General features: G+C 37.9%; 1 protein-coding gene and 2 long non-coding RNA genes across 4 annotated transcripts; all 3 read right to left on the bottom strand.

Moving 5' to 3' along the window:
* Window positions 1-32162: 32162 nt before the first annotated feature.
* LOC112723986 (uncharacterized) lies at window positions 32163-33633 on the bottom strand. Of its 2 annotated transcripts, XR_011867079.1 has the most exons (3): window positions 33549-33633; window positions 32427-32577; window positions 32163-32335 (listed from the first exon to the last, which is right to left on the bottom strand). It is a non-coding gene; the product is annotated as an uncharacterized lncRNA (long non-coding RNA). The 2 variants fall into 2 exon arrangements; XR_003163256.3 differs by lacking the exon at window positions 33549-33633 and having other exon boundaries at window positions 32427-32689.
* Window positions 33634-33961: 328 nt separating this feature from the next.
* Window positions 33962-34697, bottom strand: LOC112723987 (uncharacterized). Its single transcript, XR_003163257.3, has 3 exons — window positions 34561-34697; window positions 34260-34371; window positions 33962-34018 (listed from the first exon to the last, which is right to left on the bottom strand). It is a non-coding gene; the product is annotated as an uncharacterized lncRNA (long non-coding RNA).
* Window positions 34698-35892, bottom strand: LOC140176160 (uncharacterized). The gene is made up of 3 exons (XM_072206049.1): window positions 35414-35892; window positions 34975-35032; window positions 34698-34823 (listed from the first exon to the last, which is right to left on the bottom strand). The coding sequence occupies exons 1-3, from the start codon at window positions 35548-35550 to the stop codon at window positions 34698-34700; spliced, it is 321 nt and encodes a 106-aa protein (XP_072062150.1). The 5' UTR covers window positions 35551-35892.
* Between the last annotated feature and the right edge of the window lie 36197 nt (window positions 35893-72089).

Genomic DNA, 72089 nt, shown 5'->3' on the forward strand with positions numbered 1-72089 from the left:
AGCCCCTGGGACAAGCGGTTCTCATGCTGCCAAGGCTATTGCAAGGGAAGAATGTAAGGCCATAACCCTCAGAAGTGGAAAGAATCTAAAGGAGATTTCAAGGGAAACCACAGAGGATGAAGCAAAGGAAAATGTGAAAGACAAAGAACAAGGACAATCTGTTACACCGTTTGCAACAAAAGAAAAAGAAAAAGAGGTCCTGAAGCCTTACACACCTAAAGCACCTTATCCTCAACGTTTGATGAAAAGTGAAAAGGATGGCCATTCTCCAGGTTCTTGGAGATTTTCAAGAAGCTTCAAATCAACATTCCCTTTGCTGAGGCAATAGAGCAAATGCCACTCTATGCAAAATTCTTAAAAGAATTAATGACCAAGAAGAGAAGCTGGAGAAATGAGGAAACTGTGTTGTTAACTGAAGAATGCAGTGCCATCATTCAGCACAAATTGCCTCAGAAATGAAGGACCCAGGCAGTTTCCAAATCCCCTGCATTATAGGAGAAGTCATGGTGAGAAGGCCTTGTGTGATTTAGGGGCCAGCATCAATTGATGTCGCTAACAATGATGAGAAGAATGAAGATTGAGGAAGCCAAACCAACAAGAATGGCCCTCCAATTGGCAGATCGAACTTTTAAATTCCCTCATGGATAGTTGAGGATTTGTTGGTGAAAGTGGGAGAATTTATATTTCCTGCTGATTTTGTGGTGTTAGATATGGAGGAAGAAGCCAAAGCTTCAATAATTCTGGGAAGACCCTTCCTAGCTACTGCTGGAGCCATCATAGATGTACAAAAGGGTGAACTCACTCTTAGACTACATGATGAGAAATTGGTGTTTAATGTATTCAAGGCAATGAGCTATCCATCAGAATCACTAAGGGAATGCATGAGGGTTGATGTAGTGGACATTGCAGTACAAGAAACTTTTGAGGAAACAATAAAGGAATGGCAGAGGAGGAGTTCACCAAGGACATTGAAGTTAGTGATATCAAGGGTGCTGACACAACCATGCTAAGCATGCCAGAGAGAGTGAAAGAAGAAAAGGAAGCACCAAAACCTGAGCTCAAAGCCTTGCCCCCTAATCTCAAGTATGCATACTTGGGTAGTGATGAGAGTCACCCTGTTATCATTAGCTCTGCCCTGAGCCAAGAACAGGAAGAAGAATTGATCAAGGTGCTGCAAACTCATCAAGATGCCATTGGATGGACCCTAGCTGATTTGAAGGGGATAAGTTCATCCATATGCATGCATAAAATCTTGTTAGAAGAGGATGCTAGACCCTCCATTCAAGCTCAGAGAAGATTGAATCCCGTCATGAAAGAAGTGGTACAAAAGGAAGTCAAGAAGTTATGGCAGGCAGGGGTAATCTACCCCATTTCTGATAGCCCATGGGTTAGTCCATCCATGTAGTTCCTAAGAAAGGTGGCATAACTGTGGTACCAAATGAGAAGAACGAACTCATACCCACAAGAACCGTCACTGGGTGGAGGATGTGCATAGACTACAGGAAGCTCAATGAAGCCACCAGAAAGGATCATTTCCCACTCCCATTCATGGATCAGATGCTTGAAAGGCTTGCCGGACATGCTTACTATTGCTTCTTGGATGGATATTCAGGATACAACCAAATAGTAGTTGATCCGAGTGATCAAGAGAAAACATCATTGTTTGTCCATATGGAGTTTTGCTTATAGACGCATGCCCTTTGGATTGTGCAATGCACCTGCCACTTTCCAAAGATGCATGCTGTCCATCTTTTCAGACATGATTGAAAATTTATTGAGGTCTTCATGGACGATTTTTCTGTATTTGGGGATTCTTTTCCCAGCTGCCTACACCACCTTGCCTTGGTGCTTAAGAGGTGCCAAGAGACTAACCTAGTATTAAACTGGGAAAAGTGTCATTTCATGGTCACAGAAGGAATAGTCCTTGGCCACAAAATCTCTAATAGAGGCATGGAGGTGGACAGAGCTAAGGTGGAAATCATTGAAAAACTACCTCCACCAAGTAATGTCAAGGCAGTTAGGAGTTTTTTGGGACACGCTGGTTTTTACAGAAGGTTATTAGAGACTTTTCTAAATAGCCAAACCTTTGAGTAACTTGCTTGTCTCTGATACACCCTTTGTATTTGATAAAAATTGTATGCTAGCCTATGAACTTTTGAAGCAAAAACTTTCCTCTGCACCTATCATTGCCCCACCTGATTGGAACTTACCTTTTGAACTGATGTGTGATGCATCAGACCTTGCTATTGGGGCCGTGTTAGGACAAAGGAAAGACAATTTGGTGCATGTGATTTATTATGCCAGTAAAGTCTTGAATGCTAACCAAAAGAATTACACAACCACTGAAAAAGAACTCTTGGCAATAGTCTTTGCATTTGACAAATTTAGATCTTATCTCATTGGATCTAAAGTCATTGTCTTCACTGATCATTCAGCTTTAAAATATTTACTTGCTAAACAAGAATCTAAACCAAGACTTATTAGATGGGTTCTTTTGTTGCAGGAATTTGACATTGAAATCAAAGACAAGAAGGGTGTAGAGAACAAGGTGGCAGATCATTTATCAAGGATACCATGTGAAGAAGGAAGCACACAAAGCACACATATAAATGAGTACTTTCCTGATGAACAACTCATGGTAATTCACAAAGCACCCTGGTTTGCAGACATAGCAAATTTCAAGGCCACTGGGAGTTTACCTTTGGAATTTAACAAACATCAAAGGAAGAAATTGGTAAATGATGCCAAATACTTCATCTGGGACGAACCATACTTGTTCAAAAAATGTTCCGATGGCATACTCAGAAGATGCATATCCGAGGAAGAAGGAAGGGAAGTTTTATGGGACTGCCATGGCTCCACTTATGGAGGGCACTTTGCAGGAGAAAGAACAGCAGCTAAGGTGTTGCAGTGTGGTTTTTATTGGCCCACTATCTTCAAAGATGCAAAAGAATTAGTGAAGCACTGCCATGAATGCCAGAAAGCTGGGAACTTGCCAAGAAGAAATGAAATGCCACAACAATTCATTCTGGAACTTGAATTGTTTGATGTATGGGGGATAGATTTCATGGGACCATTTCCCTCCTCATACTCAAATAATTACATTCTTGTGGCAGTAGACTATGTCTCCAAATGGGTTGAAGCAATAGCAACTCCAACCAATGATAATAAGGTAGTCATGAACTTCCTCAGAAAACACATTTTTTGCCGTTTTGGGGTTCCAAGAGCAATCATCAGTGATGGAGGAAGCCACTTCTGCAACAAACCATTAGAGGCATTGCTTCTAAAATATGGAGTCAAACACAGGGTAGCCACACCATACCATCCACAGACAAGTGGGCAAGCCGAAATATCTAACAGAGAACTCAAAAGGATCCTGGAAAAGACTGTGGGAACTTCAAGGAAGGACTGGTCGATTAAGCTAGATGATGCTCTTTGGGCATATAGGACAGCTTTCAAAACACCAATTGGAATGTCTCCTTACCAACTAGTATATGGAAAAGCTTGCCATCTGCCACTGGAGTTGGAGCACAAGGCATACTGGGCCTTGAAACTTCTGAACTTGGACAACAAAGCCGCTGGAGAAAGAAGGATGTTGCAAATTCAAGAGTTGGAAGAATTCAGAGCGGAAGCTTATGAGAATGCCAAAATTTACAAAGAAAGAGCAAAGAAGAAGCATGACAGCAACATAGCCCCAAGGAAATTTGAAGAAGGGCAAAAAGTATTGCTCTACAATTCTAGGCTGAAGCTATTTCCAGGAAAGCTAAAATCAAGGTGGTCTGGACCATTCCTTGTCACCAAGGTCTCCAATTATGGACAAGTAGAAATCATGGAAGAAAAGTCACAACGAACCTTCATTGTTAACGGTCAAAGACTCAAACATTACTTGGGAGATGTGGAGGAGAAGGACAAAGTCAAATATCACCTCAACTGAGGAAGCTGACCGTCAAGCTAATGACGTTAAAGAAGCGCTTGTTGGGAGGCAACCCAACCTGAGGTAATACCTTGTTGCTGTTTCTTTTATTTGTTTCAATAAAAAGGGTAAAGTAGTTTCTGTGCATTGCAAAGAATTAAGTTTGGTGTTTCACACCAAACAATGAATTCATGGATCAATAAGTCAAAGGGGAATGTGTGACTCTAAGTTTGGTGTTCCACCATAAAGATCAACTGAACACAACAACCTTTGAATTATATGAAAGGAACAACTATTCTAAGCAGTCACAGAAATGCTTAAAACCCTTAGTAGCGACATCATTCCAAGATAACTCAAGGATTCAAAGAACAGAGAGAAGTAAGTGGGAGACTAAGTTTGGTGTTCACACACCAACCTAAGAATCCGATACTTACCCACACATAGTTGAGCTAACCACTCAAGTGCTTGAGAAGCAAGCAACTTCATTACTCTTTGCAGGAAAGGAAACAAGAACCTTAAAGCATGAAGCAACATTTAGGAAGAAGAAGGAGAAATCAAATTGTTTCCTGACAACAAAGAGAAAACAAGGAATTTCACAAGGTGGTATTGTTCCTTGATAATTCTTTAAAAAGGGCAAACAAAAGCATGCGTGTTCTGGTTTGAACTGTAAATGTTGAATCTTTCTGGAATGTGTAGTTTTTTTTTTTTTTTTAGTATGTCTGTTTGTTAATTGCTTTGAATAAAGTGAATGCCTAGATGTTTGGATATAACTTCACCTTCTTAAACAAGTGCGTGCCATGCTTGTTCTGTTTCCAAAAATAAAAGAAAAGTTTGAACAAAAGTAACTTGGCTAAATTAGTGACAATCAAGTAGAATTAAGTGGTGGTATGCATGCTTGATTGTTTAGTCAGATCACTAAAATTAGAGTGTAGAATTATCATTTTTTATGTAGAAAGTGAAAATTGTCTATGGATCTTGATGAATAAATGTCTTTGGCCATGAAAAAGAAAGAAAAAGAAAAAGAAAAAGCCACGGAAAAAGGCAACCAAAAAGCAAAAAAAAAAATTGAGAAAATAAGCTAGGTACCAATGGTTTGAACTTCTGAGACAAATGCCTGTGGTGTTTATGTATTAAGGATATGCTTGGATGAATAGGTTCTGAGGAGTGTTTCAACACTTGGTAACTTGGGTTAACTAACCCGGGATTATCAACCAAAAGTCCATTGTCAAGAGCAACCTAAATACAAAACATTTAGTCACACAAAGAGGTGCTGGGCACCAATGTCTCAAGAAGAAATGTGAACTAAAATGCCTAAAGTGGATATGTGTAGTGCACTGATAAGAAAAGAAAATGCCAAAGGCTTGTGCAACACATGACACTAAGCAAACAAGGAGCAAAAGAAGCTCTAAGAAAAGAAAAGAAAACAAAGAAGAGAAAAGTGCCAAAGACATAAGAATAACAAGAGGCCATAGCAATGTTTGATGGATGCAATGAAAAAGTGATAATCCTACCTGATAAGTATGAAAAAGTGATGCTGCAACTTTCTGCATAAAACCCTTCTGATGAACTTCAAATGCTTGCTAATATAGCCAATGGAATTGCTTTCTGTTTCATACTTTCTTCTCAAATAACTCAGGACTTGCTTAGGGACAAGCAAGTATTAAGTTTGGTGTTGTGATGCCAAGGCATCATAGGCTAGTTTCACTAGCATTTTTCTGTTAGTTTTAGTTGTTTTATGCATTTTCTTGAGCTTAAAGTAACCAAAAATGGTTAAATGAAGAACAAAGCAATGAACCATCCAAACAACATGATTTTGATGCATATTCCATGAGTTTTAGTTATAATACTTAAATGCTATGAATGGAAGATTTCTCATGAAATTTTGCAAGACTTTGATGCAATTGCTTGGATGATTTCAGGGAAGAAGAGGCTAGGCAAGGAAGCAACAAAATCAATAAAGGAAGCTTGAATATCACATGTGGAGTTTAAGTTCCAGTTTAAGCCTAAACTAGAGCTTAAACGCCAAAAATCATGAAGGATAAGAAATGCTGGAATTGAAGTTTAACCTCCAGTTTGACCTCAAACTGGAGGTTAAACGCCAGAATGAAAAGCCTCACTAAAGAAGCATTCCACGTTTAACCTCCAGTTTGACCTCAAACTGGAGGTTAAACGCCAGAATGAGTATGCCACCCAGGGAGGAGTTCCACGTTTAACCTCCAGTTTGACCTCAAACTGGAGGTTAAACGCCAGAACCAGGAAGAGTACCAGGGAGCCATTCCACGTTTAAGCTCCAGTTTGACCTCAAACTGGAGCTTAAACGTGTTCGACAGCTTTTCTACTCCAGGGTTGCTCTCTCCATTTCCATGTTTAACCTCCAGTTTGACCTCAAACTGGAGGTTAAACGTGTTCGACACCTCCAGGGCCACCATTCTAAGCTTCCACGTTTAACCTCCAGTTTGACCTCAAACTGGAGGTTAAACGTGTTCGACCTCCAGTATGCCTCCACCCTTTTCCACGTTTAACCTCCAGTTTAACCTCAAACTGGAGGTTAAACGTGTTCGACCTCCAGGGCTGCCCTTCCTATCTCCACGTTTAAGCTTCAGTTTAACCTTAAACTGAAGCTTAAACGTGTTCGACTACATGACTCTCCAGGGCTACCTTCTTCCATTTCCACGTTTAAGCTTCAGTTTAACCTTAAACTGAAGCTTAAACGTGCTTCTACAAAAGGCCTCACTGGAAGTGTCTGGCGTTTAAGCTGCAGTTTAAGCTTAAACTACAACTTAAACGCCACTCTTGGAAAAGGTTTCTGGGCCAAAAATATTGTGATTTAAGTTAGTCTTTGAGCACAAATATTAACTTAAACTTACTTTGGTATGAAACCCAATTGAATATCATGGTTTATGGGATTGGGCCTGAAGGATTGATGAGTTTGAAATCTCAATTTATTGAGTCATGTGTCATTATTTGATTATCACTAAGTTGGCTCAATAAATGTTACAGGATTTGGATCAACAACCTCATCAAGATTATGGATCATAAACCCAAGGCAAAAGGAAAGCAAGGAGAGGCCTCAAAGCCCAAGAAGCACAACTGAAGCTCAATATAGAAAGTGTATAAATAGGATAGAAGTTAAGTTAGAGAGGACTTTTACTTTCACTTTTAGCTAGTTTTCCTTTTCTTTGTAATTGAATTCAGAGCTATGATTCACTAAACCCCCTTTCATTGGGTTAGGGAGCTCTATTGTAATTCAATGAATCAATAATAGTTTATCTTCTTCTTCAATCTTTTCTCTTGAATTTTGTTAGAAAGCTTCTCGATCTAATTCCATTGAGTAGTTGTCTTGGGAAAGAAACTACTCATACTTGGAATCCTTCGGAGCCTTGGGAAAGGAATGGAGGATTCATGCTAGAGAAGCTTTCTCACAGTGGATTGGATTGGGGTTTGGATGGATATTGTGACATGTAATCCTACCAAATTGTGGTTCATGAAATTGTGTGGTATAATCAGTGATCAAGCATCATCTCTTCTTATGAACATTTAAACCAAGGGATTGGGAATTTGTTTGTTTTTAGAGAGCATTGGTGAGCCAAGGAATTGGGATCCAATCATATAAGATTGCCAAGCAAAATTCAATGAACGCATTGGTTGAGGAAGAGATAAACATGTTTTGATTCGGAGATCTCAATATCTCCTATAACCCAATGAATTCCCATTTCTGATTTCCATCTTCTCTTTACATTCTGCAACTCAATTCTTGCAATCACCCCCATTCCCTTTTAATTTCAGCAATTTACATTCTGCTCTTTAATTCATGCAATTTAAGATTCCGCCATTTAATTTTCTTGTTATTTACTTTTCCCGCCAATTTTACATTCCGCAATTCTCATCTCAAACCTTGATTCCGCTCAATTAGAACACACTTCTAATCCGAATTGCTCATTCAACCAATCCTTGTGGGATTCGACCTCACTCTATTGTGAGTTTTTACTTGACGATAACCGGTGCACTTGCCGGAAGGAATTTTGCCGATCGTGCAATTTCCTAAATCGTAGCATAACAAGATTCCGCCATTTAATTTTCTTGTTATTTACTTTTCCCGCCAATTTTACATTCCGCAATTCTCATCTCAAACCTTGATTCCGCTCAACTAGAACACACTTCTAATCCGAATTGCTCATTCAACCAATCCTTGTGGGATTCGACCTCACTCTATTGTGAGTTTTTACTTGACGATAACCGGTGCACTTGCCGGAAGGAATTTTGCCGATCGTGCAATTTCCTAAATCGTAGCATAACTAGTTTATGTGCATCACAAAACCCCCCTTTTTACCCCATCATAGCTAATACGCATGAACTGCATTGGTTCCTAGGGAGACGACCCAGAGTCCAAATACTCTGGTAAATTTTCATTGGTGTTTGTTACTTGTGACAACTCAAATTTTTGATGTGGGAATTGTTTGTTGGTTTAGAACAATGCTTACAACGAAGTTCTTATTTCTAGAAGAGAAATTCTAAACCATCGACAAATCTCACTATCAATGGTGGAATAACTTGGGGTCACGCGTACGCATGGGTGACACGTATGCGTGGATTGGTGCTCTATTTCTCAAAATTTTTCCAAGTTCTTGCACCAAACCAAGCATTTCAAACCTCCAAACAGCTACCAAAACACTCTCAAACCTCATTTAACATACTAGACTACCAACTAAACTCAACAAACTAATCAAAACATAAAATTAACTAATTTTACCAATATTTACAAAAGAGAAAAATGAAAATATTTTACCATGGTAGGGTGTCTCCTACCTAGCACTTTTATTTATTGTTCTTAAGTTGGACTTATGAGGAGCTCTTCATCAAGGTGGCTTGTGCTTGAATCCATCCTTGAACATCCACCAATGCTTGGACTTCCAATGAGCTCCATTCTTCAAAATTAATATCACCAAGTCTTGATGGAGTTTCGTACAATCTAAGGGCTCCCAAAATCGATCCTCATGTATTCTCGGATCCCAAATCTTGTTTCTACGCCCGTCTTCAAATTGATCATCATTATCCATCCGGGTCGCAAGCAAGATGAATTTTCAATGAAGTGCTTAACTCTCATTCTAGACCCATCAAATTAAGCATTAGCCAAACCTTTGTACCTCATATTTGATGTGTCAACCAAAATGAACCTTGATTTGCAACGCCAACCATGAAACATCCTTTTCTTACGCTTCATCCCGTAAAGTTTCCTAAGTTGACCATTCGTTTCAAGCAAACCATACTCAAGTGGGATATTAAAGCTAATAGAGATGACTTTTACCCACTCAAATTAAGGAGTAGATGACAACCTAGGTGAAAAAGCTTCCAAGGATCTTGATAAAGCGTATTCAACTCCCGTCCTTCTTTTTCTAAGGGTCTCCACCTCCTCACAAGATTTCTCAATTTCAATCTTTTGCTCGTCAATTTTATCTAACTCTTTTCCCTTACTCAAACCATAATTGGGAGGGTGGGAGGAGTCTACCTCCACAACACTTTCAAATTCACCAGGAGAAGCTGATAAACCACTATTTCATGGTTTATCTTGTGCTTAATTAAGTGGATTTTATCAAATCTTTGCCCACTTATTCATACTATTTGCATGGTTTTACATTTGCCTTCCAAATTATGTGCTATGATTGAAAACATGCGTCTTTGGCCTTTATATTGCTAATATTAATCCTCTCTTATCACCATTAGATGCCTTGATATGTGTTAAGTGATTTCAGAGATTACAGGACAAGAATGGCTCAGAGGATAGAAAGGAAGCATGCAAAAGTGGAAGGAATACAAGAAGTTAGAGAAACTGCTAAGTTGTCCAGCCTGACCTCTTCGCACTCAAACGGCTATAACTTTAACTACAGAGGTCGAAATGATGCGGTTCCAGTTGCGTTGGAAAGCTAACGTCCGGGGCTTCGATTTGATATGTAATTTGCCATAGTTTCCTTGACGTTAGGCGACGCGACCGTGTGACCCATGCGGCCGCATCGCAGTGACGAAAATCAGCGTGTTTGAATTCGCAACCAGTGAATTCTGGGCTATTTCTGACCCAGTTTGCGGCCCAGAAAACACAGATTAGAGGCTATAAAGTGGGGGAATGCATCCATTCAAAAACAAACTTTCATATTCACAATTTTAGGAGTAGATGTAGTTCTTAGAGAGAGGTTCTCTCCTCTCTCTTAGGATTTAGAATTAGGATTCTTTTCACTTCATGATTATTTCATCTTTTGCGATCACAGGTTCAATGTACCTTTTATTTACTTTTTCAATTTAATTTATGAATATCCATGTTAAGATTTGAATATTTTATTTAATATAATTTGAGATATTTCAGACTTATGATTGCTCTCTTTAATTTATTAATTCTCTTTGTTTATCCAAATTATTTTCATTCAAGTAGACTTCTTTCCCTTTTGGCTTTGGTTGAGTCATTGGAGACACTTGAGTTATCAAACTCATTGTTGATTGAAAATTGGATTTCTTCATTTCATTAATTCAAGTTCCAATAACTCTAGCCTTTCCCAAGGAAAGACTAGGACCTGAGAAATAAAAATTAATTCATTCATTTAACTTAGCTTCATAGTTAGAGGTTAACAAAGTGGGAGAAAAATCCAATTCTCATTACAATTGATAAGGATAACCCGGATAGGACTTCGAGTTCTCATACCTTGCCAAGAGTTTATTTCACAGTTATTTATTTATTTTTATTGCTTTGAAAATATACCTGTGCCCATTGCCCAAACTCCAGAACCCCAATTTACAAACTCATAACCAATAATAAGAACATACCTCCCTGCAATTCCTTGAGAAGACGACCCGAGGTTTAAATACTTCGGTTATCAATTTTAAAGGGTTTGTTACTTGTGACAACCAAAAATATTTGTATGAAAGGACTTTTGAAGGTTTAGAAACTATACTTGCAACGAGGATTTATCCGCAAATTTCTAGACCACGCAAAAGTTCTCTCATCAAAATGGCGCTGTTGCCGGAGAATTGCAAACGTGTGCCTTATTATTGGTTATTGTAAATATTTTATTTTTGCTTGTTTATTTGTTTTTATTTTTGTTTTTTTTTTTTACTTTTTCTTAAATTAAGAGGTTATTGGTTTTTATTTTAAATTTTTTATTTTATCTTATCTTATTTTAAAAATCAAATTTCAAAATTCAAATTTCAAAATTTTCAAAATTCAAATTTCAAAATTTCAAATTTCAAAATTTAAAATTCAAAATTTCAAAATTTAATTTTCAAATTCAAAATTTAAATAACCTTTTAATTTAAATTTGTTTTTATTTTTATTTGCTACTATGAACTCTCACCCCATTGGCTATGAGTCTGGTTACAATTATGTTGCAGGAAGAAGAAATTACAATGAGAACATGCATCAAAGTTAGAACAATCAAAGATGGGAGGAGCCACAAGGATTTGATCAACCCTCATGGCAACAACCACCTCCAATGGACTATCAACAACCACCACCATATGCCTATAAACCCTCTCCTCAACATGACTTTGGACCACCATACTCACAAGCCCCTCCCCACCAAACACCACCATATGACCCTAACCCTCAACAACCATACCAACCACCTTATAAGCCAAATGAACCCTCCTATCCACCCTAAACCTCCATGGAGAAAGCACTTACTGATCTAAACTCTACTATACAAGCTCTCATCGCCCAAATCAGACCACCAAATACCTTCAACAATCAACCCTCAAGCTCTAGTCCACTTCCTTTTCAACCACAGAATGATCTCTCCATCCCATCACCACCATCCATGGAAGAGCACCCATATCCATCAATCCAGGAGCAACATGATCCCAATGATGCTATTGACATGGAACAAGAGAGAAGGGATCATCTTCGCGAATCCATACTTCATAAGGAGCTAGATGAGGCCCTAAGGGTGAAGGTAGTAAAAACCCTTGAAGTCGAAGGAGTGGTTGAAGAATTAGTGAAGGAAGAATCAAGGGATCATCTCAAGGAAGCAGCAGATCGATTTCATGCAACTCTATATCAACTAAATCAAGCGATAAGTCAATTAGGTTTCCGACGCTCGGACACTCAAAGTGCTCCCATGGCTTCATGTGGGCAATCTAATGAAGAACGTAGCATGAAGGAGATATTAGAAACTCCAGTGGACAGTACGGAGCATGACTTTGTACTGGAACAAGTGGAGGAAGCTGTAATTATTGAAGAGGAAGAAGTGGTTGAAGACTTAGGAGATGCAGAACCTCCATGGAAAAGTCTAGTCATAGAATCCCCTTTCAAGACGTTTGAAATTGATGCTGAGGAGGGTGTACAACCTCCAAGGCATATCATAGTTGAAGACTTGGAAGAGGTTGATCAAGAGATGGAGATTCAAGAAGAAGAAGCACAACCTCCCATGCCCTTGGAAAGTAATGAAGAGGAGATTGAATTAGAAGAAAGCTACCAAGAGAAAGAGGTTGAAATTGAAGAAGCTTGCAAAGAGGTGGTAATTATCAGAGAAGAGCACAAGGGAGTGGAGCTTGCAATTTCATTAAAAATACCTCCCCCTAAGTTGCCATCATCCTTCACAACATTCAAGTGGGTAAAATTCATATCCCTTAGCTTTCTAATTCCACTTGAATATGGGCTACTGAAGACGGATGGTCAACTTAGAGCTCTTTGTAACATTAAGAGTAAGAGGAAGATGGCCAGTGGTAAGAATTGTCCTGCAAGGTTCATCATGGTTGGAAGCTTTAAGTTTAAACGCAAAGGTTGGTGTAAAGCTCAACTGAATGGGTCTAGAAAGTTTTTTGGTAGCTGCAGTGAGAATTCAAATTACTTATCACCCAGTTGGAAAAATACAGATCCCGACAAGGATGGGTGTAAAAGCAAGATTTGGGATCCTGGAATCTGTTCTGATATCCAACACCCCGGGAGCCTAAGAATCTGTTTGAAGCTGCTCAAAGGCTTTACGTGCCTAGTTTGGGATCCCGGAGGCTATTGGAATTACAAACATTGGTGGAGATTCCTGGATGAGTTCAAACACAAGCCACCATAATAGGAAGCTCATCAAAGGTCCAACTTAAGGACTTTAACTAAAAGTGCTAGGTGGGAGACAACCCACCATGGTATGATCGTTTCTTTTTCAATTTTATTTCATGTTGTTTGTTTTTCTTTTATTTTAATTTTCATTGAACCTGGAAGTTTTCATAGCATTCACATTAAGCATTGCATTCTGCATATTGCATTAAAAAAAAAAACGCACTGCGTCACAAGTGCATTAGGAGAAAAGAAATGTAAACAGAGAGTCACGCGAGAGCGTGGCTGGAGGCATGCCAATGGCACAAATCGTCCCACGTGACCGCGTCATATGGGAATAATGGCGTCCCACGCGACCGCGTGCACCACGCGGCCGCGTGACCAGGATTTCGACGTAACAATGGTGCACAGCCAAAAGTTGTGCTAGAGTGGTGCTGGACTGGCGCTGGACGCGCAGCCCATCTCACGCGACCGCGTGTCCCACGCGGCCGCGTCACATCCTACTAAGTAGCCACTCGCGCGATCGCATGCCCCATGCGATCGTGTCACCCAATATTTGCCAATTAAAGATTTTTGAACAGAGAGTTGTGCGAGAGCGAGGCTGCCCTCGCGCCAGTAGCATAAACTGTGTCACGCGACCGCGTGACCAACGTGACCGCGTCAATCCTTATAAGTGCAAGTCACGCGACCGTGTGCCCCACGCGTCCGCGTCGATTGCGCCGCACAGCTTATCCTAATTTGCCAAATATCTTATCTTTTCTCCCCCAATCCTAATTTCTTCTATCTTTTCTTCTTTCTTCTTTCTCTCTTACTTTATTTCTTTTCATTCTCATTCTTCTTCTCTTTTATTTTATTTTATTCATTTGCATACTTTCATTCATTGTATTTTAATTTAGTGCATATTTTTCTTTTCTTTTCTACATTTATTATTTTTCCTTTGGTGTTGATTTTCTTATTTAACTGTTGCAACTTTTCTGGTATTATTTGCTGCTTAGTGACTTGTTTACACTGTTGGGTAATATTAAATCAATGCTATTCTTTTATGATATTTGTATTCCTTTTTGCATTGACATGAGCTTCTACTATCTTTCATTACCCACACTCTCCTCTCCTATGTTTCAAATCTTGCACCACTGGCATGCCATGGCTTCTATTGTTTTCTCACTCGCATGTTGTAGCTACCATGTAATTGAGACCCTTATTATTTGGCATTAACCCACCCATACTGTATTTATTTTCCTATATTTATTTCTGGGTTACTCTTCTTCCCTTTTTCTTTCAGGATGGCCACCCAGAAGGGAACCGGAAGACGTTTACATGGGGAAACAAGACAGGCAAGTCAATCTGCACAATCTATAGAGAAAAGCATCAGTTGAAGCCACCCGTCCACTTGCACATCTTAGCATGCACCGAGGACGGTGCAATCTTTAAGTGTGGGGAGGTCGATACCGATCTCCATGGGTTAGTCACTCTTCTATCTCAACACCATTATTTTATTTTCTTTTTATTATTGCATTTGCATATTTAATTGCATGTTTATTTGATTTTATGCATTTAGCCACTGCTTGGTTAAAATAATAAGTTTCTTTTTAAGACCCTATTTTTGAAAATTTTCACTAATTTAAATCAATTATTAAAATTTTTTGTGATAAAACATGTTTGAAGTTGTATTTAGAACACGGTTTTTGAGCCAAAGAACACACAACCTGTGAGATTTTGAGCTTATTTATATGGTTACATTATTTAACCATAAATATTTTATTCCTGTGTGTTTCCTTCTCTATGATTTTAATCTATATTTTGTCCCAATCTATATGTCCATTATTTAGTGTATTACATGCTTGCATATGATTGAGGCCATTATTTGATTTTAGCTCACTTATCCCAAATAAGCCTACCCTTTAAATCACCCTTGTCAGCCACTTTGAGCCTTTTTAATCCCCATTTGTTCTGTATTTTACCACATCACTAGCCTTAAAGCAGAAAAACAATTAAATATCCCAATTGAATCTTTGGTTAGCTTAAGATAGGGATTGTGTAACAATTAAGTGTGGGAAAACTGTGGGAACATAGGTTAATAAGGGAATGTATCATGTTTCTAATTTATTTGAATATTGGGAATTTGGAAACCTACTCATAAAAAACCAAAATAGAAAAATAATGGAGAATCCATGTGCATTGATAAGTTATGCTTGCTTTTATGATTCAAAAAAAAAAGAGAAAAAAAATCTATATATATATATAATATAAATAAATAAGGGGACAAAATTACCCCAATATAAAGTTTAATAAAAGATCAATGCACATGTGATAAAAATTAAAGAAAATTTGGTACATGAGTATGGAAATTATACAAAAGTGGGAATTATGGGTAGCTAGGCATGAATTTAAAAGTATATAGAATATATGTATATTAGGTGAGAGCTTAGGTTAATTAAAGATTCATATTATAGCTCACTTGGCCATACATATATTCTTACCTTTACCTCAGCCCCATTACAACCTTGAAAAGACCTCATGATGTTTGCATTGGTACATTAAATATTTGTTGATTGGTTAGATGAAGAACAAAGTTTAGAAAGCATGATTAGAGAAGAGTAGAGTGATTGACCCTAGACACTTAAGAGTTAGAGTGATATACACTACCAGTAAGGGTTCAGTGCTAAATTCTATGTTCCCTGCTTTCATGAGCTATCTTCTTACAAGTTTACTTGTACCTTATTTTGTATGATTTGAATTAGTGAAATCTGATTTATAATTATCTTGGAGAATTTATTTATTTTTAACCAAGTAGGTAGAAAGATTTTTGCATGTAGTTTTATTCATATAGATAGGTTGCATTTCATACATCCTACCATTCCTCTTCATCTTTATAGTTTCTCTTGAGCTTAGCATGAGGACATGCTATTGTTTAAGTGTGGAGAGGTTGATAAACCACTATTTCATGGTTTATCTTGTGCTTAATTGAGTGGATTTTATCAACTCTTTGCCCACTTATTAATACTATTTGCATGGTTTTACATTTGCCTTCCTAATTATGTGCTATGATTGAAAACATGCTTCGTTGGCCTTTATATTGCTAATATTAATCCTCTCTTATCACCATTAGATGCCTTGATATGTGTGTTAAGTGATTTCAGAGATTACAGGGCAAGAATGGCTCAGAGGGTAGAAAGGAAGCATGCAAAAATGGAAGGAATACAAGAAGTTGGAGAAACTGCTAAGCTGTCCAGCCTGACCTCTTCGCACTCAAACGGCTATAACTTTAACTACATAGGTTCAAACGACACGGTTTCAGTTGCGTTGGAAAGCTAACGTCCGGAGCTTCGATTTGATATATAATTTGCCATGGTTTCCATGACGCTAGGCAATGCAACCGCGTAACCCATGTGGCCGCGTCGCAGTGACGAAAATCAGCGTGTTTGAATTCGCAACCAGCAAATTCTGGGCTGTTTCTGACCCAGTTTGCGGCCCAAAAAACACAGATTAGAGGCTATAAAGTGGGGGAATGCATCCATTCAAAAACAAGCTTTCATATTCACAATTTTAGGAGTAAATGTAGTTCTTAGAGAGAGAGGTTCTCTCCTCTCTCTTAGGATTTAGAATTAGGATTCTTTTCACTTCATGATTATTTCATCTTTTGCAATCACAGGTTCAATGTTCCTTTAATTTACTTTTCCAATTTAATTTATGAATATCCATGTTAAGATTTGAATATTTTATTTAATATAATTTGAAGTATTTCAGACTTATGATTGCTCTCTTTAATTTATTAATGCTCTTTGTTTATCCAAATTATTTTCATTCAAGTAGACTTCTTTCCCTTTTGGCTTTGGTTGAGTCATTGGAGACACTTGAGTTATCAAACTCATTGTTGATTGAAAATTGGATTTCTTCATTTCATTAATTCAAGTTCCAATAACTCTAGCCTTTCCCAAGGAAAGACTAGGACCTGAGAAATAAAAATTAATTCATCCACTTAACTTACCTTCATAGTTAGAGGTTAACAAAGTGGGAGAAAAATCCAATTCTCATCACAATTGATAAGGATAACCCGGATAGGACTTCGAGTTCTCATACCTTGCCAAGAGTTTATTTCACAGTTATTTATTTAGTTTTATTGCTTTGAAAATATACCTGTGCCCATTGCCCAAACTCCAGAACCCCAATTTACAAACTCATAACCAATAATAAGAACATACCTCCCTGCAATTCCTTGAGAAGATGACCCGAGGTTTAAATACTTCGGTTATCAATTTTAAAGGGGTTTGTTACTTGTGACAACCAAAAACGTTTGTATGAAAGGACTTTTGAAGGTTTAGAAACTATACTTGCAACGAGGATTTATCCGCAAATTTCTAGACCACGCAAAAGTTCTCTCATCAGAAGGTTCTTCAAGTTCAAAGGATTCTTCACCACTAAGATTTGATGCTTGATCTTCATTGCCATGGGAACTCAATTCTTGCTCTATCCCTTCCAATTCTTCATATGGAATATGCTTTGGAGGTTGTGCACTTTCCCCCTTAACATCAACTTCAATCTTCTTGGAGGGTTTTCCCTTAACTCTAGGTTCCCATGGAGGTTTCGCATCTCCTAAGTCTTCAACCAATTCTTCCTCCTCTTCAACAATCATAGCTTCCTCCAATTGTTTCAACACAAAGTCACATTCTTCATTTTCCACTGGAGTTCCCAATCTTTCCTTTGTGCTATGCTCTTCAATTGATTCTCCACATGTGGCCATGGGAGTTCCTTGAGTGCTTAAGTTTTGGGAGGCTAATCGGTTTATCACCTCGTCCAAGGCGGCCGTGAATTCTAGCACCTCCCTTTTCATCTCTTCTTGCCCTTGAAGGATAAAGCTAAGGGTTTCATCTATTAGAGATTGGGGTGGATAGGAAGATTCATTATTTTGGAGGAAGGGTTCATAATAGGAAGGTGGTTCTTCTTGGTGAGGGTGTGGCAGTTCAACAGTCTCCAGTTTTGTCACTTGTTGCACAACACACTCCACAGTTGCTCCTCCACAATCATCCTTGAACATGTTTTTCTTGTGGTATGAATCCCAAGAATCTATCTTTTGATGGATGGTTGCTTGAAGCCGATCCATTGATTGCTTGAGGCAATCCCTTGATTCTTGTTCCAAATTGCTAACATAAGTAAGATCATATTGCTCTTGGATTGATGGACATGAATATTCTTCCGTGGAGGGTTGTGGTGGAAAGTAAAATTCATCTTGTGGGTGAAAATTTACATACATTGGAGGTGGTTCATCTTGGTAATAGTATGGAGGAGGTGGTTCTGGTTGGAATGGTAGTGGTTCTATATGTGGTTCATATGGTTTTTGGTATGCTGGGTAAGGATTAGGGTCATATGAAGGTTTTTGGTAAAAAGGAGCTTGTGAGTATGGTTGAGGGTTATGTTGAGGATGGGGGTCATAGGCATATGGTGGTTGTTGTTGATAGTCACAAGGATGTCCACCAAAGCTATTGGATTGATATGCATTAATATTAGGAGTTGGATTATACCTATAATAAACCGGAGGAGGTTGTTCCCAAGAAGGTTGATCAATCCCTTGAGGCTCCTCCCATCCTTGATTGTTCCATCCTTGATGCATATTCTCATTGAAGTTCCCATTCTCTACAACATAATTGTAACCACACTTATAGCCTAAAGGGTGAGAATTCATAGTAGTAAGTAAAACAAAACTAACAAAGTCCTAAGACTAACAAAAACTAACAAACAAACAAAAGACAAACATATTAACAATATTCACATATACACAATAACCAATAACAAGCGCACATTTGCAACTCCCCGGGAACGGTGCCATTTTGATGAGAAAAATTTTTGTCGGTATAGAATTTCACAATAAATTCTCGTTGCAAGTATAGTTCTAAACCAACAATGAATCCTCACATCAAATTTAATATGGTTGTCACAAGTACAAACCCCAATAAAATAACCGAGAGTATTAATCTCGGGTCGTTCTCCCTAGGAATTACAATGAAGTGCTTTATTGTTGGCTATGAAGGAATGTTTTGGGGTTTTTGTAATAAAGAACAAGAATTGTAAATAACAAGAGAAATAAGCTAATAATTAAGAAAGCTCTTGGCAAGGGATGAGAACTAGAAGTCCTATCCTCATTATCATCATCAATTGTGACAAGAATTGTCCATTACTCCCACTTAGTTAACCTCTAACTATGAAGGAAAGTCAAGTGGATGGAATTGGCTCTTGTCCATAAGTCCTAGTCAAATCACAATGAAAGACTAGCTTTAGTGACATTCAAGCCAACTAGCAACTTCCAATTATCAATCAACAAGAGACTTTGACAATTCAAGAGCCTTCAATTACTCAACCCAAGGCAAGAGGAGAAAAATCTACTCTAAAATCCAACCAAACATTTTATCAAACACTTAGAAGGCATAAAAGGAAAGCATAATAAAATGACAAGAAATATAAAATCTAACACTACCAAATGCAAGGAAATAACAACAACAAAGCAATTAAACAATAAAGGAACATAAAACATGAAATTGCATTAAAGAAAATTAAAATCAACAAAGTGCTCATAGATATCAAGGTGGCAAAATAGAAGAAATTAACAAGAAAAACTAAGAGAACAAAGATATAGCAACAAGAAATTGAAAGGAAAAGTAGATGAAAACAAGAATTAAAATCTAGATCTAAGAAGAGATTTGAATCTAATCTAACCTAATTCTAGAGAGAAAAGAAAGCTTCTCTCTCTAGAATTCTAACCTAAAACATAAAAAAACTAAAACTATGACTACTTGGTTCATCTCCCTTCAATCCTTGGGTTCAAAAGCATCATAAATGAGTTTGATTGGGCCCCAAATGCCTCAAAAATCGCTGACCACGAATTGCTCAAAATGGCCCACGCTAATCCTGCGATGCGCACGCATGGGCAATGTGTGCGTGTTGCCTAACTACAAGGAAACTATGACAAAATGTATATCATTTTGAAGTCCCGAATGTTAGCTTTCCAACACAACTGAAATCGTCTCATTTGGACCTTTGTAGCTCAAGTTATGATCGATTTAGTACAAAGAGGTCAGGATTGACAGCTTAACAATTCCTTCAATTCTTTATGAGTTCCCCCACTTTGCATGCTTTTCCTTAATTCCTTCAATCCAATCTTTACCTTCTAAACCCGAAATCACTTAACAAATATATCAAGGCATCGAATGGAATTAAAGTGAATTAAATTTATCAATTTTTTGTCTAAAAGCATGTTTTCACTCTTAAGCACAATTTAAGGAGAATTTACAAAACCATGCTATTTTAGTGAATAAATGTGGGAGAAGTTGATAAAATACCCTAAATTCAACAGAAGATAAACCACAAAGTTGATAATATGCTATTTACAAAAAGTGCATGATTCTACCTACTTGCGTACGCGTCCCCATGCGACTTCATATCCACGCGTGCGCGTCGATGGATGCACTCCCAATCCTTGATTTTCCATGAATTCTCCACTTTGCATGCTTTTCTCTTCACTCCTTTGATCCATTCCTAGCCTTTTCAACCTGAAATCACTAACACACATATCAAGGAATCGAGTGGAATCAAAGGTGAATTAAAATTAGCAAATTAAAGACCTAAAAAGCATGTTTTTACACTTAAGAACAAATTAAGGAGAATTTATGAAACCATGCTATTTTAGTGAATAAATATGAGAAAAGTTGATAAAATCCACTCAATTCAATATAAAATATACCACGAAATAGTGGTGCATCACTCCTCTCTCTAGATTAGCGTTCTTAGTTTTACTCCTTTTTAGATCTAGATATCTGTCTCCTTCAATTTAGTTTTCCTTTACTTTTATTTGTTCTAGTACTTTAACTCTCTTATTGATTCCTTTATTTTGTTAATTTTAGTTTATGAACTCTCTTGTTGATTTCCATTTTGTTTTAATGCAATTTATGAATTCCATGTCCTTTTATATTTACCTTAGTTCCTATTGTTGATTTCTTGCTTTGATTAGTTGTAGCTACCTTTAATTCTTGCAATTGATGATGTTTACTTTTATTGCACTCTAGGTGTTTGTTAAAATGTTTTCACTAGTTTTAGAGTAGTTTTCTTTACTCTTGGCATAGGCTAAAGGAATTGAGTAACCTTGAGTCATTGTGTTTCATTGAATTGGTGATTTGAGAACCCTATGTGGTCAATTTGATGTCCATTGACACTAACCTACTATTAAGCTAATTAATAGCTAGGTTGGGACTTATGGTTGATGTTGATCAAGCCTATTTGACGTACTTCAAGCTTAGGAGCAGACTTTTGACGTACTTAAAGCTTAGAAGTAGACTTAATGGGTTGGTCCCTCATAATTGTCAATATTTGGTTTGTAGACAAGGATGGTGATCTCAATTACCTATGACTAGCCAAGAGTTCTTCCTTTCTTTTATTAATTCTTGTTATTTACATTTCTTGTTCCTTATTACAAAATCCCCAAAACATCCCTTCATTGCTAATAATAAAGCACTTCATTGTAATTCCTAAGGAGAACGACCCGGAATTAATACTCTCGTTTATTTTATTGGGGTTGAACTAGTGACATCCATATTAAATTTGATTTGAGAATTCATTGTTGGTTTAGAACTATACTTGCAACGCAATTATTTTTTTGTGAAATTCTTTACCGACAACTTTCCTCTTTTCAGTATTGCTCAGAATGTAATGGTGAGAATTCATGACTTAATTTTTTCGGGGGATTTCCATATCCTAGAGACACCTCCCATTGATTTGGATAGACCATCCTCAATCTTACTTGGGAGGCCATTCTTAAAGACATCCCGGTTTAAATTAGATGTATTTTCGGGGTATTACTTATTTATGAGGGTGGTGACTGAGGAGAGATCTGGCCACGGTTTTTTTGCTGCACTTCAAAAGTGTGGCAAAAAGGGAAATGGCCACGCTTTTATGAGGGTAACAATTGATTAGAGATTTGACCACGTTTTTTTTTGCTACGCTTAAAAAGCATAGGCATAGAGAGAAACAGGCATGCTTTTAAAGCGTGGTGACAGAGTTTCATTATTGTGTCGTTTTAAAAGCGTAGCTTTTTCCTAGAAGTCTTTTGGCACGCTTTAAAAGAGTGGCCAAAAGATTCGACACAAAAAAATGTTTCAGTGAAGTCCTTCAAAATGACCTTGAGTTACACAATTGGCACACCCTCTCTCTTCAAAACTTCATCTTTCTCCATCTTCATGGTGCACTGGCCCTATCCCATTTCTCCCTCCTTCAAAGAACCTAAACCCTAACCCGTTCAGATATGGTAGCGTTAACCCTCTCTTCATTGTCCCTCACCCTAAAAACTGACGATTAACCCTCTCTTCAGCACTCCAAAGAACATCGAAGAACCCTAGCACTCCGCGTAGAACCATAGCACTCTGCGAAGAACATCGCTGACGCTCGCAATGCCTCAGTCAATGCTCCCTCCGCTGCCGATCCCTTTCGTCGCTGCAAACACGTAACCCCTTTCTATTTTTTGCTGTACTATCGAGCCGGCAGGTAGCAACATCTTCATCCCCTGCGCCATCGCGTCAAGCCCCTTCGCCCTCCATCGTCGAGCCACGTCTAGCCATTGTCGTCCAACGCCTCTCCTTTTCTGGCAGCCACTGCGTCTTCTTCCACTCCTCCCTCTACTCTGCCACTCTCTGTCTGCATCATCAAGAATGGAGCCTCTGACTCAGGTTGGTTCTTGATTTTTTTGTCTGATTTTTCACTATTTCTATTTGTTTTTCTGTTCTGTTCTTAAGTTAATTCTAGTCTGTTCCTAAGTATTTCAGTTCTTGATTTTTGTTATGATTTTTAATTTATTCTAGATTCTTGGTTGGCATATTTTCTGTACTTCTCTAGTATTCTCTTGGTTGAACTTCTTGGTTTTTATTTGAATGTTTGGTTCTTATTTAATGTAGCAAAAACTCGAAGTCCTATTTTATAAATTAAGAGAGTAATACCAGTCTAAACCGGATTCAGGCTATTTTGTGAAATTTTAACTTACTTTTTCAGCACTGAAACTTTAACTTTGGTTTTGGGTTGGCAGCTTGTTATGTTGTCCAAAGAACTAGGCTTGTGGCAATTTATCTCTCAAGTCTGTCTTTGTCTTGTGGGTATCAGTTCATAAAGCTTTCTAATGTCTCTTTTCTAGTGTTTTCTTCTTTACTTTCTTCCATACTGCTTAAGGAAATTGGATTTTGGTCAAATGTCCACTTTTATCTATATGTAGTAGTGTACACTATTTGTTGTTCATGGTTACTTTGGTTAATTTTCTTTTAGCTAATTTGTTTTCCTTTTTTTGGGGCCAGCTTTACGAGTATCAATATAATATGGGGCTTCCCTTGATTGAGAAAAAAGAGTGGAGCTCTAAGTATAATGAGCTGAATCAAGATTTAGCAGAAGTGAAGGATGCTCTTAAAAGAGAAAAATCTGCTCATTTAATTGCCATCTCTGAGGCAGGGAATCGAGAAGAGCATTTGAGGAAGGCCTTGGGTATTGAGAAAGAATGTGTTCTTGATGTAAGATTTTTTTTATTATTATATAAATACTTGTATTAGTGTTAATTCTTCTTTTTCAAAATAAAGAAAAGCATGATTCTTATATTAAAGCTTATTTGTGGAAACCATGATTATTCTTTTCTTATTTTAATAATTCACAGTTAACAATTACTGCTTGCTAATATGTAAATCTTTTTGCATAAACAGCTAGAGAAGGCTGTGCGAGAAATGCGCTCAGAGCATGCAAATGTTAAATTTTCAGTAGAGTCAAAGTTGGTGGAAGCAAATGCATTGGTTGCTAGCATTGAAGAGAAATCTTTAGAAGTGGTAGCCAAGTTGCGCTCTGCTAATGCCAAACTTGAGAAATAAGCAGAAAGAGTTCAGAGATTGACAGAAAATTACACGGTCTTGAGTCTCAAATAGCTTTGCTTCAAAGGGATTGCTTATCTCTGATTTGAATGGTTCTGGAGATGTGGCTTTATCAGTTCCCAGTTTATCAGCTTTCTTCGGAAGCAGCTTGAAGAAGGGTATATCAAGACAGCAAGGTTTCCTCCGAAAGCTTCAGGATTGTGGCGAGCGATGAGGACAAGCAGACAGATAAGGGCAGATGAAAAGGGTTGGCCTATGATATCTCAAATGACCAGCAAGACATCACATGAGTGAAGGGTATTTTGTAGTTTTTAATATGTATTTTGTAGTTTTTAAAGGAATTAGATAATGTAATAGTTGTTAGAATTGTAATGCATGTATTACAAATTCATGGGTAGTTGTTATCACTTTGATTTTTTGTTAGAGCTTGTCATGTGATCAACCACTATATTTGGTGTACAAGTTTATGAAGGTTTTATATTGTCTAAATTTTATATTATCTATGAATTTTATTAGGTTTTATTATGAAGATTAAAAAATTGAACTTGAACAAACTTATAGCCACATTTTAGAAGTGTAGCTATTTCGTACAACAGCCACTTTTCGCCACGCTTTAAAGCCTAGCCATATCTATAGCTATTGGCACGCTTTTAAAGTGTAGCCATATCTCTAGCTACTGGCACGCTTTAAAAGCGTAGCCATATCTCTAGCTACTGGCACGCTTTAAAAGTGTAGCCATATCTCTCGTGACTTTGCCACACTTTAAAAGCATAGTTGTATCTCTAGCTATTGGCACCCTTTTAAAGCGTAACCATACCTAGCTACTGGCATGCTTTAAAAGCGTAGCCATATCCTCTCGCATACGGCCAGGCTTAAAAAGCGTGGCAATAGATAAAAGCATGGCAACAAAAAAAGCGTGGCCATAGGTTACCAAAAGCGTGGCAATAGAATATCCGGCACGCTAGCAGTTGTGACCCTTTCAAAAGCATGCCGGTTGCTTAAAAAGCGTGGCAAAAAGTTATCGCTACGCTTTTTCCCACTTTTCGCCACGCTTTAAAAGCGTAGCAAAATCCTGGTTTTCTTGTAGTATGAAGTTCAAATTGGAGGAAACCATGAGGCAACCTCTAGAGGTACATTCAATTTTTGGTTGTGACATTGTTGAAGATGTTGTAATTGAAGAACACTTTAGGAGTGATGATGAGATAAGTGTCAATAGAAACTTGGGTATAAGAGGGCTTAGTAAGGAAAAAGGAAAGGATCCACAACTTCCATATCCCCAAGGAAACAAGGCACCCAATCATGGTTCAATTGACAAGTGGAAGCATTTCCCCTTGAAGGACACTCTTACCAAGGCCAACAGGGAGGATAAGATGGATATCTTTGAGGATGTTCCTAAGAGGTGATCGCAAGCTCATGACCGTCCAACTTCAAGACGTTAAAGAAAAATGCTAAGTGGGAGATACCCCACCATGGTATGATCCTCCTTGTACAAAGTTTATTACAGGTAGTTTTAGAGTCTTTGCATGATTATGTTGAGTTTGTTTAAGTGTGCTTGATTTTTTTTTATTTTGTTGAGTTTGTTAGAGTCTTTATGAGGATTTCATTGATCTTGTTTTGGTTAAATTGGCAATTTTGAAGAAAAATACTTGATTTTGAGTATTGCATGAAATTCTAGGTGTTTTTGAAGTATCTAGCTGGAATGAATACCAAGATTGTGCTATAATTGTCTTCCCTCATGTTTTTGAAAAAAAAGTGGGGCGTTCCACGCGTAAGCCTGGACGACGCGTACTGACGAACGGATTTTTGCTAGTAAAGAATTTTACAAAAGTAATCACGTTGTAAGTATAGTTTCTAAACCAACAATAATCCTTTCGTACAAAAACTTATTTGTCACTAAAGCAAACCCAATAAAATTAATAACTGAAGTATTTAAACCTCGGGTCGTCTATCAAGGAATTGCAGGGAAGTGTAGTTATTATTGGTTATGGAAAAGTATATTTTTGGGGTTTTTGAATAAGGAACAAGAAAAGTAAATTGCAAGAAAGTAAATTAATAATTAAGAAAACTCTTGGCAAGATATGAGAATTAGACGTCCTATCCTAGTTATCCTTATCAATTGTGATGAGAATTGTTCATTGCTCCCACTTAGTTAACCCTTACTAAATATAGGAAAGTCAAGTGGACTAATCAATTTGATTCCTCATGTCCTAGTCAACTCCTAAGGAAAGACTAGCTTTAGAGGGACCCAAATCAACCAGAAAATTTCAATTGACAATCAATAAAGGAGTTTGATAACTCCAGCGTCTCCAATTACTCAACCAAAGCTAAGAATATAAAAAGCTAAATTAAAATCATAAATATGAAATACCTCAAATTGAATTAAACAAAGAAATCAAATCTAACATGGAGTTTATAAACCAAATTGTCAACATAAAGTAATCAACAAGGAAAAGAAGTAAACTAGAATGCTAGAACAATTAAAAGTAGAAGAGAAACTAAATTGAAGGAACATTGAACCTGGAATTGAGAAGAAATAAACCTAAACTAAGAGAAATCCTAAAACCTAGAGAGAGGAGAGAGCCTCTCTCTCTAGAAACTACATCTAAAACCTCAAATTGTGTGATTGAATGTTGTATGAGTTCTCTCTTGTATTTCTCCCATTTTGCAGCTCTTATTCTGTGTTTTTCGGGCTTGGAACTGGGCCAAAAAGAGCCCAGAAATCGCCCCTAGCACTTTCTGCAACTTTCTGCATGTGGCGCATGTCACGCGTACGCGTTAGTCACGCGTGTGTGTCGTTTGGCAAAATTCCTTGTCACGCATATGCGTCAGTCACGCGTACATGTCGCTCATCCTTTGCGCTAAGCACGCGTACGCGTCACCCATGTGTGCATGTCGCTGCCAACTTCTCAAAACTTCATTTTCTTGTGTTCCTTCCAATTTTGCATGTTTCCTTTCCATCCTTTAAGCCATTCCTGCCCTATAAAGCCTGAAAACACTTAACACACAGATCACGGCATCGAATGGTAATAAAAGATAATTAAAATTGACAGTTTAAAAGCCTAGGAAACATGTTTTCAACTATATCACAAAATCAGGAAGGAATTGTAAAACCATGCAAATTATATGGATAAGTGAGCAAAGAATTGATAAAAACCACTCAAATTAGCACAAGATAAACCATAAAATAGTGGTTTATCAATCTCCCCACACTTAAACATTAACATGTCCTCATGCTAAGCTCAAGGAGATATACAGAATGAATGAGGGAAAGGTAAGGCTCATGAGATGCAACCTATATGAATGCAACTATATGCTAAGATGTTCCTATCTACTTAATTAAAAGCAAATAAGTTCTCCAAGACAACCATAAATCAGATTCCACTAATTCAAATCATACAATAAAAGACAAGTAAACTTGTAAGAAGATAGCTCATGAAAGCAAGGAACATAGAGTCAAGCATTGAACCCTCACTGGTAGTGTATATGCACTCCAATCTCTCAAGTATCTAGGGTTAATCACTCTACTCTTCTTTAGTCATGCTTTCTAGACTTTGTTCTTCATCTAACCAATCAACAAAAATTTAGTATACCAATGCAAACATCATGTGGTCTTTTTAAGGTTGTAATGGGGCTAAGGTAAGGGTGAGGATATATGTATGGCCAAGCGAGCTGAAATATGAATCTTTGACTAACCTAAGCTCTTACCTAACACACACACACACTCTATGTAACTCTAAATTCATGCCTAGCTTCCTATAATTTCCACTTTTGCATCACATACTCCTGCATCAACTTTTCTTTAATTTGACCATATATGCATTGATTATTAAACTTAGCATTGGCGTAATTTTGTCCCCTTATTTAATTACTTATTTATATATTTATTTGAATTTTTTTATTAAGAATATAAAAGTAAACATAACATATCAATGCACATGAATTTTTAATTTTTTTTTTGTTTCACATGAGTAAATACCTAAATTCCCAATATTTTGTCATTCAAACACTGTACACTTTCATCAACCCAAGCTCCCACAGTTCCCCACACTTAATTAATACACAATCTCTATCTTAAGCTAACCAAAGATTCAATTAGGGTAATTAATTGTTTTTCCACTTAAGGCTAGTGATGCGGTAAAATATAGAACAAAGGGGGATTAAAAGGCTCAAGGTGGCAAAGAAAGGTGATTGAAAGGGTAGACTATTTGGGATGAGTGAGCTGAACTCAAGTGATAGCCTCAATCATATGCAAGCATGTAAATACACTAAATAATGGACATATAGACTGGAACAAAATATAGATTACAATTATAGAGAAGGAAACACACAGGAATAAAATATTATGGTTAAATAATGTAACCATGTAATTAAGCTCAAATCTCACAGGTTGTGTGTTCTTAGCTATAATTCATGTTCCAATTTACAATCTTCAAACAAGTTTAACAAAAATTTAAATTTAAATTAGTGAAATACTATAAAATAGGGTCTTGAAAAGAAACTCATTACTTTAATCAAGTAGTGGTAAAATATGCACAAAATTAAACAAACATGCAATCAAATATGCAAATGCAACAACTAATTTAACAAGAAAAATTAAATATTGGTGTTGAAATAGGAAATAACTAACCCACGGAAGTCGGTATCGACCTCCCCACACTTAAAGATTGCACCGTCCTCGGTGCATGCTGAGATGTGCAGGTGGACGGGTTGCTACACTGATGCTTTTCTCCAAAGATTGTGTGTAGGAACTTGTTTATCGCCCAATGTAAAAGTTTTCCGTTTTCCTTCCTCGGTGGCCATCCTGAAAGAAGAGGAAAAAGAAGAAAAGTAACCCAGAAATAAAGATAAAAAAACAAATAAGGTATGGGTGGAATAATGCCAAATAATGAGGGTCTCAATTACATGGTAGCTACAACATGTACGTGAGAAAGTAATAGAAGCACATGGCATACCAATAGTGCAAAAAACTTGCAAAAAAGGGGAAGAGATAGTAGGTAATGCAAGATAGTATAAGTGCATATTAATGCAAATGAAATGCAAGTATCATAAAAGAGTAGCATTGACTTATGAATAATAATACCCAATCAGAATAAAACAAGTCATGAAGCACCAGAATAATTCAAGAAAGGATTTAACAATTGAATAAGAACATTTAACACCAATGGAAAAATAATAAATTTAGAAAAGAAAATAAAAATATACACAAAATTAAAATACAATGAATGAAAGTGTGCAAATAAATTAAGTAAAATAGAATGAAAGTGGAGAGGGATGAGAAGTTAAAGAGATGAAGAAGAAGAAAGGAAGAAAGGAGGAGGGAAGAAGGAGAAAGGAGAGAAGAAATAAGTAAGAATTTAAAAACAGGGCGCGACGCGTATGCGTGCATCACGCGTACACGTGAAAACTGAGTTGGCCGTTCGACGCGTAAGCGTCGCCCACGCGTACGCGTGGGTGGTCCGAAAGCAAAATGGCGCGCACGCGTCAGGGACGCGTACACGTGGAATGATTTTGTGCCACCAGCACAGTTCCATCGCAATGGCAGCATAACTCTCGGGTCAAACACCAATTTACGCCGATTGTCCTATCTACGTGTGCCCGTGCTTGACGCCTACGCATGGATTTCCCAAGTTGCAAGCAACGCGCACGCGTCGTAGATGTGTACGTGTGGCTCGAATTGTGCGCGGATCACACCAGCCGCATGATGCCATCACAACTTTCTATTCATTGGATGGGGGAGCGAAATTTCTATCGACGCCCACGCGTGGCCTGCGCGCATGCGTGGTTTGCCCCCCTTTTTTATGCAGTATGCAAAATGCAAAATGCAGATGCTGATGCAGACATTATGAATGAACACTAAGAAAAATAGAATAAAATATAACTAGGAATAAAACAAAACAAAATAAACTAAGACTGAAAAAGAACTTTTATACCATGGAGGGTTGTCTCCCACCTAGCTCTTTTAGTTAAAGTCCTTAAGTTGGACATTTGGGGAGCTCCTTATCATGGAGGCTTGTGCTTGAACTCATCCAGGAATCCCCACCAATGTTTGTACTTCCAATAGCCTCTGAGGTCTCACATTAGTTGCATAAAACCTTCAAGCAAGTTAAAGCAAGTGACAATGCCCCAAGAGAGTTGATTGTCAGAATGAATTCCGGGGTCCCAAACCTTGCTTTTGCACCCGTCTTCGCTTTGATCTATATTGTTCCAACCGGGTGGTACGCAATCTGAATTCTTACGGAGACATCCAAACAACTTCCTATACCCATTCAATCGAGCTCTACACCAATCCTTGCACTTCAACTTTGAGTATGCAACCGTATTGAACCTTGCATGACAATTCTTACCACTAACCATCTCCCTCTTACTCTTATAGCCACAAAGAGCTCTAAGTTGCCCATTCGTCTCAAGCAAAGCATATTCAAGTGGACTAATTAATCTTAGAGATGAAAGATTTACCCACTTGAATGAAGGAATGGATGGTGATGGCTTTGGGGAAGAGGTCTCCAACAACTTTGGCAAGGTGATTTCCAGCTCCATTCCCTTGAGCTTTTCCTTGACAACTTCCACCTCTTTGCAAGCTTCTTCAATTTCAACCTCTTCCTCCTAGTAGCTTTCTTCCAGTTCAATCTCTTCTTCATTACTTACCAAGGGCATGGGAGGTTGTGCTTTTTCTTCTTTAATCTCTATCTCTTGATCAACCTCTACAAAGTCTTCAACCATGATATGCCTCGGAGGTTGTACACCCTCTTCAACATCAAATTCAAACGTCTTGGAAGGAGGCTCTATGACTCAAGGTTCCCATCAAATTCAAACCACTTCTTCCTCTTCAATAATTACTGCTTTGTCCAGTTGTTTTAGTATAAAATTGTACTCCTCCTTGATGATTTCCTTTCCATGACAGCTCCTTTCAAGGGTCTCTCCTACCTCCACCTTTAGGGCCTCCTCTAGCTTCTTGTGAAGTATGAATTTGTGAAACCGATCCCTTCTCTCTTGTTCGGGGTCAGTAGCATAATTGGGATCATGTTGCTCTTGGATTGATGTATGTGGGTATTCTTGCACGAAGGGTGGTGGTGCAGTAAAGCTTGAGGGTTGAATATTGGAGGTAGAGGGTTGGTCCCTGTGGGATATAATATTTTGGAGTGTAGTGGTGAGACCAATGATAGTAGAGATAAGAGTGTTGTTATCCAATGTAGGTTGGGGTGGATAGGAGGGTTCATTTGTTGGAAGAAAGGGCTCATAATAGGAAGGTGGTTCTTCTTGGTAAGGGTATGGAGATGGTGAATATTAAGGTGGTGGTTCTTGGAGGTAATCGTGTTGGAATGGGGGTGGGTCTATGTATGGTTCATACGGTTCATATGGTGGTTGGTTGGGTGGATAAAGGTTAGGGTCATATGGTGGTGTTTGGTATTAGGGGGCTTGTGAGTATAGTGGTTCAAAGCTATGTTGAGGAGGGGGTTCATAGGTATTTTATGGTGGGTGTTGATTGTCACGCAGAGGTCCACCTGGAGGTGGTTGTTGACAGTGCCTTGGAGGTGGTTGTTGCTAAGAGGGTTGATCAAATCCTTGTGGCTCCTCTCATCTTTGATTGTCGCATCCTTGATCTAAGCTTTCATTGTAATCTCCTCTCACTACAACAAATAAGGCTTTTCGCAACGGTCAAAAACCGTTGCCATAGATCGGAAAACCGTTCCTAAAACTTTAGACAACGCTCTGGCAACGGTTTTTCACCTGTGGTATATGCGGCCGTTACCAATGCTCAAAGGCAACGGTTTTTTATCTAAAGCAACGGCAACTAAAAAACCGTTGCCATAGTTACTAGAATAGACAACGGTTTTGACAACAATTTTTAAAGAACGGTTTAGAACCGTTACTGAATAGGCAACGGTTTAAAACCGTTGTCTTTTATGATGTAACGGTTTAAAACCATAACTGAATAGACAACGGTTTTAAGCTGTTGTAGTTTTATTATTCACAAAGACAACGGTTTAAAAGCATTGCCTTTGGTGTTTCTTTTTGCAACAGTTTTAATTGCATGCCATTTTGTAGTTGTCTTTGACAACGGTTTTAACACCATTGTCTTTTGTGACTTTTCACAACAGTTTTTTGTAATTATATAATTCTTTATTTACAATAGTTTTGTCATGTTGCATTGAAATTAGTTCCAACTATTTTAATTTAGTGTCGATAAATAAGTTTAACTATTTGAATCAAATCACTAAAAAAACTAATTGAACATTTACCATTAAATTTGATTTACAGACAAATTTTTGTGTCACTGAAGTTTGATTAAAGAAAAATATACATAATAAAAAAAAGTAATAGTCATTGCTTTGCATCATTTTACAACTTAAAATGCACCAAACTAAATTCAAATCCAAATTAGAATCAATTAATTCATTATTTGCACACTCAAAAAACTTAAAAGTTTAAAATCTATACACGTTGACACTAGCTAAGCCATTACCGACTAAGAACCTGCTGCAGCAAGTAGCATTCTCAATCAACATGTAACTGCGAAAGTAATTAAAAGAACATTGATTAGCATCAAACAAAATGCAAACTACAAGAAGCAAAGAAGAGAAACATGCAACACAAAGCATACCACAACTTTGATATTCAGCAACATCGTTTGCTCTCTCTTTATCTATTGAGGAACTCCTAAGGACTTGGCTCTTAGAAGAGTCGCAGAATTTGTTTCCAAGTCTGCTGCCACCGAGAATGTCCTCAGCCAAGTCATCAAACAAATTTTGTCCCTAAATATTTACCATGATTTAAATACTCATTTTGTGAAACACTAAGACATCCATTGAGATAATCAACCAACTAGAAATTAAACCAACTAGCAATTAAGAAACAAAATAAACCAACTAGCAATTAAGAAACAACCATTAACATTAACATTATGCTCAATAAAACAACTTAGCTTAATTTCAAACTAAATTGAATTAAAACAAAACTTCTAGCTTAACTTTTTACACAGAGAGAACATGTTCAACTAAATAACTCTTTTAATTTCAAACTAAATTGAATTAAAACAAAAGTTCTATGCATAACTTTTTACACAAAGAGAACATATTCAGCTAAATAACTCTTTGATTTATAATAGAAAATAAGCTTAATCCAAACGCATACCGTAACCGAACCTCAGCAGACCAAGTGGGGGACATTGTAGCGGACGCAAGCGGAGAGGAGAGCACGGAACAGCAATGGATTATAGAGCAGTAACCGATGACGACACAGAACTATTTTCTCCTAACATTGTTTAGAACAAAATCTCATTAAAGAGAAAAAAAATCAATCAGCAAAGTAACTAATGACAAAACAAGGTCTACCTGTTTTGTTCTCAATTGCAAATGACAGGATTTAACATACCTAACCTAACCCAACCCTCTTTTCATGAATTGAAAGAGATGTTGGAGACTTGGGAGTACATAATGGTTTTAATATCACATCAAGATGATTAGGTAACATAGGAATTCTACAGCTACTGTAGTTCATACCAAAGACATAGGCAAACTAAAGCGAACCATCGCATAGACCAAGTTACAAATCATAATGGTAGGAAATGTATAAAATATCCAAAATAAAATAAAGTGAACCATCAATACTAACTGCATTTTGCTTTTGGGGATAAAATAACTGGATTTTTTTGTTAACATGCTATATTCATGTATCTTATTTTCATGTAGCCATCAACATTTGACTAGAGCGGAGAAAGCATCACCTCAGCCACAAGAGTAACTTTTGTCACAGGTGAGCATAACTCCAAAGGGTCATCTTTTGATGCACAAGCCTTTGCTTTTTGAACATCAATTAATCTCTGTAAGACCTATCAGTACACGCAAATCGATATCAAAATGCCATATATCTACATGAAAGATTTAACATGATAGACTATTAAATTATCAAGTAAATGTTTCTAATTTATAACCTTTACTATGTACTTGGAAGTATCATAACAATACCTGCTCTAATTTGAAGTTTGAAACAATAGCACATTCAAAAAATTCTCAAAGTAATTCCTTTGTAATCAGTTAAGCTAAAATCAAATAACTAGAAAAGCTAAATGATATCCTTAAAAAGAATCGTGCATTTGGTTCCAAACAGCAGTAAAAAGCTTTTAAGAGTAAACTACAAACCAGTTTAACTTTATCAAGATGAAGCGCAGCCCTTTCATACTCTTTCATCAATGTCCTAAAAGGAGAAGATCAATTGAATATGTTCAGCATAGTACTTAAAATAAAATGTTTTATCTGAACCCTAGAATATCAAAATATATACTTGCACGTTCCAACTACAAATCTTCTTAAACTCTAGTTGAATTGGAAACTTAAAAGAAAACTATGAATACTACTAGTAATTCACAAAATAGGCACCTTCTACACATAGCAGAAATAGTTATAGGCAGAATATAACTCAATTTAACAGTACTTACTATAATAAGATCTATAATCCCTATGAGAGGACTCGAATCCATTTACAAACTCCAAAGTGGAAGCCACAAAAAATATAACGTAGCCCATAATTCTTTAAGTCAAGTCTGATACCTTACATCATAATAAAGAAAAGTTTAATCCATGAACTATCTTCAAAGAAATAAAAAATAAAAAAGGCATGGTAAATTTGGCAAAGATGTCATCAATATAGAAGTCATAGTATTATACATAACCAAGCCTTAAAATTATCATACTTCACATCGGAAGAACAAAGTAAGAAGTCTAGTTTCTTTTGATTACCTTCAGCTCCTTCTCAGAAGCAATGTCATGAGCCAATAATAGCTTCCTCACTCTCTCAATTGGATCACGCTCCTATAATCATATTAACTAAGAGAAAAATTTGAGAAAGAACTCCATGATATTAAAATAACAGCACATTATATGCTTTGCTCAGTAGTGGGACAAACTTGTCTTTCATTGGAAATCTCGTCACATGTACGGTATGTCCTGCCAGGATCAGACATAGAGTGCCCGTGGTATCTATAGGTGTCCATTTCAAGAATCTTTACAAAATAATCAAGAATACAAGAAAGCAATCAGAGTAAAGCAAATACCAAACTTTGATAATTTAATCAAAACTACACAAATGCTAGAAAGTATTAAAGTTAATGCAATCCTATATGCAGCACTTGGGTTGAGAAAGCCCAATCTTACCTTATATACACAAGTAAGCTTTAATTCAGAGATCAATACGTACATCCATGTCTGATGGCTACAAAATTTTCATGGTTAATTCGATACCACTTATAAGTTCTTTCAGAGATCTAGTTAGCAAATCAAAATCATAACAGTATTATAACAAATTAATATTAAAATCAAAACAAAATCAAAGCAGCATTGCCAGAGAACCAGTTACATACTAAATCAATATTAAAACCAAAATAAAATCACAACAGCATTTCCAAATTACCAGTTACCAAATCAACATCAGAATAACATTATACCAAATCAACATTAAAATCAATATTAGGCGACAGCAAAGTAACTCGCAGCAACAGCTTCAGTTAACATAAACACTTTAACAATAACCCTCACAGCAACAACGGGATAACTTAGGCGAGCAAAGAGAAATCAGAAACAGGGTAAAGCTCACCAGTACAGTGGCGAGTTGTAGCTGAAACAGAGTGGTGATCCAAATACCAACGGCAGTGCACAGCTCAACAGCGACGGCGAACCCAACCCCGCCAGCGACGGCTTGGCAGCAACAGAGGCAACCTCCTCCTCCCTCATCGTGTTTCTCTCTCCGCGTGAACCCTTTCTTTCTCTTCGAGCTCCTTAATGGCAGCAGTGATGGGAGGTGCGACGGCGACGACGAGCTTGACGGTCAGGACCTTCAGCGGCGGTGATGGAGTCCTCGACGATGGTGGCTACTCCTCTCTCGTGCACACTCTTCTCCGTCTCCACACCCTCCGGTTCGCGCGACAATGGCGGCGGCTCCATGGAACGGCGGCGGCAGGCGGGCAGGGTGCAGTGACGGCGCGCTCTTCTCCCTTTCCTTCCCTTCTTCTTCCCCGATTCCCCCTTCTTCTCTCTTTTCCCTTTCTTTCTTTTCCCCTTTTCCTTCTGTTTCCTTTTCTGTATGTGTGTCTAGGGATTTAAGATAACAAAGTTAGGAATTTTGTGAAATTGGAACTTTATTTGATAATTCTAGAATTAGGATAAAATATATACTAGTAATATAAAAATTTTAGAAAATATTTGAGATAAAATAATAATATAGAATTTAAATTTAATACTGTAAAGATTACTTTAAAATGTATAAAATTTTATTCATTAATTTATCAATGAGCTAAAATAATTATTTATAATTTAAATTATAAATAAATATATTAATCACATTTTATAAAATACATTTTTAAACTAAAAAATATTAATTATTTAAATTAAATGATATAACTTTTTATCATTTTCTGTCACCAGAACTTTAATTTCAAATTATATGAAATAACCAATTATAAAAATTATACAAGAATATTAATTAAATAAACTCCAAATATTAATAAAACTAATTTAATTACTGTCAATAGATTAGTTTATAAAATAAGGAGTTCAAATTAATAATAAGTCATCACTTTTTCAAAATAAAAGTTACTTAAATTAAATTGTACAATTCTTTCTTATTTTTCAATTACTAAAATTATACAAAATATTCCATTATAATAAAATTACTTAAGAATATTAATTTATTCGAAATGAATTTATCACCTAATCTCTTTAATTATTTTCTAATAGAATAATTCTTTAAATTATAAAGTTTAAACTTAATAAGATAAAATCACAATTTATACATATTTTAGATTTTCAAAAATATATAATATTTATTATAAATTTATTTTAATTTTATTTTTTCTAAAAATAATATTTGTTATATATTTATAACAATAGTTTTTGAGTATTTTATAAATTTAGTATTTATAGAAAAAATTATTTGAATTTATATGATTATTTATAATTATTTTTATATATATCTTTTAATTTGTATAATTATTTAAATAATATTAAAAAATTGTTGTTTGATAAACAATTGTTGTAATGGTTATAAAACTGTTCTTTAAAATAGTCAAAGAGAACGGTTTTATTTTGTTGCTATAACGTAATGAAAAATTGAACTTCAACAGCAACACTGTAAAAACCATTGTCTAAGACCATCTAATAGAATGGTTTTAAAGTGTAGCATTTTAGCAACGGTTTTTATGCGTTCTTTTTGTACAATTATTTAAACAACAATAAAAAACTGTTGCTTAAAAACAAATCATGGTAACGGTTATAAAACCGTTCTTTAAAATAGTCAAAGAGAACGGTTTTAATTTGTTGCTATAAAATAATGAAAATTGAATTTAATAGTGACACTATGAAAAATCGTTGTCTAAAACTATCTAAGAGAACGGTTTTAAGGCGTTGCAAAATTTGGCGTTGCTAAAGGCCATATTTGTTGTAGTGTCTTCCTGTAACTCGATTGTAACCAAACTCATTGCCAAAGGGGTGAGAATTCATAGTAGCAAATAAAAATAAAAACTGATAAAAATAAGCAGTTAAGTCCTAAAATTAACAAAGACTAACAAACAAGCAAAAAGCAAATATTTACAATAACCAATAATAAGGCACACGTTTGCAATTCTCCGGCAACGGCGCCATTTTGACGAAGGATTTTTGCTAGAAAAGAATTTCACAAAAGTAATCACGTTGTAAGTATAGTTTCTAAACCAACAATAATCCTTTCGTACAAAAAATTGTTTGTCACTAAAGCAAACCCAATAAAATTAATAACCGAAGTATTTAAAACTCGGGTCATCTCTCAAGGAATTGGATGGATGTGTAGTTATTATTGGTTATGGAAAAGTATATTTTTGGGATTTTTGAATAAGGAACAAGAAAAGTAAATTGCAAGAAAGTAAATTAATAATTAAGAAAACTCTTGGCAAGGTATGAGAATTAGACGTCCTATCCTAGTTATTCTTATCAATTGTGATAAGAATTCTTTATTGCTCATACTTTGTTAACCCTTACTAAATAAAGAAAAGTCAAGTGGACTAATCAATTTGATTCCTTAAGTCCTAGTCAAGTCCTAAGGAAAGACTAGCTTTAGAGGGACCCAAATCAACCAGCAAATTTCAATTGACAATCAACAAAGGAATTTGATAACTCCAGCATTCCCAATTACTCAACCAAAGCTAAGAATGTAGAAAGCTCAAATAAAATCATAAATATAAAATACCTCAAATTGTATTAAATAAAGAAATCAAATCTATCATGGAGTTCATAAACCAAATTGTCAACATAAAGTAATCAACAAGGAAAAGAAATAAACTAGAATGCTAGAACAATTAAAAGTAGAAGAGAAACTAAATTGAAGGAACATTGAACCTGGAATAGAGAAGAAATAAACCTAAACTAAGAGAAATCCTAAAACCTAGAGAGAGGAGAGAGCCTCTCTCTCTAGAAACTACATCTAAAACCCTAAACCATGATATGCCTCGGAGGTTGTACACCATCTTCAACATCAAATTCAAACGTCTTGGAAGGAGGCTCTATGACTCGAGGTTCCCATGGAGATTCAGCATCTCCTAAGTCTGCAACCACTTCTTCCTCTTCAATAATTACTGCTTTGTCCAGTTGTTTTAGTATAAAATTGTTCTCCTCCTCGATGATTTCCTTTCCATGACAACTCCTTTCAAGGGTCTCTCCTACCTCCACCTTTAGGGCCTCCTCTAGCTTCTTGTGAAGTTTGAATTCGCAAAACCGATCCCTTCTCTCTTGTTCCGGGTCAATAGCATAATTGGGATCGTATTGCTCTTGGATTGATGGATGTGGGTATTCTTGCACGAAGGGTGGTGGTGCAGTAAAGCTTGAGGGTTGAATATTGGAGGTAGAGGGTTGGTCCCTGTGGGATATAAGATTTTGGAGTGTAGAGGTGAGACCAATGATAGTAGAGATAAGAATGTTGTTATCCAATGGAGGTTGGGGTGGATAGGAGGGTTCATTTGTTTGGAGAAAGGGCTCATAATAAGAAGGTGGTTCTTCTTGGTAAGGGTATGGAGATAGTGAATATTGAGGCGGTGGTTCTTGAGGGTAATCGTGTTGGAATGGGGGTGGGTCTATGTATGGTTCATATGGTTCATATGGTGGTTGGTTGGGTGGATAAAGGTTAGGGTCATATGGTGGTGTTTGGTAGTAGGGGGCTTGTGAGTATGGTGGTTCAAAGCTATGTTGAGGAGGGGGTTCATAAGTATTTTGTGGTGGGTGTTGATTGTCACGCAGAGGTCCACCACAACCATTGTCTTGGTAAGCAACATAGAATGGTTGTTGATAGTGCCTTGGAGGTGGTTGTTGCCAAGAGGGTTGATCAAATCCTTGTGGCTCCTCCCATCTTTGATTGTCCCATCCTTGATCCAAGCTTTCATTGTAATCTCCTCTTCCTGTAACTCGATTGTAACCAAACTCATAGCCAAAGGGGTGAGAATTCATAGTAGCAAATAAAAATAAAAACTGATAAAAATAAGCAGCTAAGTCCTAAAACTAACAAAGACTAATAAACAAGCAAAAAGCAAATATTTACAATAACCAATAATAAGGCACACGTTTGCAGTTTTCTGGCAACGGCGCCATTTTGACGAACGGATTTTTGCTAGTAAAGAATTTCACAAAAGTAATCACGTTGTAAGTATAATTTCTAAACCAACAACAATCCTTTCGTACAAAAACTTGTTTGTCACTAAAGCAAACCCAATAAAATTAATAACCGAAGTATTTAAACCTCGGGTCGTCTCTCAATGAATTGCAGAGAGGTGTAATTATTATTAGTTATGGAAAAGTATATTTTTGGGGTTTTTGAATCAGGAACAAGAAAAATGTATTGCAAGAAGGTAAATTAATAATTAAGAAAACTCTTGGCAAGGTATGAGAATTAGACGTCCGATCCTAGTTATCCTTATCAATTGTGATGAGAATTGTTCATTGCTCCCACTTAGTTAACCCTTACTAAAAAAAGTAAAGTCAAGTGGACTAATAAATTTGATTCCTCAAGTCCTAGTCAACTCCTACGGAAAGACTAGCTTTAGAGGGACCCAAATCATTTAGTAAATTTCAATTGACAATCAACAAAGGAGTTTGATAACTCCAGCGTCTCCAATTAATCAACCAAAGCTAGGAATGTAAAAAGCTAAATTAAAATCATAAATATGAAATACCTCAAATTGCATAAAATAAAGAAATCAAATCTAACATGGAGTTCATAAACCAAATTGTCAACATAAATTAATCAACAAGGAAAAGAAATAAACTAGAATGCTAGAACCATTAAAAGTAGAAGAGAAACTAAATTAAAGGAACATTCAACCTAGAATTAAGAAGAAATAAACTTAAACTAAGAGAAATCCTAAAACCTAGAGAGAGGAGAGAGCCTCTCTCTCTAGAAACAACATCTAAAACCACAAATTGTGTGTGTAGCTCTTATTATGCAGCTCTTATTCTGTGTTTTTCGGGCTTGGAACTGGGACAAAAGGAGCCCACAAATCGCCCCCAGCGCTTTCTACAACTTTCTGCACGTGGTGCATGTCACGTGTACGCGTAGGTCACACGTGCACATCGTTTGGCGAAATTCTTTGTCTCGCGTACACGTCAGTCACGCGTATGCGTCGCTCGTCCTCTGCGCTAGGCACGCGTACGCGTCGCCCATGCTTGCGCGTCACTGTCAGCTTCTCAAAACTTCAATTTCTTGTATTCCTTCCAATTTTGCATGTTTCCTTTCCATCCTCTAAGTCATTCCTGCCCTATAAAGCCTGAAAACACTTAACACATAGATCACGGCATCGAATGGTAATAAAGGATAATTAAAATTGACAGTTTAAAGGCCGAGGAAACATGTTTTCAACTATATCACAAAATCAGGAAGGAATTGTAAAACTATGCAAATTATATGAATAAGTGAGCAAAGCTATGCCTGACTAACTGTAACACTAACGCCTTGACTAACTGTAAACTATGCCTGACTTAACTTCTTTCTGCAAGCAAAGCTAAGTGATAAACCACTATTTTATGGTTTATAATGTGCTTAATTGTGTGGTTTTATCATGATCTTTACCCACTTATTCATATGATTAGCATGCATTTATATTTCCTTCCTAAAATTATTACATGATTGAAAACTTGCTTCCTAAGAGACTTTTAATTATGTATTTTAATTCTCCTTTATTCCATTTGATGCCGTGATCTGTGTGTTAAATGTTTCAGGCTTTATAGGGCATGAATGAGTTGGAGATTAGAAAGGAAGCTTGCAAAAATGGAAGGAACACAAGAAATTAAGGAGATGACCAGCGAGAAGTGACACGGCCGCATGGCTCACGCGATCGCGCGAAAGAGAGGAAATCGCAGTGACGCGGCCGCATGGCTCACGCGACCGCACGGATTGGAATAGCATAAGTGACCCGGAGGCGTGGACGACGCGCCCGCGTGGCAAAGCAAAACACCGAATGACGCGTCCGCATGAATGGCGCGATCGCGTGACGTGCGCGATCTGCATAATCTGCAGAATTTGCTGGGGGCGATTTTGGGCCCTGTTTTGACCCAGTTTTCGGCTCAAAAAAGTAGACTAGAGCCAGAGAACATGCAGAAACCAGAACAACATTCATTCTACACAATTTTTAGCTTTTAGATCTAGTTTTACTCCTCCTCTAGGTTTTCTCTCTACACATTCATAGTTCTTAGTATTTTATTTCTATTGCTCTTTGCATTGGGATATGGAGAAGAGTTATTATCTCATCAAGACTTCGTCATTCTAGTTCGTTTTCTTTACTTGGCTTTACTCTTCCATGTCCTTTAATTTACTCAATTTTACTATTGGATTATTTTAGAATTTATTAATACAAGAATTACTTTTATTTTTAATTGATTCCTTTGAGTTTTATTTATCATGTCTTTCTTTAATTCCCTTTCCTATGTTATGAGTTCTACATTCACAATGAGCGAGTAGTTCCCTAACTTGATGGGGAGTTGATTGAAAGAAACCCTTGAGTTGGGATGCTTAAAAGAAAAATTGTAATTGGGTTTATTGTTGGAATGCTCTCTAGTCACTGACACTAATCCTTTTCAATTGAGCGGATTGGAACTTGTGAATAGAAACAACATTCCAACTTGTTTGACTTTCCCTTACCTAGTAAGGGATAACTAAACAGAACAACCTTCAATTATCAATTAATCTTGAGAGTACTTCAACAAGAATAGGGCTTCTAACTAATCTACTCCCAGTCAAGGCTTTTATTTAAATTACTTAATTTCTCCAATTTAATTTCCTGTTTATTCAACTCAAACCCTTTTTTGAAAACATCTTATTAATAAAATAGCACACCTTTCTGCAACTCGTTGGGAGATGACCTGGGATTCATACTCCCAGTATTTTAATTTTAATTTTTGTGACAACCTTTCTAAATTGATAAGCGGATTTCTGGTTGGTTAAGAACAATACTTGCAACGCATATCTCATAACAATTCTTAATTCGCCAATTTCTGCCACGTCAATTTTTGGCGCCATTGCTGGGGAGTTGCAATCGAGTGCTAAAGTTATTAATTGGAATTTATTTATTTGCATTCTATTTTATCTTGCTACTATGAGCTGCTTATTTCTTTCGTTAGATGACGCGTTCACTTCCTGATCCAAGCTTGCCAGTATTTGATCCTGAAATTGAAAGAACTATTTCACGAATAAGGCAAGCTCGGCGTCGGTTAGTCCTCTCTGAGGGCGGATCTGAAACGTCACTCGAGGAAGAAACTAGCCCCCGTTCTACTGATTCGGTTGATTTACGTACAGGTAACATGGCAGCAGCTAGGAGAGTTACTATCGAGGAGGCTAGAGCCCCTGATTTTTCAATGCAACCATTTCAAGCGCATCACCTAGCGGTGGCTACAGATTTTAAAATAAAGACTGTACTGCTCAATTTGATGCCCAAGTTTCATGGCTTACCTGCTCAAGAACCTATCAAGCACCTGAGAGGTTTCCAAGCAGCCTGTTCTACTGTCAGGCGTGATGGTGCAGATAAAACTTCAATTTTGTTGAAAGCTTTCCCATTTTCTCTTGAGGGAAAGGCAAGAGAGTGGTACTACACTCAATCCACAGCAACTGTATCCGACTGGGATAAACTTAGAAGAGAATTTTTGGAAAAGTTCTTTCCAGCTGAAGTTACTGATAAACTGAGGAAAGACATTTCCATGATTATTCAGGATGAATCCGAGAATCTTTATGAATACTAGGAGCGCTTCAATAATCTTCTGGAAGTATACCCCCACCATATGATTGACAAGATAGTGTTGCTCGGTTACGTCACATAGGGCATGAGGCCCCAAGATAAGACCACATTGGAAAGTGCTAGCAATGGGTCTATGAAAAAGTACAAGACCACTAATGAGGCATGGCAATTGATCAGCGACTTAGCTGAATCCACTCAGAATCACAAGCAGAAACAAGACCATTCAAAAGCCATTGCAGAAGTATCCTCTAGCAGAGAGACTGCTGCTCTAACTCAGAGTATCTGTGAAATGACCAACTTGCTGAAGCAGATGCAATTGAATCAACAACAAGTTCAGCAAGCTCAACCTTCTCTACCAAAGCAAAGCCAACAGTTAGTCCCACAGAGAGTTTGCGGAGTCTGTGCTGATTATAGCCATTATACTGATGAATGTCCGCAGCTCCAGCAGGAAGACAACACCGTGGCATCCACTCATAACTTCTATGACCGCCCCAACCAAGGGTACAAGCAAAGTGGCTGTTACAACCACGGATGGCAGGACAATTCTAACCAGAATTGGAGGGACAACAACAACAACAGAGGAGGCAGACACAATCAGGGAAATCAGAGGTGGAATAATAACAACAATAGGCAGCAGAACCAGTACCAGCCTTACAGAGCACCTCACCTGAGGCAATCCCAAGGACCACAGAATACCTAACAGCAGACCTCTCAAACTACTTATCCTTCTTCATCTGCTAATGATGACTTACTACAATCTATTGATCGGAGACAAAAGACCAAGGAAAATAACCTTTATGCTACACTAAATGGTCTGAACTCTACCATGCAAGCTCTTGTCTCACAGATTGGATCAATGAATAACTCCAATAACCATCCTTTGAGCTCCAGTAAAATTCCCTCTCAACTATTACCCAATCCAAAGGGTGGCATTAATGCCATTACCCTAAGGTCCGGAACCACACTGCAGGAGAGGAATCAGGAGGAGCCATGCCCACCAGAACACGCCTCAGCTGAAGAGGTAGTGGAAATAGAAGATGTTGAAGAGGAAGAAGACATACAGGACATAGATGAAAAAGAAGAAGTTCAACCACAGGAGGAAGCACCAAAGGGCGCAGACACTACAGAAGACACCACTCCCATTCCATTTCCACAACTTGCAAGGAAGCCCAAGAAGCAGCTGGAACCTGATCCCAAAATGGTAGAGATATTCAAAAAGGTTGAGGTAACTGTTCCTCTTTTTGATGTTATTCAACAGGTACCTAAATATGCCAAGTTTCTAAAAGATTTATGTATACATAAGGACAAAATTAATGAATTAGAAACTATTCCTTTAGGTAGTTCCATATATGCTTTAATGGGAGTTTTACCTGAAAAGTATGGTGACCCAGGTCTATGTATGGTTAATTGTACTATTGGTGGTGTGGTATTTTCTGACTGCGTGTGTGATTTAGGAGCATGTATGAGTATAATGCCTTTGTCTATATATGATATTTTGAGGCTCCCTCCCTTAAAAAGGTCGGCAGCTTGTTTTGTATTAGCAGATAAAAGCATTATTACAGTGGCTGGAGTTGCTGAAGATGTATTAGTAGGCATTAAGGGGCTTACATTTCCCATTGATTTTTATATCCTGGAGATGCCCCAAAATGACTCAGAGAAGCCGTCATCAATCCTACTCGGAAGACCATTCCTGAAGACCTCGAAGTTCAAATTAGATGCTTTTTCAGGAACATACTCTTTTGAAATAGATGGCCGAGTAGTAATCTTCAATCTAAATAGAGTTATGAAGCATCCTCTGGAGGATCATTCTATCCTCCAGTGTGACATTATAGATGAAACCGTGGCTGAAGTTCACCAGGAGGAATTTGAAGAGAAGTACATAGGACAAAGTCCAAGTGTGGGGACATTCTCAGAGGACAATGATAGTACTTTACCATTGTTACCAGCTCCAGACAACCCAGAGCCTGACCACGATCAGAAGTTAGAATTAAAACCCCTTCCTCCACACCTCAAATATGCTTACCTTGAAGGCGAGCAGAAGTTTCCAGTTATCATTGCAAGGGAACTCACTTCTCAACAGGAAGAGCAGTTACTTAATGTGCTGAGAAGGCACAAGAAGGCAATTGGTTGGAGTTTGGCAGACATAGTAGGCATCAACCCTCAAGTCTGTGAGCATAGAATATTTTTAGAAGAGGGAGTAAGACCTGTCCGTCAACCCTAGAGAAGACTAAACCCCACTATCTTAGAGGTTGTCAAAAAGGAAGTGACCAGACTACTGGAGGCAGATATCATCTATCCCATCTCAGACAGTGAATAGGTAAGCCCAGTACAAGTGGTGCCCAAGAAGTCTGGAGTCACTACAGTAAAGAATGAGCACGGAGAGCTCATGGCAACCAGTGTTCAGAATGCCTGGAGGGTCTGCATTGACTACAGACGCCTCAATCAGGCCACTCGTAAGGATCACTATCCTCTTCCATTCATTGATCAAATGCTGGATCGCCTGTCAGGTAAATCACATTATTGTTTTTTAGATGGTTACACAGGTTATTTCCAGATTCATATAGCTCCTAAAGATCAGGAAAAGACTACTTTCACATGTCCTTTTGGGACTTACGCTTACAAGAGAATGCCCTTTGGCTTGTGCAATGCACCAGCTACTTTCCAAAGGTGCATAATGAGTCTTTTCTCTAATCTTATGAAGTACTGTATGGAAGTTTTTATGGATGATTTTAGTGTATATGGCGATTCCTTTAGCCTTTGCTTAGATGGATTATCTAGAGTATTAGATAGATGTGTCAGTACAAACCTTGTATTAAATTTTGAAAAATGTCACTTTATGGTAAAACAAGGTATTGTACTAGGACATGTTGTGTCTAATACTGGCATTTCTATAGATCCAGCAAAGGTGGATGTTATTTCTAGTTTACCTTACCCCTCTTCTGTGAGGGAAGTCCGTTCGTTCCTTGGCCATGCAGGTTTTTACAGGAGATTCATTAAGGACTTCAGTATGGTAGCTCTTCCCTTATCCAGACTACTGCAGAAGGATATTGAGTTCGAGTTTAGCGAGGATTACAAACAAGCATTTGATAAGCTGAAGACCGCCCTGACTCAAGCTCCAATTGTGAGAGGACCAGACTGGAGCCAGCCATTTGAAATAATGTGCGACGCCTCCAACAATGCAGTAGGAGCCGCACTGGCTCAGCGTGAAGGTAAGGACCCCTTTGTTATTGCTTATGCGTCTAAAACTTTAGATGCCGCTCAGTCCAATTACACTACTACTGAGAAAGAGCTTCTTGCAATTGTTTTTGCTCTGGATAAATTCCGAGCCTATTTACTTGGTACGAAGGTAGTAGTGTACTCAGACTACGCAGCTCTAAAGTATCTATTAGCTAAAAAGGAGTCCAAACCAAGGCTTATACGTTGGATACTGCTATTACAAGAATTTGATTTAGAAATTAAGGATAGGAGTGGGAACCAGAATTTAGTGGCAGACCATTTGAGTCGCCTTGAGCACATTACAGATGACCCCACTCCTATAGCTGATAATTTCCCATTTGATAACCTGCAAGCAGTATCTGAGGTAGTCCCTTGGTATGCACCTGCAGCTAATTATCTAGTTAGCCACACCTTTCCTCCAAACTTTTCTAAGCATCAAAGAGACAAGCTGAAAAGCGAGTCTAAATATTATATATGGGATGACCCATATTTATGGAGATGTGGCGCTGACCAGGTAATTAGACGGTGTGTGCCTCAATCAGAATTCCAGTCCATCATAGAGGCATGTCACTCGTCTGAGAGTGGAGGATATTTTGGCCCTCAAAGAACAACTAGAAAAATCTTAGACTGTGGATTCTGGTGGCCTACTCTTTTTAGAGACGCTGCTGAATTTTGTAGATCTTGTTTTCCATGCCAAAAATTTGGTAATATATCCAAGAGGGGTGAGATGCCTCAACAAATTATGCTTTTCTGTGAAATTTTTGATGTTTGGGGCATTGACTTCAAGGGTCCATTTCCAAATTCTAATGGTTATCTTTATATATTGTTAGCTGTGGATTACATTTCCAAATGGGTGGAAGCAATTTCTACCCGCACTGATGATGCTAACACTGTTGTTTCCTTTGTGAGAAACCATATTATTTGTCGCTTTGGATCACCACGAGCAATCGTGAGCGATCAAGGCACCCATTTTTCTAACAGGATTAATGAAAAAGCATGGGATAATTCATAAGGTTGCAACAGCCTACCATCCTCAGACTAATGGGCAAGCCGAGGTGTCAAACAGAGAGATAAAGCGTATCTTGCAGAAGATAGTCAAACCTCATAGAAGAGATTGGAGCACCAGGCTACAAGATGCACTCTGGGCATACAGAACCGCATACAAAACACCCATTGGGATGAGTCCTTTCTGCTTAGTTTATGAAAAAGCTTGTCATCTCCCTGTTGAAATAATAGAGCACAAAGCCTTTTGGGCAGTAAAGGAGTGCAACATGGGAATTGAGAAAGCCGGAGCTGAAAGGAAGTTGCAACTGCAAGAACTGGAAAGCCTTCGCCTAGAAGCTTATGAGAACTCAAGGCTTTACAAGGAGAAGATGAAGGTTGTACATGATCAGCACATCAAGAGAAAAGAGTTCCAACCTGGAAACTTAGTCCTCCTTTACAAATCTCGACTGAGGCTCATGCCAGGCAAGTTGAGATCAAGATGGGAAGGTCCATACAGAGTAGAGAAGGCCGAACCATACGGAGTTTATCACCTAAGCCATCCTTCAAACTCTGAACTTATCAAAGTTAATTGACATTGTTTAAAGCTGTACCATGGCGAGAAGCTGAAGAAAAATAAGGAGCTCGAGATCTTCCTCTTGGAAGATCCCCACATAGCCGAAGCCTGAGCTAGTGGAGCGTCCAACTTATGGACGTTAAAGCAAAGTGCTAGGTGGGAGACAACCCACCATGGTATGATCGTTCTTTTCTTTATTCTTAGTTTTTCCTATTCAATAACTCTTCTCTTTATTAGTACGTTTTGCGCATCTGCATTTACATACTTTTATTTTTTAAAATATATATATATATTTTTCACGCGACACGACCGCATCATTGACGCGTCCGCGCCACAGGTGATGGGAGAAAATAATAAAATGAACAGAGAGTCACGCAAGAGCGTGACTGGAGGCGTGCCAGTGGCACAAATCGCCCCACATGACTGCGTCGCCGACGTGTCTGCGTCAAATGGGAACATTGGCCTCCCACGCGACCGCGTCACTCACACGGCCGCGTGCCCTGGAATTCGACGTGAAAAGTGTGCACGACTGAAAGTTGTGCTAGAGTGGTGCTGGATTGGTGCTGAACGCACAATTTTTCCCACGCGACCGCGTCATATCCTTCTAATGGCCACTCACATCGCATGCCCCACGCGATCGCATCACCCAAAAATTTGGCAAAATAAGATTTTGAACAGAGAGTTGTGCGAGTGCGAGGCTGCCCTCGCGCCAGTAGCATAAAAAGGGTCACGCGACCGCGTGACCGACGCAACCGCGTCAATCAGTATAAGCGCAAGTTGCGCGACTGCGTGACCCACGCGACCACGTCGCTTGCGCCGCACAGCTTCCCTAATTTGCCAATTATCTTATCTTTTTCTCCCCAAATCCTATTTTCTCTTTTCCCTCCTTACTTCTTCCTTCTTCCTTCTTTTTCCCTTTCTACTCTCTCTCTCTCTCTCATCCCCATTCACAAGGTTTTTTCTTTTCTTCTTCCCCCCTCTTTACTTTTCCATTATTCTCCTTATTTTTATATGTTATCTTCTTTTCTTTTCTTTTTACTTCCATTATCCATATTTTCTTTTTCTTTCTTTTCCTTTTTACTTGGTGTTGGAAATTTATTTGAGTCATTGTTTCTCATTATATACTTGTGGATTGTTGTAAATTTGTTTGGCAATTATATATTGCTTTTAAAAGGGTTGCTTGCATGTTTAATTTAATACTTTCTATACCCTATTTACCATGCATGCTATGTGTTTGTGAAAAAGCCCACATGGCATTATGCACTTTCCTACGTTATTCTACTCTAATATTCAATGCTTGCATTTCACAATTCCCTTTACGATTATATTAATTGAATTTAATTGTCAATACAAACGTGATGGCTAGTTTGTTACGAGTGATAACAAATTTGACTAATTAAATGCTTGATTTATGCTACTTATGCCTTTGCCTGCATGCTAATAAACCCCTTGCATTTAATTGTCCTCAACTACACTTGCTATTTTTCCATTGATGAACTTTTCACATGTAGTCATGACCATGTGTTAATGACATACTCTTTGCCGTGCATTGATTATCACTCATATAATCCTCTTCCTTGCTCTATCTCTTTAAATTTAATTTACTCTCTCTTCCCTTTTTCAGGATGGCCACCAAGAAAGGTAAAGAGAAAGCTACTCCCAAATCAACAGCGAGGAGAGGAAAAAAGAGAGCACTAGTGGCAGAGCCCTATTCAACTGCGGTTAAACCCTTGACGTTAGGATTTTTGCCAGTAAAGAATGTCATAAAAACAGTCGCGTTGTAGATATAGTCTCTAAACCGACAGAAATCCCTTCGTACAAATATTTTGGTTGTCATAAGTAACAAACCCCTTTGAAATTGATAACCGAGTATTTAAACCTCGGGTCGTCTTCTCAAGGAAATGCAGGGAAGTATGTTCTTATTATTGGTTATGAAGATTGTAAATTGGGGGTTTTGGAAGTTTGGGCAATGCGCACAGGTATATTTTCGAGCAATAAAAGTAAATAAATAACTGTAAAATAAACTCTTGGCAAGGTATGAGAACCGAAAATCCTGTCCTTGTTATCCTTATCAGATGTGATGAGAATTGGATTTTTAATCCTACTTAGTTAAATCAAGTGGACTAATTAGCTTGATCCTCAAGTACTAGTCAATCCCTGTGGAGAGACTAGTGTTAGAGTAATCCTAGCTAAAGCAAAATCTGCCAATTTCAACCACTCCTGAGTTTGACAACTCAAGTGTTACCAATTACCTAACCAAAGCCAAAAGGAAGAAAAATATCTAAATTAAATTGAAAGCAATCTTAAACAGAGCAAAGCAATCTTAAATCTGAATTACCTCAAATAACATTAATTAAGAAAATCATAACATGAATGTAGCATAAGCCAAATAGGCAACATAACTAATATAAGCATTAAAGTATCTGAACGTAAGAGATAAATATAAAGTAAAAGAACGTTGAACCTGGGATTGAGAGTCACTCCTAAAACTAAGAGAAATCCTAAATCCTAATCCTAAGAGAGAGGAGAGAACCTCTCTCTCTAAAAACTTCATCTACTCCTAAAATTATGAATTATGAGAGCCCCCTTGTGAATGGATGCATTCTCCCACTTTATAGCCTCTAATCTGTGTTTTCTGGGCCGCAAACTGGGTCAGAAACAGTCCAGAATTCGCTGGTTTTGAATTTTAATGCGCTGATTTCCGTCACTGCGATGCGGCCGCATAGATCATGCGGTCGCGTCACCTAGCGTCAGAGGAACTATAGCATATTATATATCAAATCGAAGCCCCGAACGTTTGAGTGCAGAGAGGTTAGGCTGGACAGCTTAGCAATTTCTCCAACTTCTTGCATTCCTTCCACTTTTGCATGCTTTCTTCCCATCCTCCAAGCCATTCCTGCCTTATAATATCTTAAAATACTTAACACACATATCAAGGCATCTAATGGTAATAAGAGAGGATTAATAATAAGCAAATATAAGATCAAAGAAGCATGTTTTCAATCAAAGCACAAAATCAGGAAGGAAATATAAAACCATGCAAATATTATGAATAAATGGGTAAAGAGTTGATAAAATCCACTCAATTGAGCACAAGATAAACCATAAAATAGTGGTTAATCAACCTCTCCACACTTAAACAAAATCATGTCCTCATGCTAAGCTCAAGAGAAACTATAAAGGAATGAAGAGGAATGGTATGAAATGCAACCTATGAATGCAACTACATGCTAAATTCTATTACTTACTTGGGTAAGAGTAAATAAGTTCTCTAATAATAAATATGAACTGGATTTCACTAATTCAAATCATAAAAGTGAAGTACAAATAGACTTGTAGAAGAAAATAGCTCATGAAAGTAGGGAACAAGGAATTGAGCATCGAACCCTCACTGATACTGTATACACTCTAATCACTCAAGTGTTTATGGTTCGATTCTCTTAATTCTCTACTAACCTTGCTTTCTAAGGCTTGCTCTTCATCTAACAATCAACATAATTTTAATGCACAAATACACATATCAAGAGGTCTTTTAAGGGTTGTAATGGGGTTAGGGTCAAGGTAGGATTGTATTTGGCCAAGTAGACTAAAATCTGAATCCTTAATTAACTTAAACTTTCCACCTAACTTAAACAATCCATGTAATCACAGTACAAAATCTAACTATCCATCAACCATGTTTTCCACATATTCATGCATTCTAATTTCAAGTACAATTCATATGCATTGTTTTCAACATTTACTTTGGGGCATTTTTGTCCCCTTTTATTATTTGCTCTTTTTCTTTTCTTTTTCTCCTTTTTTTCTCTTTTTTTCCACATTTTCAGAAAATTCTAACATACTCAATTCTCAAACCAAATATTTCCAAACCCATTTTTTCCCACACTTAATTCATGAGCACTCTCACTAGTCTAAGCTAACCAAGGATTCAAATTAAGGAAATTATTGTTTTCCGCTTAGAGTTAATGATGTGCTAAAGTAAAGAACAAAGGGGTATAATAGGCTCAAATTGGTTTGCAAAGGATAATGAAAGGTAAGGCCATATGGGTATCTAAGCTCAGTGAAACAGAGGCCTCAATCATGTAAGTGTATGCGTACATCAAATAATGGAAATATAGAATTAAGCAAGACAAAGATTACAATTTTAGAGAGAAAAATACACACTAAAACAGAATTTTGGTTGATAAAATGCAACCAATTCAAATAGGCTCAAAAATCTCACAGGTTTTGTGTGTTCGAGTTCTAAACCATGTTCCAGTATAATATCTCTTCAAACAAGTGTAACATTAAATTTTATTCAAATTAGTGAAATGCTCTTAAAAGGTTTCTTGAAAAAGAAAATATTACTTCAACCAAGTGGTAAAATATGCAAAAAATCAAACAAATATGCAATCAAACATGCAAATGCAACAATGAACAAACAAGTAAAATAAAAATTTTGGTGTTGAGTCAGGAAATAACTAACCCATGGAGATCGGTATCGACCTCCCCACACTTAAAGATTGCACCGTCCTCGGTGCATGCTGAGATGTGCATGTGGACGGGTTGCTCCAACGGACGCTTATAGATGGAGGCGCCTTAGTTGGGGATCTCTTGGTTCCTTTCCTTGCTGGTGTCTTGTCAGTGGCCTTCTCTTTTCCTTTCTTGGTACCCATGCCTAAGGAAGAAGAAAAAGGAAGAGTGTGAAATATAGAAAACTAAGACCGGAAGGGAGGAAATTCCAAGTGATAAGGAATGCCAAAGGAAAGATGATAGTCCATCTACATGGTAGCTACAACATGTAGGGAAGACAACAATAAAGATTAAAAAGGGCAATTTAAAATAATTAGATGCAAGAGGGTAAAAACACGCAAATAATAGGCATGAAAAGCATAGCTCAAGCATCAAGTAATAAATGTGCCAAATTAAAGAGCATGTGTAATGATGACAATTGTGAATGATAATCCCAAATACATTGGGTGTGCAAGTTAAAATAGGGATGAAAATAATGTAATCCAAATGTATATGAGAACCATAAGTAAGTGTCAATTGTCAAATCTCTTCTCCGAGTAGCCACGTGCTCAAATAAAATAAGGTACTTATCCAAATAAAACTTCAACACCAATGAGAATAATGAAATGAATGAAATATGCAAATAAATGAAGTAAAATAAAATGAGAGGAAAAAAGGATGAGAAGAAGAAAAAGAAAGTGAGAAAGGAGAGAGAAGGAAGAAATTATGATTAGAAAAGAGAAGATAGAAAAATTGGCACTAATCTGGATAGGTTGGGCGACGCTGGTGACGCGGTCGCGTAGGTGACGCGGTCGCGTGGTGCGCGATAAGGTTGGGTGACGCAGACGCGTGGGGCACGCGATCACGTGACTTGATTTGTGCTAGTGGCGCGAGTGCAGCCTCGCGGTCGCACAACTCTCTGTTCAAAACTCTTTTGCCAAAAATCTGGGTGACGCGGTCACGTGGTCGACGCGGTCGCGCGGGTGGCCTTATTTCCAATATGATGCGGACGTGTGGGTGACGCGTTCGCGCGGCAGGGCTTGTGCTACTAGCACGGGTCCAGCTCAATTCCAGATCAACTTTCGGCCATACACCCTTTTTACGCTGATTTCAGGTCACGCAGCCGCGTGGGTGACGCGGTCGCGTGGGAGACCATTATTCCCATATGACGCGGTCGCGTCAGCGACGCGGTCGCGTGGGGTGATTTGTGCCATTGGCACGCCTCCAACGCTGCTCCTGCGAAACTCTCTGTTTATATTAATATTATCTTCCATCTCCTTGCGACGCGAACGCGTCGCTGATGCAGTCGCGTCGCGTGCTCGCTTTTTTTTTTATTTTTTTTGTAATCTGAAAAATGTAGAATGCAGTGTTATTATGAATGTGATGCAAAACTCCAGGTTCAATATAACAAAATAAAATAAAATTGAAAAACAAATAAAACTAAATAAAAATGAAAAAGGACGATCATACCATTTTGACGTCGAGATTTTTACCAGTAAAGAGTTTCATGGAAATAGTTGCGTTGTAGATATAGTCTCTAAACCGACAAAAATGCCTTCGTACAAATATTTTGGGTGTCACAAGTAACAAACCCCTTTAGAAATTGTTAACCGAGTATTCAAACCTCGGGTCGTCTTCTCAAGGAACTGCGAGGAAGTATGTTCTTATTATTGGCTATAAAGGTTGTAATAGGGGTTTAGAAGATGAGAAGCAAGTAAAGTAAATGGCAGTTAAAATAAATAAATACTGTAAAGCAGACTTTTGGCAAGGTAAGAGAAATTAGAGGTCCAACATAGTTATCTCTCCCAACTATAATGAAAGTTGAATCTAAACTCCACTTGGTCAACCTTTACTAGGGCAAAGGAAAGTCAAGGGACTAATTGATCTGGCCTTTGAATCCTATTTATTTCCTAAGAAAAGGTTGGGATTACTTAAGTTCAGCTCAATTAGCAAGATAACGATTATCAATTATGTTGAGTTTAATAACTGTTGAGTTACTGAGTTCTTAACCAGCACCAAAAGGAGAAAAAGTAAAATTGCTGGAATAATAAAAATATTCTTAGATGGGAAGCAATGGTAACTTAAATCAAAGAGAACAATCATAAACTGAAAATACCTCAAATATCATTAATTCAAATAATAGTCTGCAACATGGGAGAGATTCATAAATTCAATTATAAAGATAAATAGCCAACTCAAATACTGAAATAAATAAATAAAGTAAAAGGGAAGTTTAAAACAAAGAAATATAAAACCTGGATTGAGAGTCACTCTTAAAACAAGAAGAAATCCTAAATCCTAAGAGAGAGAGAGAAGATCTCCCTCTCAACTAAATCTAAATCCTTGAGAAGTAAAATATGCGAGCTCACTTTGAATGGGTGCATTCCCACACTTTATAACCTCTGGTCTATGCTGTCTGTACTTGGATCTGGGCCAAAAAGGGCTTCAAAATTCGCTGGGGGCGTATTCTGTAAATTCTGATACGTGGCCTTTGTCACGTGTCCGCGTGGGTCACGCGATTGCGTCATTCGGAGATTTTCTTTGCCACGCGGTCGCATCAGTCATGCGACCGCGTCATGTGCGTTCTGCTTAAGGCGCGCGGTCGCGTCAGTCATGCGGCCGCGTCGCTGCTGATTCGTGCTTGGCACGCGATCGCGTCGTCCATGCGATCGCGTGAATACCAGTTTCCTTAAAATCTCCGTTTTGCTTTCTCCTTCCATTTTAGTATGTTTCCTTTTCCATCCGTTAAGTCATTCTGCCTTAGAAAATCTGAAACTACTCAACACACTAATCACGATATCGAATGGAAATAAAGGTAATTAAATTAATTAATTTTAAAGCTTAGGAAACATGTTTTTCATTTACATCACATAATAAGGAAGGGAAAGTAAAACCATGCAATTAATGTGAATAAGTAGGTGAAGGATTGAATAAATCACTCAAATTAAGCACAAAAGAACTTATGAAATATGGGTTTATCAACCTCCCCACACTTAAACACTAGCATGTCCTCATGCTAAATCCAAGGTAAATAATTAAGGTTAAAGTGATGGAATGTCATGCAATGCAACCTAATTTAAATGCAACTACCTAAATGAATGATGCATTATGCAACTCTAAATTATTCACTTATATATAAAGCTTACATGTAGTCAAGTTAATTCACATTCTCAAGGAGTCATGTGTATATATATATAGCCAACCCTTAAATAATAAAGCATTTTAGCAAATGAGATGGGAAAGAAAACATTGTACAAACTTGCAAAATAATTAGTAACTATAAGCACAGATATATGTTGATGAGTTATAGAACCCTCACTGGATTTTGTGTTTACTCTCTAGTCACTCAGTGTTTGTTGGGTTTATTCACTCTATTTTTCTTTTTATTCTTGCTTTCTATAGCTTTGTTCTTCATCTAACCAATCAATAATTATAGAATATAGTCATACCAAAAAGTCATGAGGTCTTCAATTAAGGTTGTAATGGGGTCAAGGTAAAGGTAAGGATTTATGTATAAGGTCAAGTGAGCTAACAAGTGAATCCTTAATTAGACTAAGATTTCACCTAACATACATATTTAGTAAAACAAAACTTCTTTACCTATTCTCCCATATTTTCCCACTTTTTGTTACATACTCATGTTTCACTTTTTATTTTTATCCCATGTGCATTGTTTTTATTTTGCATTGGGGAATTTTTGTATCCCCTTTTATTAAATGCTGAAAAGTAAAATTTTTTTTTAATGCACATGGTAATTGAATCAGTTAGATTTTCTCATGAGCATGCTTCCCAAATTTATTTTGTTTCTTTTAAATTTTCTATCTTTTGTTTCTATCATCCATGTTCCCAAAAGGTTTCCCACATTTAACTCTATTTGTAATTACCTATCTTAAGCTAACCAAGGATTCACTTGGGATTTTCTTTTGTTTTTCTGCTTAAGGCTAGTAATTTGGATAAATAGAATAAAGGGGTTTTAAAAGGCTCAAGGGGGCTAACAAGGGTGATGTAAAAGGTAGGCTAATTTGGGGTAAGTGAGCTGAAATCAAATGATGGCCTTAATCATTCTCTTGGTATGTATCTGCATTCTATATTCTATAATTGGACATATAGATTAAAGCAAAGTAAAGAACATTAGAATAAAAAGAAATGAAACACACAGAAATGAAATTATGGTTTGAATGCAACCATACAATTAAGCTCAAGACTCACAGGCTGTGTGTTCTCTAACTCAAGCATCATATATCATTTATTTATTGTATGCAGGTTTAGTTAAAAATTCCCATTATTCTCATAAAAAAAATTATTTAGGGTAGCTTTTAAAGTTTTAGTGTTCCTCCTTGATGAAATGTTGTCAGCTTAACTACATCATGTAATGCTATATATAAGGTTTGTGGATTTAAATCTGATATGTTCAATTTCCTAGCTTACTTCCTTTGTATATTTTTCTATTCAAACTATACTATCTTATGCTAAAAAGGGTAAACTATACTAATTAATCCACTAATAAATCAGAATTGCAAACTGAACTAAATAACTAAAATAAACTAAATGGCTAAAATATGAACTAAAGATGCAAAATACAGAAAATAGAGTAAAAATACATAAAAGCAATGTATAAGTACTCAGAAAATAACAGTAAAAAGAAAAATACAAAAAAATATCCAAAATAAAAGAAAAAGTATGTAGTGGTTCACCAAAATAAACGCCAGAGATGGCGACCTCCCCACACTTAAAAAGAAGCATCGTCCCCAATGCTCAATCAAGCCGGGTGTGAAGGAGTGTCATCACTGGGAGGGATGGTAGCTGGAGTCTCAGTGGTGGTGGTGGGCTGAGGGTCTGGCTGCTGTGGAGGAGGTGCTGACTGGATCGGAATCTCAAGATCCGCAGCCTCAATCTGATGTGGGACCGCTGCCTGTGGTGCGGCTGGTGCTGCCTCCTGGGGATGGGTCTCTGACTCGGGTGCATCCGCCTCCTCCTCAGATGCCTCGGATGGTGTGTCGGGCTCGGAGGGGATGTCACCGGATCATATCATCATCTTTAGGTGCTCATAGTGCCGCTTGTTGTGACACTCTATCTGGTCAAGTCGTCGGAACAAGCGGTGCACCAGATGATAGACGGGCTCTGTGGCGTTGGTGGCGGCTGGGTGGTGCTGGAGGAAGAAGGAGGAAGGAGGAGCAGAGAGGGGGAAGAGGGTTGGGGGTGGGGGGCTGCGCGACTAATAGGGTTCACGGGCTGGGGGGGTTATATTTTCGAATCCATGCGGCCGCGTGGGGCACACGGTCGCGTGGTTGGGATGAAAATGGGAGTGACGCGATCGCGTGAGGCACGCGATCGCATGAGAGGAGGGAAAGAGGGATGACGCGATCGCGTCGCTGGAATTCGTGCTAAACGCACGACTCCAGCGCCATTTTAGCACAACTTTCTGTCTCCTTTTAGGGTGATGTGCAATTCATGCGACGCGATCGCGTCGCTCACGCGGTCGCGTGGGATTGGTGTTGTGCAAGTGATGCAATCGCATGGGGCATGCGATTGCGTGGGCCAATTTGTGCAAAACGCACAAGGGCCGCACGATTCCAGCCTAACTTTATGTTCGTTGGATCCTTACGCCGACCCATGCGATTGCGTGGGCCAATTTGTGCAAAACGCACAAGGGCCGCACGATTCCAGCCTAACTTTATGTTTGTTGGATCCTTACGCCGATATATATATCACGTGGCCGCGTGGGTCACGCGGTCGCGTGGGTGGTGTTTTTCGCAGTATGACCCGATCGCATGGAACGTGCAGTCGCGTCGTGCACCCTTTTTTTTTTTTTGAATGAAAAACGCAGAATACAATGGTTGACATGAATGCTATGCATGATTCCAGGTTTAATAAATTGAAATTGAAAAAGGAAAAATGAAAGCAATCAATAAGAAATAAATTGAAAAAGAAGCGACCATACCATGGTAGGTTGTCTCCCACCTAGCACTTTTGGTTAAAGTCCTTAAGTTGGACATTGGAGGAGTATCCTGTTATGGTGGTTTATGTTTAAATTTGTCTAAAAATCTCCACCAGTGCTTGGAATGCCAATAGCCTCCGGGGTCCCAAACTAAGCATGCAAAGCTTCTGAGCAGCTCCAAACAGATTTTCAGGCTCCCAGGACTACGACTGTCAGGATAGAGTCCAGGATTCCAAGCCTTGCTTTTAAATCCACCTCCGTCTTGATCTACATGTTTCCATCCGGGCGGTTTAAAAAGTAGAATCTCACCGTGGTGACCAAACGTTTTCCGTGATCCATGCAATTGAGCATGATACCAATCCGTGTACTTCGAGGTGAAGCGTGGAATCTTATTGAACCTTGTGCACCAGCTCTGAGTACGAGCCATTTCCCTCTTACTCTTAAAGCCGCAGAGAGCTCTAAGCTGGCCATCTGTTTCAAGCAAACCATATTCAAGTGAATAAGTAAAATTGTAAGTTAAGGGTTGTACCCACTTGAAGCTTGTATTAGGTGGTAATGGCCTTGGGGTAGGTGTTTTTGGTGGTTCTGCAAGTTCCGTTTCTTTGTACTCTTCTGTGAATTCCTCCACTTCCTTGCAAAGATCTTCAATTGTATCTGTGTCCTGGTCAAAGTCTTCTATGTCTTCCTCATCACTTGAGTCATAGATTGGAGGTTGAGAGAAATCTACCTCTGCATCATCTTCATATTCACTTGGGGAAGATTCTTCAATCTCAGAGAATTCACTTGCAGATGCAAGTTCATCACCAAGAGAGCTAGACTTGTGACTATCATCATTAAGGGAATTTGCTTCTTGGATTATTCCGTCTGATTCGCCATAAACGACTTGTCTTGGAGATTGTACAGTATCCTCCTTAGCATCAACTGTAGCATCCTGGACGGAGTTTTCCTCAATTCTGGATTCCCATGGAAGTTCAGCATCTCCTAGGTCTTCAACCAACTCTTCTTCTTGAACAAAGACAGCTTCTTCTAATTGTTCTAGTATAAATTCATTCTCTGTCTTGTCCACTGGAGTTTCTGGTATCTCATTCATGCTATGCTCTTCATTGGGCTGTCCACATGGAGCTGTGGCTGATCCTTGTGTATTTAAGCGCTCAGAAGCCCATTGAATTATCACTTGCTCCAGTTGTTGAATGGTTGTGTGAAATTTTCTTACTGTTTCCTTAAGGCGATCCTCTGCTTCTCGGGTTGCTGGACTTGGACATGATACAAAGGAAAGTGGTGGTGATTGGGAACGATTGGATTGGTATTGGGGTAAGGAAGGATCATATGGTGGCGAATGGTGAAGAGAACCTTGTGAGTGTGGTGGTTCGAGGTTATGTTGAAAGGTTGGTTTATAAGCACAGGGTGGGGCTTGTTGGTAGTTACAAGGTTGTCTACCATGTCTTTCAGCTGGGTATGCATTGTAGAATGGTCTTTGTCCAGGATATCTCGGAGGGTGTTGCTGCCAAAAGGGTTGATTAGATCCTCTTGGTTCCATCCATCCTTGATTGGTCTGACCTTGATGCACATTCCTGCTGTAACTTCTATTTCCTTTAACAATATTAGAACCATACTCAAAGCGAGAGGGGTGAGAGTTCATAGTAGCAAATAAAGATAAAAAGGAAAAACAACAATAAATAAACAAGCGAAAGAAAAATATATACAATAACCAATAATAAGGCACACGTTAGCAGTTCCCCGGCAACGGCGCCATTTTGACGTTAGGATTTTTACCAGTAAAGAATGTCATAAAAATAGTCGCGTTGTAGATATAGCCTCTAAACCGACAGAAATCCCTTCGTACAAATGTTTTGGTTGTCACAAGTAACAAACCTCTTTGAAATTGATAACCGAGTATTCAAACCTCGGGTCGTCTTCTCAAGGAATTGCAGGGAAGTATGTTCTTATTATTGGTTATGAAGATTGTAAATTGGGGGTTTTGGAAGTTTGGGCAATGCGCACAGGTATATTTTCGAGCAATAAAAATAAATAAATAACTGTAAAATAAACTCTTGGCAAGGTACGAGAACCGGAAATCCTGTCCTTCTTATCCTTATCAGATGTGATGAGAATTGGATTTTTAATCCCATTTAGTTAAATTAAGTGGACTAATTAGCTTGATCCTCAAGTCCTAGTCAATCCCTGTGGAGAGACTAGTGTGAGAGTAATCCTAGCTAAAGCAAAATCTGCCAATTTCAACCACTCTTGAGTTTGACAACTCAAGTGTTACCAATTACCTAACCAAAGCCAAAAGGGAGAAAAATATCTAAATTAAATTGAAAGCAATCTTAAACAGAGCAAAGCAATCTTAAATCTGAATTACCTCAAATAACATTAATTAAGAAAATCATAACATGAATGTAGCATAAGCCAAATAGGCAATATAACTAATATAAGTATTAAAGTATCTGAACGTAAGAGATAAATATAAAGTAAAAGAACGTTGAACCTGGGATTGAGAGTCACTCCTAAAACTAAGAGAAATCCTAAATCCTAATCCTAAGAGAGAGGAGAGAACCTCTCTCTCTAAAAACTACATCTACTCCTAAAATTATGAATTATGAGAGCCCCCTTGTGAATGGATGCATTCCCCCACTTTATAGTCTCTAATCTGTGTTTTCTGGGCCGCAAACTAGGTCAGAAACAGTCCAGAATTCGCTGGTTTCGAATTTTAATGCGCTGATTTTCGTCACTGCGATGCGGCCGCATGAATCACGTGGTCGTGTCACCTAGCGTCAGGGGAACTATAGCATATTATATATCAAATCGAAGCCCCGGACGTTAGCTTTCCAATGCAACTGGAACCGCGTCGTTTGGACCTCTGTAGCTAAAGTTATAGCCGTTTGAGTGCAGAGAGGTCAGGCTGGACAGCTTAGCAATTTCTCCAACTTCTTGCATTTCTTCCACTTTTGCATGCTCTCTTCCCATCCTCCAAGCCATTCCTGCCTTATAATATCTAAAAACACTTAACACACATATCAAGGCATCTAATGGTAATAAGAGAGGATTAATAATAAGCAAATATAAGATCAAAGAAGCATGTTTTCAATCAAAGCACAAAATCAGGAAGGAAATATAAAACCATGCAAATATTATGAATAAGTGGGTAAAGAGTTGATAAAATCCACTCAATTGAGCACAAGATAAACCATAAAATGGTGGTTTATCAACCCTCAACAAAAAGAACTAAGAGGTTTGTAAAGGTTGCTGATAAAGAAAAAGCCTTCCCAGCAAAGGACACTGCGCGATTTCCCAATCGCTACTGTGAGCAGATGCTCCCCATCCTGGCAGAAAGGAGTTACAACAACGAATACTTTCTTCTCCTCCCAAACCATATTGCTACCTTTGTTGAGCCGCAAATTGCACAAAGACAATGGGGTTTCATACAGAGACAGCCGAGGCAGGTCAATCTTTCTTGGGTAGTCGAATTCTACTCCAACTTCCACCTGCCAAACCTGCAGTCTGTCTTTGTCTATCAGAAGCAAGTCCCCATTACAGAAGAGGCCATTCAAAGAGCTCTAGGTCTTCCCCCTGTTCCAGAAGGATTGGACGCCGTTCTCAAACTAGTTTAATTATTTTGATGTGGTGACAATACTTTTTGTTTTCTGAATGAATACTTGAATAGTGCATATGTCTTTTGAAGTTGTTGTTTATGAATGTTAAATATGTTGGCTCTTGAAGAATAAGGAAAAAGGAGAAATGTTATTTGATAATCTGAAAAATTATAAAAATGATTCTTGAAGCAAGAAAAAGTAGTGAATACAAAATCTTGCAAAAAAAAAAGAAAAGAAAAGAAAAAAAAAGAAAAAGAAAAAGCAAGCAGAAAAAGCCAAAAGCTCTTTAAACTAAGAGGCAAGAGCAAAAAGCCAATAGCCCTTAAAACCAAAAGGCAAGGGTAATAAAAAAGGATCCAAGGCTTTGAGCATCAGTGGATAGGAGGGCCTAAAGGAATAAAATCCTGGCCTAAGCGGCTAAACCAAGCTGTCCCTAACCATGTGCTTGTGGCGTGAAGGTGTCAAGTGAAAACTTGAGATTGAGCAGTTAAAGTCGAGGTCCAAAGCAAAAAAGAAGAGTGTGCTTAAGAACCCTGGACACCTCTAATGGGGGACTTTAGCAAAGCTGAGTCATAATCTGAAAAGGTTCACCCAATTATGTGTCTGTGGCATTTATGTATCCGGTGGTAATACTGGAAAACAAAGTGCTTAGGGCCACAGCCAAGACTCATAAGGTAGCTGTGTTTAAGAATCAACATACTAAACTAGGAGAATCAATAACACTATCTGAATTCTAAGTTCCTATAGATGCCAATCATTCTGAACCTCAATGGATAAAGTGAGATGCCAAAACTATTCAAGAGGCAAAAAGCTACAAGTCCCGCTCATCTGATTGGAGCTATGTTTCATTGATATTTGGAATTTATAGTATATTCTCTTCTTTTTATCCTATTTGATTTTCAGTTGCTTGGGGACAAGCAACAATTTAAGTTTGGTGTTGTGATGAGCGGATAATTTATACGCTTTTTGGCATTGTTTTTACATAGTTTTCAGTATGATTTAGTTAGTTTTTAGTATATTTTTATTAGTTTTTAATTAAAATTCACATTTCCAGACTTTACTATGAGTTTGTGTGTTTTTCTATGATTTCAGGTATTTTCTGGCTGAAATTGAGGGACTTGAGCAAAAATCAGATTCAGAGGTTGAAGAAGAACTGCAGATGCTGTTGGATTCTGACCTCCCTGCACTCAGAGTGGATTTTCTGGAGCTTAAGAACTCCAAATGGCGCGCTCTCAATTGCGTTGGAAAATACACATCCAGGGCTTTCCTGAAATATATAATAGTCCATACTTTGAATAAGGATAGATGACGTAAACTGGCATTGAACGCCAGTTCTATGCTGCATTCTGGAGTCAAACGCCAGAAATAGGTTGCAAAGTGGAGTTAAATGCCAGAAACAGGTTACAAACTGGTGTTCAACTCCAAGAAAGACCTCTACACGTATAAAGCTCAATGCTCAGCCCAAGCACATACCAAGTGGGCCCTAGAAGTGGATTTCTGCATCATTTACTTATCTCTGTAAACCCTAGTAACTAGTTTAGTATAAATAGGACTTTTTACTATTGTATTTAAGGATCTTTGATCAGTTTTATGCTATCTTAGACTTTTGTGAGGGCTGGCCATTTGGCCATGCCTGAACCTTCATCACTTATGTATTTTCAACGGTAGAGTTTCTACACACCATAGATTAAGGTGTGGAGCTCTGCTGTTCCTCAAAGATTAATGCAAAGTACTACTATTTTTCTATTCAATTAAGCTTATTCCGCTTCTAAGATATTCATTCGCACTTCAATATGATGGATGTGATGATCGTGACAGTCATCATCATTCTCACTTATGAACGCGTGCCTGACAACCACTTCCGTTCTACCTTAGATTGGATGGATATCTCTTAGATATCTAATACAGGGGACTGAGTCCGAGATATTAGAGTCTTTGTGGTATAAGTTAGAACCCATGGATGGCCATTCCTGAGATCCGGAAAGTCTAAACCTTGTCTGTGGTATTCCGAGTAGGATCTGGGAAGGTATGGCTGTGACGAGCTTAAAACTCGCGAGTGCTGGGCGTAGTGACAAACGCAAAACGATCAATGGATCCTATTCCAGTATGATCGAGAACCGACAGATGATTAGTCGTGCTGTGACAGAGCATTTGGACCTTTTTCACTAAGAGGATGGGATGTAGCCATTGACAACGGTGATGCCCTACATACAGTTTGCCATGGAAAGGAGTAGGAATGATTGGATGAAGACAGCAGGAAAGCAGAGGTTCAGAGGGACGAAAGCATCTCTATACGCTTATCTGAAATTCTCACCAATGAATTACATAAGTACCACTATCCTATTTTATATTTTATTTATCTTTTACTCATCAATTCATAAAATCAGTTTAATCCGCCTGACTGAGATTTACAAGGTAACCATAGCTTGCTTCAAGCCGACAATCTCCGTGGGATCGACCCTTACTCACGTAAGGTTTATTACTTGGACGACCCAGTGCACTTGCTGGTTAGTTGTACAAAGTTGTGAAACAGAATTAAGAACATGAATGTGCGTAATTAATTTTTAGTGCCGTTACCAAGGAAGGAACGATCACGATTTTGCACACCAAGCTTTTGGCGCCGTTGCCGGGGATTGTTCGAGTTTGGACAACTGACGGTTCATCTTGTTGTTCAGATTAGGTAATTTTATTTTAATTTTAAGTTTTTTTTTATTTCTTTATTTTCGAAAAATGCAAAAAAAAAAACAAAAAAATATTTTTGTGTTTCTTGTTTGAGTCTAGAGTCAAGTTTTAAGTTTGGTGTCAATTGCATCTTTTTAATTTTCTAAAAAAATTATTTTCGAAAATTTCCTGCATTGTATTCTTCATGATCTTCAAGTTGTTCTTGCACAGTCTTCTTGTTTGATCTTCATATTCTCTTGTTTTGTTTCTTTTCTTGTTTTTCATATGCATTCTTGAATTATTAATGTCTAAAGAAGAAAAATCCTTAAGTTTGGTGTCTTGCATGTTTTTTTTTTCTTGAAAATTTTCAAAAATAAGTCTTGATGTTCATCTTGATCTTCAAAGTGTTCTTGGTGTTCATCTTAACATTCATAGTGTTCTTGCATGCATTAGTTGTTTTGATTCATAATTTTTATGTTTTGTGTCAATTCTATGTTTTTCTCTCACATCATTAAAAATTCAAAAATAAAAAAAATATCTTTCCCTTTTTCTTCTCATCAAATTCGAAAATTTGAGTTGACTTTTTCAAAAAATTTTAAAATCTAGTTTTTATGAGTCAAATCAAACTTTCAATTTAAAAATTCTATCTTTTTCAAATCTTTTTCAAAAATCAAATCTTTTTCATTTTTCTTTTATGATTCTATAAAATTTCAAAAAATTATTTTCAAAATCTTTTTCTTATTTTTATTTCATATTTTCGAAATTAATACTAACCATTAATGTGATTGATTCAAAAAGTTTTTAAGTTTGTTACTTGCCTAGTAAGAAAAGTTCAATCTTTAAATTTTAAATCATATATTTTTAGTTTCTTGTTAGTCAAGTAATCAACTTTAATTTTCAAAATCAAATCCTTTTAAATTCCTTTTTCAAATCTTTTCAAATTAAGTTTCAATCATATCTTTTTCAAAATTAATTTCAAAATCTTTTCTAACTTCCTATCTTTTCAAAATTTAATCTTTCTTATCTTTTTGTTTCAATCATATCTTTTTCAATTTCAATCATATCTTTTTGTTTCAATCATATCTTTTTCAAAACTACCTAACTAACTCTCTCTCTCTAATTTTCGAAAATTTCTTCCCTCTTTTTCAAAATTTCATTTTAATTAACTAATTGTTTTAATTTTAATTTAATTTTAATTGTTAATTTTCGAATTTTAAATTTAATTTTAAAATAATTTTATTTTTAATTTTCGAATTCCTTCCTTATCTCTCATCTCCTTCTATTTATTTATTCATCTACTAACACTTCTCCTCACCAAAAAAATTTCGAACCCCTTCTTCTCCTCTGAGTTCGAATTCTTCTCTTCTTTATTTTTTTTCTTCTTTTCTTCTACTCACACAAGGGGACCTCTATACTGTGGTGAAAAGGATCCCTATTATTATTTTCTATTCCCTTCTTTTTCATATGAGCAGAAGCAAGGACAAGAACATTCTTGTTGAAGCTTATCCAGAACCTGAAAGGACTCTGAAGAGGAAACTAAGAGAAGCTAAAATACAACAATCCAGAGACAACCTTACAAAAATTTTCGAAAAGGAAGAGGAGATGGCAGCCGAAAATAATAATAATGTATGGAAGATGCTTGGTGACTTTACTGCACCTAATTCCAATTTACATGGAAGAAGCATCTCAATATCATAATTAGGTTTTACCAACAATAATTCTTGGGAGGTCAAATTTAGAAGAGGGATTTGGTTGTCACAAGTTCAACCCCAATAGAAATAACCGAAGTATTCAAACCTTGGGTCGTCTCACAAGGAATGGGCAAACATGTACTTCGACATTGGTTAGAAATCCAGGGTTGTGAGTTATGAACATGAAAATAAATGGAAAAACTTAACAAGCAAGTAATCTTAAATTGCAATAAACAAATTCAACTACGTAAGCAAAATTAAGCAATTCCAATGAACAAGCAATATTCTACTTAATTCTACCTTAAACTAAACGAATAACTATAACTAAGACAATTGAAATTGGAAATTGGTTTTCGAATATGAATGACAAAAACCACTCTTGGCTAGGCATGGGAATTGGGATCACAATCCTTGTCCAACGACTACATCTTGACAATTATGAAGAACCAAGCTCATTAAGTCTACTCTCAAGTCTTAAGTACGTGATGTCTACTCCTAGACTTGAAGTACGTCAAATAGCCCTGATCACATCAACCCATAACTCCCAACCTACCTACTAATTAGATTAGTAGTGGGTTGGCGTCAATGAGTATCAAATTGACCACCTAGGGCTCCAAAATCATCAAATCCATTAGACCCAATGACTCAAGTTTACCCAATTCCCTTGACCTAGGCCAAGAGTGAGAAGGAACTACTCCATAATCAAAGTGAACAATTCATCGAACACTTGGTAATCACTAACAAAAGACATGTTCAAAATATCAATTAAATTGAATTCTACAAAAACCCACTAACAATTACCAATGTACAATCAAACAATCAACCAGAATAAACATAGAAATCATCAATGTAACATCAACAAAACAAGATCCACAACATTCATAAAATGGGTAAAATGACAATTGGCAAGAATCATAAAACTATCACTAGATATAAGAAAGATTGTAGCAAGGAATTTAAATTGAACAATTAAAACTGTAATTAACAAAATCCAATTCACAAATCAACAAGGAAAAATCAAAATGGAAACTAGATCTAGAGAAGAACAAGGGTTTTTCTCTCTAGAATCACCCAAGAACCAAAAAAACTACTAAAATTATGTCCTAGTGTCCTAATGAGTTCTCCCCCCTTTCCCTCTTAGCATCCTTGGGTCTTTTCCATGAAGAAACAGCTTGAAATTGGGCCTCCTTGGCCTCAGAAATCGCCAGGCACGATTTCTCTTAATGAGGTCACGTGCAGCTTCCCACGCGTGCGCGCCATGCGTGCGCGCGCCATGCGTGTGCGTGCGCGTGTGCGTCGATAGAAATCTTCCAATCTGCGCGGATGCGTCCATCCTTGCGCGCCGCTTCTAGTCAGTTCCATCCACGCGAGCGCGTGGAGTGCGCGGGCACGCCGATGCTGCTGCTCCCAAGACTTCAATCTTCATGTTCCTCCTTTTTTGTACATGCTTTCTCCCTCTCTTCTAAGTCATTCCTAACCTATAATTCCTGAAATTACTCAACACAGATATCACGGCATCGAATGACAATAGAAGAGGGTTAAAATATGGCAATTTTAAGGTAAAATAAGCATGTTTTTCATCATAGAGCAATATTGGGAAGTGAACACAAAACCATGCATTTCTTGTGAATAAGTGTGAAAAATATTGATAAAATTCCCCAAAATAAGCACAAGATAAACTACGAAATCGGGGTTTATCAAATCTCCCCACACTTAAACCAAGTATGCCCTCATGCTTAAAAATAAAAAGACCAAAGATTATGATGGGAAAGGGTTTATGAAATGCTAAGTATCTAAACGGATGCATGTAACTAATGTAAAGTCATCTACCTACTTGGTCAAAAGTGAATCCATCCTTCAAGAATACATGTGAGCATATAGGGTGAAGATAGTATGCAATTCACGAATCCTACCAAACTGAACATCACTAAAGAGTGCATATGACTTGCTAAACGAACGCTTGTGAAAGCTGGGAACAAGCATTGAGCATTGAACCCTCATCGGAAGTGTATCCGCTCTATTCGCTCAAGTGTCTAGGGTTCGTCACTCAATCTCCTCCTAATCATGCTTTCCAAGATTTGTCTTTCATTTAATCAATCGACAATTACTTAATGCATGCGTACAAGTATCACGAGGTCTTATTCATGGGTTGTAATGGGGCTAGGGTGAAGGTAAGGATGTATATAGCTAAGTGGGCTTAAAATTTGAGTCCTTGATCAACCTCGGATCCCACTAGACACCTAAAACAACCTATACAACTACAATATATTCCTAGCTACCCTTGAATTTCTACCCTTTTGCATACTCATGCCTTCTTTTCAGTCCACCTACTATATGCATTGTTTTTATTACTTTATCTTGGGGCATATTATATATATTTATATATATATATATATTTTTTTTTATTATTTTTTTTTGTATATATGACATTATCATCATCCCCTTTTCCTTGGGGTTTCTTAGTGAACTAAAGTGTCAATGCATACGGTGCAATCATTTAGCACATGAGTATGTTCCCAAAATCCTAGAGTTTTCAATTATACTACAATTACATGCCTATATATCTACCCGAATTTCCAAAGTATACCCCTCCTATGTGAATGATACACATCCTAACTTACCTAAGCTAATCAAGGATTCAAATTCTGGGACATTCATGATTTTTCACTTAGGGTTGTTGACGTGCTCCATTTAAGAACAAGAGGGTTTATCAAAGGCTCAAAATTGGTTAGCAATGGTAGATATAAGGGTTAAGGCTATTTGGGAAAAGTGACTATTGAAATGATGGCCTCAATCACACAAATGCATTCATACATAAAGCAATGGACATATAGAATTAGACAAATCAAGGATCACATTCATGGAGAGAGAGATATGCACACAAGAATGGAAATAATGGTTAAAAGATGTAACCATGCAATAGGCTCAAAACTTTCATGCTTGTGTTCTTAACTCAATCACTATGTTCCAAAATACATTCTTAAAGCAAGTTCACTGCGAAAATTTTCAAAATTTTGGTAGGTCACCCAGAACACAGTTTCTTGGGGAGAAAGTTATTGCTTTGACCAAGTAATCCTAATTAAAGCTAACTACCATGCAAGGGTATTTACAAGAAAAACTAACTACGCATGCAATATGCTAACATCTACGCACAAGATAAATCCATGGTTATTGAAGAGAAGAGAGTGTTACCCATGGAGATCGGTCGAACGACCTCCCCACACTTTTAGAAATTAGCACGGTCCTCCGTGCTACGAATAATACTCAAAGGACGGTCGGGACCGGAGCTTTCACTATCCCCTCCATCAGAACTTCCATCGCTTGGGTTCGAGGTAGATGTGAATATCTCAGGTTCCTCCATGCTCGGGGCAACACGACTCAGAATCTTCTTGAGGTGGGTGTATCGGCGGTGGTTGCGCCGCTCATACCTATCCAGCTTCCGGTGAAGATCTTCTATCCTTTGATCTGTGGATCTCAGTGGTGGTGGTGATGAGCTCGAAGGAAGAAGAAGTGGCGGGACCATGTCAAGGCTTGGTTTGTTCATGGGAAGATATAGGTATTTTCCGCTTGGGACCACATCGCCCTTAGCCGGAACCATGATCTTCTTATCCTTGGCTTCCCAAGAAACACCCGCAGCAGCAACTAAGTCAGATATCAAAGCTGGAAATGGCAGGTTACCCCGGTCGTGAACTTGACTCATTGCTTGCTTGACAAGAGGTGGGATGTTCACCGGCTTTTCCGTGAGAATACACCAAACAAGCAAGGCAAGGTCCGCCGTGATGGACGACCTGTGAGTGCTAGGTAGCACATAGTGAGAAAGGATCTGGGCCCAGGCTCTAGCTTCCACAGTGAGGAAGCGAGCGTTGATACTCTTGGGCCTCATTCGCTGTCAACCTTGGATCCAAAAAGTTTTGGCTCAGCAACGACTCGGAGTATCGAGTCCCAATCGAATCCATACTCTTCACGCTGACGTAGAATTTTTTGGTAGCCATCCATGGCACTTGGCACTGGTAAAACATTAAGTACTTGCTGAATAGCCTCTTCTAAAACTGAGACTTGCTTACGGCGCATGTATACCGATTGAAGAGAGGGAAGGTGGTAGTTGGTGTAAAATTCTTCCACCCAAGAGAGGTTGATTTCCCTTGGTTTCCTCAAAAGAAACTCCCATCCTCGCTTTTCGATACGGGGTAGAATATAAGGAGCAATCTTGTCTGGCGGAGCGAGCAAATGCTCAGGATGATAGTTCCTTACGGCTATGGAAGGGAACTTGAGTTCACAAAAGCGGTTGGGGAACCTTGAAGAGTCTCGTGCCGGTTTGCCCTTGTTATCCTCATCAAAAGGAGCGGGTGTCTTTCTGTTCTTTGATAAGGTTTTGGCTCCTATTGGAGAACGCGCCTTAGAATTTGATCCTTGGGGTACCCTTTTTGTGGCTGGTTTCCTCGAAGCTACCTCCTTGCTTTTCTTGGTGGCCATCCTAAAAAGAAAGGGGAGGGAGGAAAACATCAAACCCAAGAAACAAATTGATGAAAACATGCAAGTGATTTGTCATGCCCATGATGAATATGAAAGCAAGGGTTATATCACTTGGCATGTGATGCAAGAGAAAGTAAGGCATGCAAAGGCATGAGAAGAGTATTCTCAAGCATCCTTAGTAAAAAGCAAGTCATGTTCAATTAATATGGGATTGGCAAGTATGAACCTTAAGCACATAAGTTAGACTCAATGCATTTAAGAGGAAGCAAGTGAATGAGGAGGGAGCACGAATTTGAAAGTGTAAGACTAAAATGAGCCAAAATGGTAGCTGTGCATTCCTCGAACACTTACCGTGCAATAATCAAGCAATGAGCAATTATGAAATACTAAACCAATTTAAAGCCCAAAATAGAACATCAATCACCACATAAACTTCACACAATGGTAAAAGAGTGACAAAATATCTAGTAATGCAAATTAAGTTCAAGTTCAACATCCATGGAGAAACAAAGAAAAGAGAGGGAAAATAAGCAAACAAAAACAAGAAATATCACTATCAAGCAAAAGAGAAACTAAGTAAGATGATAAGAAGCATTTTTAATTAGAAGAAATAGTATAAGAAAAAGCAAAGGTAAAGGGGAGGGAGAAGTTAAACCTTGAAGATTATGAAAAAGCAAGGTTGAATCTTCTTTTGTGAAGATGAGAGAGAAAATAGGAGAAGTGTAGCGCCACCGGAAAAATGGTTGTTGTCACCGGCGAGTGGCGGAGACAATGGTGGTGGGTTGTGGAAGAAGGGAAGAAGAGAAGAGAAGAGAAGTGATGAAGGGAGTAGGAGCTAAGAAAGAAAAAGAAGGGTAAATGAGAAAGGAAGTGGAACGGCGCGAAGTATAAAACTGATTCGCGCAGATGGCGCGCGCGCGCAAGGTGCGCTGACGCGTCGGTGAAGGTACTAGCTGAGGGCGCTGTGCGTCAGTGGCGCGCACGCGCGAAAGGAGCTGTGCCCCAAGCACAAAAGTGGCATAAACCTGGCTCAAGTCTCTGGTTTTTGTACCAGGGTGACCCAGGGAGGCATGCGCGCGGATGCGCACCATGTGCGGGGCGGCGTCAGTTTTGGCACAAAGTTGGCCCAATTGTGACACAACTCCCTGGTTTTTGTACCAGAGACTTCATATAGCTCCATCGGCGCGCGCGCATAGTGCGCTTGCGCGTCGATGGTCAACTGGCAATGGTGCGCGCAGGCGGCATGTACGCGAACGCGTGGGTGCTTGGCACGAGTTGGACACAAAGTTGGCCTGACTCTCGGGTTTTTAGCCTGAAAATGGAAATTCGCAACCGGCGCGCGCGCGCACTGTGCGCTTGTGCGTCGGTGCTCTTTTTCAAAGAAAAATTTTGTGTTTTCTTTATCTCTTT

The sequence above is a fragment of the Arachis hypogaea genome, chromosome 11, assembly GCF_003086295.3.
Source record: "Arachis hypogaea cultivar Tifrunner chromosome 11, arahy.Tifrunner.gnm2.J5K5, whole genome shotgun sequence".
NCBI classification, from domain to species: Eukaryota; Viridiplantae; Streptophyta; class Magnoliopsida; order Fabales; family Fabaceae; genus Arachis; species Arachis hypogaea.

Excerpts from the sequence above, each read along its gene's own strand:
- LOC140176160 (XM_072206049.1), bottom strand. The coding sequence starts at position 35,550 with ATGAGGGAGGAGGAGGTTGCCTCTGTTGCTGCCAAGCCGTCGCTGGCG. Across the intron at positions 35,033-35,413 it reads TACAACTCGCCACTGTACTG|CCATCAGACATGGATGTACG; the intron begins GTGAGCTTTACC and ends AAAATTTTGTAG. Across the intron at positions 34,824-34,974 it reads AGCTTACTTGTGTATATAAG|ATTCTTGAAATGGACACCTA; the intron begins GTAAGATTGGGC and ends TATTTTGTAAAG.